The 72,089-nt window shown below is 36.2% G+C and overlaps 3 protein-coding genes and 1 long non-coding RNA gene across 4 annotated transcripts; 1 reads left to right on the forward strand and 3 right to left on the reverse strand.

Annotated features, from left to right (window-relative positions):
* Positions 1 to 16,002: 16,002 nt before the first annotated feature.
* Positions 16,003 to 17,378, reverse strand: LOC141696944 (uncharacterized). The gene is made up of 2 exons (XM_074501107.1): positions 17,363 to 17,378; positions 16,003 to 17,282 (listed from the first exon to the last, which is right to left on the reverse strand). The coding sequence occupies exons 1-2, from the start codon at positions 17,376 to 17,378 to the stop codon at positions 16,003 to 16,005; spliced, it is 1,296 nt and encodes a 431-aa protein (XP_074357208.1).
* A 2,360-nt stretch (positions 17,379 to 19,738) lies between these two features.
* On the reverse strand, positions 19,739 to 21,952 carry LOC141708115 (fructose-1,6-bisphosphatase, chloroplastic-like). The gene is made up of 4 exons (XM_074511600.1): positions 21,431 to 21,952; positions 20,773 to 20,997; positions 20,011 to 20,517; positions 19,739 to 19,922 (listed from the first exon to the last, which is right to left on the reverse strand). Exons 1-4 carry the CDS (start codon positions 21,863 to 21,865, stop codon positions 19,851 to 19,853), a joined length of 1,239 nt encoding a protein of 412 aa, XP_074367701.1. The 5' UTR covers positions 21,866 to 21,952; the 3' UTR covers positions 19,739 to 19,850.
* Positions 21,953 to 22,724: 772 nt separating this feature from the next.
* Positions 22,725 to 24,436, forward strand: LOC141696953 (uncharacterized). Its single transcript, XM_074501117.1, has 3 exons — positions 22,725 to 22,882; positions 22,982 to 23,305; positions 23,772 to 24,436. The coding sequence occupies exons 1-3, from the start codon at positions 22,816 to 22,818 to the stop codon at positions 24,434 to 24,436; spliced, it is 1,056 nt and encodes a 351-aa protein (XP_074357218.1). The 5' UTR covers positions 22,725 to 22,815.
* A 709-nt stretch (positions 24,437 to 25,145) lies between these two features.
* LOC141708117 (uncharacterized) lies at positions 25,146 to 26,460 on the reverse strand. The gene is made up of 3 exons (XR_012569364.1): positions 26,010 to 26,460; positions 25,602 to 25,714; positions 25,146 to 25,442 (listed from the first exon to the last, which is right to left on the reverse strand). It is a non-coding gene; the product is annotated as an uncharacterized LOC141708117 (long non-coding RNA).
* Positions 26,461 to 72,089: the final 45,629 nt, after the last annotated feature.

Below are 72,089 nucleotides of genomic sequence, written 5' to 3' on the forward strand. Positions count from 1 at the left end.
GATCGAAATTGAATCCTGACCGAAAGAAGAAAATCCTGATCGAAATAGAATCCTGACCGAAGGGAGGAAATCCTGGCCGAAATTCGACCAGGATTCCTGATCGAAAGCATCCTGCCCGAAACCCTGTCGACCAGGGCAATCTGAAGGTTAATTCGACCAGGATCCTGGTCGAATGGATTCCTGGTCGAAATTTTTATATATAAAAAAAAAAAATCTGAAAAATTACAGAAAAAATAAGGAAATTCCTTAAATAATTTCTGAAAAATGTTAATATTTTCAGAAATAAGGAATAAAATCCAGAAAATTAAAGGATAAATCCCAGAAATTAGGGAAAAAATCCAGAAAATAAGGAAATTCCTTAAATAATTTCTGAAAAATGTTAATATTTTCAGAAATAAGGAATAAATCCAGAAAATTAAAGGATAAATCCCAGAAATTAGGGAAAAAATCCAGAAAATAAGGAAATTCCTTAAATAATTTCTGAAAAATGTTAATATTTTCAGAAATAAGGAATAAATCCAGAAAATTAAAGGATAAATCCCAGAAATTTAGGGGAAAAAATCCAGAAATTAAGGATAAATCCCAGAAATTAAGGGAAAAATCCAGAAATTAAGGATAAATCCCAGAAATTAAGGGAAAAATCCAGAAATTTAGGGAAAAATCCAGAAATTAAGGATAAATCCCAGAATTAGGGAAAATCCCAGAAAATTAGGGAAAAATCCCAGAAAATTAGGGAAAATCCCAGAAAATTAGGAAAAAATTCCTGGAAATTAAGATAATTTCTAAACAAAAGGAAGATTCATTGTAAATGTGTAGGTCGCTCCACACTTTACGCAAAGACGAAACCCTGAAAGGGAACGAATAGATTTAACTTCTGCGAAACCTAATCAATGATTCCCAAAAGTTGGGGGGCAAATGATAGGGATAAATAAGTTCTGATTTTATAATTAATGGGCTGATAGGCCCAATAAGAAGATGTATGATATTCAGACCAGAAAGGTTAAGCCTGATGGACCAGATCAGGTCTGATGGAATAAAAGAGGCCCAAAAGTCCTGATTATTAATTAATTTCGTAATTAATTAATAAGGGAAAAATCAGCTATTGAGAAGAGTCCTGATAAGGATATAAATCCTTATAGATTATCCTCAAGGGGACCTAAAAGGATAAGGAATCAGTTTCCTACTATCTAGGACTCCAAAGTCCATTCTAATTATGAGACTTGCCCACCAAGTCTCCTATACCAAGTCCAATTCAAGGACCACCAACATCTATATAAGGGGCCTCACCCCACAAATCAGAACTACATTTTTTGGCTTGATTCTCTAATTCACAGAGATACGTAGGCATCTCGTAAAGGCAGATTGAGTCACGAAGCACGAGAGCAGCCATTAAAGGCCTTGAGCTCCCGAATCTTAGTAATAAATACAGCAAATAATAACCTTAGCTTTTTATCCATAACACTTTCATATCTTAAATAAATTATTTGTTGCATTCTCATCATTTTTTAGATATTTGAAAAAATGAGAAATGTGAAGAAAATAGGAGAAAAAAGCAAAAATGGAAGAAATATTATATCACCAATCAACTTGGAGAAAAAACCAAAAGAAAGAGTTGGTGGAAATCAAGGGTCAAGATCAACAAAACACACCTCTCACTTGGATGACCAATATTCACATAACCCTAAACCCTACTTTTTAGTTATAAATACCTTCCTTCCCCCTTATATTGAAAAGATAGTTTTATCTTAGTTTACCCAAAAATTTAGTAGTAGTCTCTTTTTTCGATTTCTAGATCTAGTTTTCATTTATTTTGTAGTAGCTCTCTTGTAAACACTCTCTTCAATTAATGTCATTCAAATCTTTTTATTACATCTTCTCCTCATCCTCCACTTTTATGCTTTTTTCATATTTGGGTTATGATATCTTTCTAAATTTCACAGGTCAATCTTGGGGAAGTGAAAGGAGCCCCTTTTTAATTTCTTGTTTTTATATTTTCTATCGTAGTAGTATAAATATTGGCTTGATCGGTTGTTGTTAGCTCTTCCGGTGAGATCTTGAACTCTATGACGAAATCTTGTTACTCTGACATTTAAGATTCATTTACTTATTTTCCACCGAAAGCTTACTGCGGCACAAAATTAATATTTGTGTTTGGGGTTAGTTATATTTCAGATCTTTGCAGTACTACTTTTATTTTACCCGGTAGCTTTGTTTTCTGTTAGTTTTATATTTATTTCTTTTTATTTTTATCAGTAATAGGTCTGTTGGTTTTTTAACAATTTGGTGGACTTCGTGTTCTTTATTTTGTTAATTTGGTATCCTCGTGTTAGTGTAACTACCCTGTCTTTAATTACTCAATCTTTTTATATGTCTTTTTATTTTATTTCTATTTTTTTCTTCATTTCTACTCCGGGCCTTAAACATGTTGGCCCAACTTTCTATTTAATTTAAATTGTTTTTTTATCTAGCCCAAGTAATTTTAGTTCATGTTTTATATTCTTGGCCCAAATGATTTTCCGGCCCAAGTTCTAGTTTCATCAAGTTTTAGTACAAACTAGTATTAGGGTCTGTAGCAATTCTCAAGTAGCTCAAGTCATTAATTAAAGCATTACAGTCTAGTCTAGTGTATTAAAGTATTAATTAATTATCTTAATTTAGTTAAAGCTACATGTCGTTTTGAGTCCATTAGGAATTTATTTAATTCGGGTTATGGCCCATATAGATTTCTAGCCCAAGTTAGCTTCACATTTAACTACGTTGTTTTGATGTTAGCTTGTAGTTTTTAACATCAATACATCAATCATTAAATAACATTGACCATCATAATTATGTTAGCTATTAACTATTAGTTATTTTAATTTAATTTTCACATTTCCATCTTCTGCCCTTTATTAAATGTTTAGTTTTCATTTCCCTTATAAAATATTGTAATCTTTAACTTTCTTTTCCCAAGTATTAAATGAATTTGCTAATTAGATAAACCAAAATTCCCCTTCAAATTAATTGTTCTAATTCGCCTAAATTAGAAATTAAGGAGTTAGCAAAAAATATTTAGTCTCTGCGAAATAAATTTAAAATATTAAAACGAAAATTGTGCGCTTGCAATTTAGAATGCTTATTTAAGGCACATCAGTTATAAATCTGGTACTTGGAATACATCCATCTCAATTTTGAAATACCCCAGAAATGGTACTTGGTATACATCCATCTCAATTTTGAAATACCCCAGAAATTCCACCTAGTCAGAATTCTCATGGAAATGCAAGTCATTGGTCATGTTCGTGTATCCAGCGGGTAACATCGCTTCTCTCACAACAGCGGAGAAATGAGACGGTGCTTGCGCAGTTGTCGTAACCCTTTCTCCTTCCAGGTGACTAAGCAACCTCTTTAAATCATCTACATTGAATATTCTCACTCCAGGTATAGTTTGTACATTAGGTTGTGAGGGTGGGTGCTGTTGTTGATGTCCTGCTTGATTACCCCTCGGGTGTATAGGCAGATCTTGTCGCCCCTCTCCATGAGGCTGCAACTATGGGATATCACCATCCTGATTCTGAGCTTCCCCTTGAAAGTGATGTCCTCCTTTGTTGCGTCCTCTGGCTTCTTTATTATTCTGTGGCCGCTCTTGAGTTTGAGCGACATCCTCACCAGGAGGATGCGTCCTAGATCCATTGCCAATAGCACTGTGAGAAGCAATAGGAACAACGATAGGGCCCCCTTCATCCTGTGAGGACGTGCCCCCTTGTCTTCCACTACGCCATAGATTGGATTCTGCAACCCCAATAAACCGTTACTAAAGGCCAAAAAAGCGTTGCTAAAGGCCAAAAAAAAGCTATTGCGACTCTTTTTCGGGATTGCAATTTAAGGTGTTGCAATAGAGTTTTTTGCAACCCCGGGGACACCCTATTGCAACCCTTGGTTATCCGTTACAGAAACATGCTATTGCAACACCAATGGGGTTGCAATAGGACTTCAAAAGTGTTACAACAGGTTTTGGGCTATTATTACAATATTTGTGGGCCCCACATGTGGGATATTGATGCAACCCTTTTGCAACGTTTTTAAATGTTTTTTGCAACGTTTTTAGTGTTTTTTGTAATATTTTACACTGATTATTAGCAACACTATAAAGACATATTGCAACTCTTTTACAAAAAAAATTCAAGGAACTGTTCATAAATTGGCATGCCCATAAATAAGACCATAATCTTAAAACCAACACAATCAACCAATCCACCAACCATAATATCAGTTATCACAAATAAACACAACTACCTTCACCATCACCATACTATCATCCCACATTACATGTTCATCTCATAAATTTAAAACAATATAATACAAACTGAATTTATAAAAATAAATAATCTTGAACTATCAATTCTAGTAGCAGGGTCATGCGCCACATTCAATAACTTCTTGTGGACAATAACATCTTTTGCTCTCTCAACATTCTCGTCTAGCGCATACCTGCAATCAAAATTAATTACATTCTACTCAATACTATTACAATATAAGCTAATTAAAGAAATGCTAAGTTTATAAAAGATTAAGAAAAAGGTTTTACATAAGGGGTCAGTGCTTTGCATAATCTTTCACTATGGAAGATCCACTTGCCAGATGAAAAGAATCAAACACATAAAAAAATATAACAGAGAAAACAAATTGCACAACTCAACTATGGAAGAAAAATGTCAGAACAAGAGCAGGTACACACAAGCACAGAAGGATGTACAAAATGGAACACATTTTGTATTCTTATATTGCCTTAACATAAACCTGCCCACGACAAGTAACCAAGCTGTGTGTTTTACCGTTAACCATAGGCCAGACTATGCATTTTACCAAGTATAACTGGTACATGTACATAACTGTGCATTTTACTTGGTACACTTTACCAAATAAAAAGTTAAAATAACATACAAGATATAAAACATAATAACAAACCTTGAAAATCCTCCAGAACCAGCACCAATATTGTGAGCTATAATTCTTGAATCAACCTGGACAACTTTCAGTTCATCTTTAGGTAAAGATATTACCCTTTCAAGAACCAGTCCTCCACCAACATCACCTTCTAATGAAAGAGAATCCACCTTTTAAGTTAATTTTATGTCCCTGACTAAACTTCAGTACTTAGAGGTCATGTGATGTGGAGAAGGCATAGAGAGTTAAAGTGGCAATAAGTAGATAAGATGCTTTTTGTAGATCATGACATAGAAACATCAGCCAAGATGTGTGTGCAAGTGTGTCTCACAATGTTATTAATTTGTGATTTATAATAGCTAGTTGTTCAGTAAAAAATGAAAATGTTATTAATTATGATTTCTCCACCTCCTTAGGCAAATATTGCAGATCAGGAATCTATTATATCCAAAATTATAATGTTACACCAATTATTAACCCCCGATGAGATATTTGATTGACCAAGATGATTCTACACACGTTTCCTGAAAGATCAAAACCGTAAAAACCTATCCCATAGATCAGCTAATAATTGCAAAACTTCATCTCAGCAAGAGATATAACAAAGGGAATGAGGGAATCAACCAGTCACAAAATAGATACTAGTACCAAGTGGAAGACAGAGGAAATATGTACTACTGAAATACCAGTGATAAATGAAGAAGGATACACCATTAGTATGTTACATATTCAAAAAAAGAATGCAATTAGTCAAGAATATTTTATCCCTTTTAGTTGTAACATGTCATTATCTAGGATTCAAAATAAATATTAAAAAAAATAAACTCTTTTCTTTTTGTACAGAACGGAAAAAGTGATATGTGTAATTTTTTATGTTGCAAAGTAACTATGACATTTCAATCTCATCTTGACATAAATATAATGCTAGTCTGTTTTTCTTGTTTATATATTCTTACAATGTCAGCTAAGGTTTACCAGATACTCAAAGAATTATAATTTGGTCCAACGATATAGCTTACTAGCATCACTCATCACTAAGAAAACCAACACCCTCAACTCAGTTATGACAACATTAACATTCACTCTAGGATTCAATGGATTTCACATCTAACAATATAATCAACAGACACAATATGACAGAAGATATTCCCAAAATTTAGTAGGGAAGATATATGTGCAGTTAAATACTCATAATTTGTAATAATTATAGAGAACATCAAACAAATTTCCTGACCTTTTCAAGCAAATTTGTCAGGTGTTGGATCTCATTCTTCTTCACTTCTGACAAAGAACGAGCTACATCTCCAACATTGGTCCTGACACAAAGTCATTATCTTCCTCTGTACCATATAGATGGCTGACAAACGTACATCTTTACGGAGCTTACTATACATTAATTTAACATGTATGCATTTTATCATTTTATAGCTATGATGTTCCTTGATATAAGTTCTCAGAAGCCATAACTTGTCCCTTAAGATGGCATTAGTAGTATGTTTGAGGAACAATTATTTACTCAATAATTTAATAAATTATAATTAATTGCATAAAAATTAAATATTTATAATAAAAATCAAATCTTTATGATAAAAATCAAGAAAAAAGGGGTCTTACATCAAGAAGCTTGAGCAATTCCTCAGTTGAAAAGGGGGGTTTAAGCAGCTTGTTCCCCACATCTTTAAGCTCCTCTTCTAGCTCTTCTTCAGATATGCAAGGGGGAGAGTAATAGTAGGTAAAGAGGCCATTTTATCAGCAAGACAAGACACCCAAGAAATCCTTGTCGGAATTAAGATTTAGAGATACGAGGTTAGAATAGAACAGGAAGAGAACTAATGTACCTCGAATTGAAGCCCCAAACATCCTACAAACTCAAGACAAAGATGAAATCCAAGAGTGAAAATAATAACAAACCATACCTCAAATTGAAGCCCCAATCGATCAAATAATCACAAATCTTGAAGAACCCTGTTTAATTCAAGCCCTAATCAAAAAAATTTAATTAGAGAAGTTGGAGAATCTTCAACTCCAATTAGAGAAGACCCAAATTGGAACACCCAATCGAAACCCCTAAATCTTGAAGTGTGAAATCAACAATTTGAAAACCCCAAATATTCAAATGGACAGTTTTAGTTTTGTGAGTTTGAAACGTGAGTGTAAGAATTTGAGTTTGAGATTTAGTTCTTTCCTTTTGTTAAAATCCTCAGCACATGCGGCAAAATTGCTGCTTCCCAATTTTCAAGCCTCAATCCCTAATTTTCAACCCATCCCAACTATATTTTGTTAGGCGGATCGACTATTTTTGCTAAAATTTAAATTATTAATTTTTTTAATAAATTTGATTTTTAACATTTAATTATGAAAAATAAATTAATTCATAAATTTGTTATACTACACTAGTGACTTATTAATTTTTAGAACTTTGAAATTTTAATTACACCACATATTCATTTTTTGCATATAATAATTTTTGTATTTGATATCTTTGGAATAAATATATTACTTTCGATTTTATAATAAAATTTTATTTACTTTCAAATTATCATTAAATTTATTATTTTATAAAAATATTATTATTAACTTTAAAATCATATTATTAACTTTGATAAATAAATAATATATATTTTAATTATTAATTCATTTCTATGTAAATAATTAGTTAGTTAAATTAAAAAGAAATAAAAATCCATCTTTATATTATGCTGTGGTAACATATTATAACTATACGGCAACATCAAAAAAGAAGGGTTGCGACAGTCATTGTTTTTAGGGCTACTATAACGTTTTTCTTTGTAACGCCAAGATAAAGGGTAGCAGTAGGCCATTAATGGCGTAGTGTTCCATGAGGGGTCGTTCTCCCCTGATGATATCCCAATCTTCCTCGACCATTCGTTTGATAACCTCATCCATAACCTCCAAATCGACCACGTGGAAGGGCACGCTCGTATTCACGGTGTCGAACCCTATCATCCCTTTGGGATGTAGGGGAAACATGCGTCGTATCACTAGGCCTCGCTTCTCCATCATTTCCTTCCTTTTTCCATTCCAACAGTAGCATCCTCAAGTCATCGTCCCCCAACTTTATGCCCAACCTTCTTTTCAAAGTTGAAAAATCTCTCTTTTCTTCATCCTGATTCTGAATATTTTCTGCACGATGACGCTCGTTCATCGTACGTCCATACCTATGAGGATGTGGGGTTACCTGATTATCGATACGGGGTCTTTTTATGTCATTAGTGTCTTCATCGAAAAGCTTAATAATAGGCTCGAGATCATCATAATACTCCAAGCGCCACGGAGTGATTCGAGGGTTACCTCCATTAGCTTAGCCACGAACACCATGGGTATTTCCTTCAACCATGGGGGTTTTCTCCACAACATGACCATGGCGGGGAAAACGACGACCTCTCATCTTCTTGCGACGCTTCACCGTGTTCAACCTTGAATTGAAGTTATTCAAGGTATCCCCCATGTGATACAAATGCTCCAAGATATCAGCATTGCTGATGAGTACCGGTGGTGTTCCTCCAATATTCGGAGCCTGTGGAGGATCTACCACATTTCTTGGCACATAAGGTTTATGCTGGGTGTAGCCTCCCTCAACATCTCCTTCGGATCTTCTATCACTTCCATCATAAGAACTTTCATCACGATCGTAAGACATCTTTTCCTCCTAAAATTATGATCTTGATTAGCAGCCCTCCTTCTAGCGCTAATTTGTTGACGGAGGAATCTGGTAACAACAAAGTTCTAGGTTTCTCGCCGGAATCAAGATCTGTGACGATGAATCTTCGTCGGAAAATCAAGCGGTGCGTGGTGTTTGTGTGTTACTTGGTGGGTGAGATTGATTAGGGTTAATGGTGACTCCTTATCAGCTCTTAACTTCTTACCCCTCTCAATGTGCCTACGTACCCTTTATATAGGGATCAAGCCTGACGTAATTCTTGGTGAACAAGAAATCTAATGGTGTTTGATTTCTTATTCCTACGCCCGATAGAAGTCCTTCCAGAATCCGTCTTCCGCTAGCTTTAGGAATGCCCAATTATGAGACCCAACCGTGAATGCTCAAGGCTCATTTGTAATCATAGGACTTCACGGATAATGCATCTCTCTGCGTAAGGACAACACTCCACTACATCTATCTCCCTTGAGTTACAAACGCAGGTATAGCCACGGTTCACCCTAAATACCGGACGCTTCCCTGTCCCCCAAATGAGGATAACCCACCAGATAGCAGGACAGGTGATCCCAAGCTCTTGGGTGCAAAGTGCCAGATGACTCCGAAGGTCTCCAACAAGGACACCAGTTGAATACAAGAACAAAGCTTCCAAAGCACACACCAATGTTAACCCTGCATCCTCGACAGGGAAACCCGTTGAATATAGGAGGAGGCCTTCAATCATCAGGAATACCCTTGAAAGCCTTCAAGTTTTTCACGAACATTCCCCTCATTGACTGACTCAGGGAGGAAATTCTTCAAAGAGAACCTAAAATAAATACATCAGTGAATACAATCCTCCATTATCCCTTCCATGCTTGCACTTGTCTTGAGTTTGTTATTGTTTGCCTTGTCCTAGATGAGAACAAACCCAAACTATTCAAGTAAATCCAAAACTGTGCATTCCATTCGGCTAGCACTACTAGAAAAAAGACCTTAGACATCGGTTGATGTCTTCGCGACTGATGTTAAATGTATTTTCTCATAGACATCGGTTAAAAACCGATGTCTATGTAATATTACACATCATTTCTGAAAAATTTCTGATGTCTAATTCACATTCTTGTTATATAATTATGTAATGTCAAGTTCAGAAATGTAATATTAGGATGATTAGGCCTATTTAAAACTATAACACACAAGCAATAATTTTAAATTAACATCGATTAAAAATAAAAAACCGATGTCTCTATCTTCTTAGACATCGGTCTTTGATAAAAAAAATGATATCTCTATCTTATTAGATATCGATTATTTTCTTAGTACCCGATGTCAATGTTGATAATAGACATCGGTTTTTTTCTAAAAAACGATGTTAATATGATAAATAGACATCGGGTGTTTATTTTTGAATCGATGTTATTACCCTATTTTCATGTGCTAATATTCCTTTATTAACATCGAATATTTTGTTTTTCTGATGTCTTTGTGATTTTAAGACATTGTTTTTATATGTGTAAACTGATGTATATTTATGGTTTTTAACAACGATTCTAATAACAATGTGATGTCTGTTTCTATTATAATTAAACTGAGCAACTTTGTTTTTGCATGAACCAGAATACTCCATATGGTAAAATCTAATCAACCAACAATTAACCAACAATTTTCTATCCAACCAACCAACAATTTTCACCCCATCAACCAACAATTAACCTAGATTCAACCAACAATAGTTTTTATCCAATCAACAACCTAAAACATCTAATAGAAAATTCAGAGCATCTACATCAACCAACCAACAACAAATATATAGCGAAAATAGTTCTAATACATTGTCAAACATGCATCTTACAAGTTCGATCATCAAGTACATAATGAAACCAGAATTTATAGTAGCGAGGCAAGGAAATTTACAATCTACATTTTATCTTGAATGAAATCGATAACATCACAGCGGACCTGGTCCAGCCCCTCTAGATGGTAAGACTTGCGAGTCTTGGTCACCCACCAAAAATTGAGTAAACCGAAAAGAGAAATCAGAAAAAAAATGCATCTAAATTACCACATTCAGTCATACAAAAATGAATGTACATACCTTAGAAGTAAAAGAAATTTTCTTGTCCTCAATAATTTCCTTCATGTACCTCATGACCACATAACCACATTCAACCCCACCAGGTTGTTTCGGGGATCCCTGTTAAGATAAAAATAAAAAAAAGCTGGCTTTACAACTGATCAGATCAGAATTACTGTCGTACTACAAAAATTATAATATAAATTACTTACTACGAGATTCTTGATTTTAGGAGCTTTGTTTCCCCTTCCTGTTTGAGAATTAACTTGTTTTATTGTCCTGCAAATTATAATGACACAGTGTCAAGAGTCATATTTCGAATACATGTCGCCATCCCATATTACGACCAGAATCCAGTGACAACTGTATTATTATAAATTTACACAAGTCAGATTTTTTTAAAAATAGCCTAAAAACCTAAAAGAAAATTAATTTAATAGATTACAATATGCATTTAAAAATACTTACTGATGATCATGTGGCAGGAAGAATATGTGATTTTGATTACCTTCTTTCAACCGACTAACAACATTTCGTTGAAATTCAGCATTCAAATTAAAGTTGGCGCCAAGATCAAAATATCCATACAGGACCACATCATCATTCTTGCGAACCCTCTTAATTATACTATGCAAGTGCCTATACATATGTGGGAGAAATTAAAATTATTAGCAGACCTGTTGTACGATAATTCAAACAGTACCTATAACCACGAAAATAAATTACTTACGCCATATACGCAGATATCGCAGCTTGTCCAATCATGTCAAACTTTAACAATGCTTTTAAATTCTCATGCAATATATATATTGTCTTCTCAACTCCAAACACATCAGAATCACATAGAATAGGGATCGATTCCCCGCCGGCTTTCATAAATGCTGTAGCATATTTGTACAATACCTTGTATTGGCGTGGCACTTTCTTGCTGACCTTGACGTGATTGAACTCTTGCTGAATTTTTTGCACCTCACCCTTGTTCTTTGACTGTGACACACCTCTTTTCTTTTTCTACAAAAAATGAAAATAATATAAGTAGACATTTATTCGCCTAATTAACCCCTATTTTTTAACTTTTATACAATTTTAGCAACCAACAAGCACATGTAAATACCACAACTGTCCGTAGGCTGATTAAATTTTGAGGCCATGCCAAGTGTGAACCAACGGCTTCACGAACTTGTTCTATTTCACCAGGTATAAGCACGGGAACTAAAGCGTCTGGTTGGATATGTCCATCAACCGACACACGAGCATGTCCAGGCTTCAAGGGCACTCCATGAACTGAAATATTCATTTCATCATCTTCGAAAACAGTACCAAAAGCAACCTTATTTTCGATGCTATCCACCGAAAGCTCACAAATTTGTGGACCCTATAATTGTAAGGAGTAAATTATATAATTAATCTACAATTTGAAGAACCGTATACTTACAATAATATTTGTGAAATATACCTTCTTTTCTGATGGAGGGGGTTGATCATAAGCAAGAAAATCATCATTCACCAATATTTCTTTTGCTTTTGGTGGTTTACAATTTGCTTCTCTTTCAACTGGTTGGCAACTTGCTATATCCGAAAAATTCAGAAAGTGCTGATTAGATCCAGTAAACAATGACTCGAACTCAGCCATTTCCCGCCTTGTTCTTTCCAACTCCTCTTGTAGCACTCTATCATGGGCCAACAACTCCGCCTTGGTAATTACAGGCTTTCTCTCTTTCGGCAGATTAAAGAACATTTTTGGGGTGATGAAACCTCCAACTCCTCGAACCCTGCCTGAATGCTCAGGAGTTCTGAGTGTCGTATTCAACACATCATCAGTTCCAGATGGTATGAATTCACCCTTCTCCTTCTTTTCGAGTAATTCATCCTATCAATAAATCAAAAATAAACATTAGAGCCAGATTAATGAACCATTTCTCTAACTAATGCATATATGAATAAACATCAAATCTTAGGGACATATTATGAATAATGAAGGAATAAACAGATTTCTCATTATAATATGTTTTTCTCGATTAAATGCAGGTTTTTTCATAATTATTACTTACAATTCTGGAAAATACTGCTTCTTTATCTTCATCAAGCTCCTCATCATCTAGCTTTGACTTTCGAGCCTTTTTCCAAAATATTGCCCGATCTGGTTTCTCCTCGGGCTTCAGTTTGCCTTTCTTTATCTGTTTAAGATAAGAAAAAATTAAAATGTGCTATTAAAAAGTGATATTTTGATTGACATTATAGCTAGGTTCTTACTTCATCCTCTTGTAAACCAATGTAACCCTTCCTTGACAAAAGATGATGATATTTTCGATTACGCACTCTTTCGCTCTGCAGGGTGCGTAGTTTCTGCATCATACAACGAATAATTATATCCAAGTAAATATACTAAATTCATACAAGGAAAGATGGCAAAGAAAATGCATCCATACCAGCCACTTATCACCTGTCCTCTGCGCGACAAATCTCGTCCAAGCTTCTTGACCCACAAATCGATAAATTTTTGGAGCCCTCTTCAGTATCTTCTTTTTTTCAGCATATGGCATCACGTGTTTAGTTGTTAAATCAGTTTTAAACCATCTCCGCTTATCTCCTGCAGACTTAAGCACCATAGCCTCACTTTCCGGAGCAACTTTAAATGTACCCTATGGACAATAAAATATACAAGTTTATAAGGCTTAGATAGTAGTACTAAAAACAAGTTGTGTGTGTCAACTATAATTTAATACCATAATATCAAGCCATAATTTATCTTTCAATTTCCAATCCATATATGGCCAGCTTTTAATGTCGATAGGAATCATAGTTCTTGCCAGGTGCCCAATGTAGGACTATAAGGTACACCTAGTATCTCCGACAGGAACTCCAAACTCATTTTATTTGATTTTAAATCTCTTGCCATGGCCTTCCTTACCAATACTTTTTTAAGAGAGGAAACACCTCGTGCAGCTCCCAACCTTCTTTTCTCAGAATTATAATTAGTTGTTGTTTCTTGTTCAGACTGTTGCTTTTCAGTTTGAGGTTCACTTGGTGCTTGTCCATCCTGATCACAGTGCTTTTCAACCTCCTGATCACAACGCTCTTCGACCTCCTGGCCACTTGGTGCTTGTTCGGACTCTCTGACCTCCGGAACCATCATTTTAACTTTTTTAGATTTGCTTTTGTTGGTTCTCTGTTTCTTTGCTATTTTGGTCCTTCACTCTGAATAATAAAACAAGAAATCATTAGTCACTGAATAAATGAAACTCTACATGAATTAAAATGCATTCAAAATTACTTATGCATAAATAAAAATGCATTCAAAATTACAACTGGAAAATTACAAAAAAAATACAAAAAAATTACAAGCAGCTAAAAAAATTATAACTAAAAATTACAAAAGAAAATTACAAAAGAAAAATTACAAAAGAAAAATGCATTAGTCACTATAATTCATTTACTCAAAAAAATTACAAAGGAAAATTAAATATGCTGATTAAATTACAACAAGCAAAAAGTACACAGAGCTAAATTAACAGGATCATTTTTTAACCCAAATTCCCTCAACATTAGGCCTAATACTATGCGCAACGTCTTCATTGGTCACATTAGAAGCAGGGATGTTAGAGCAGAAGGGAGGATATTCCATGACATCCATGATTGTGTCACCCAAATCATCGTCGTTATACAACTCTTGATAGTCTCGAGTTGTGGAAGTTAACACGATCGACCAAGTAGGATCAACCGGATCTTTAATGTAAAAAACCTGGTTGACTTGGTCAACAGAGACATATTTATCCTTCTTATGGCCTTGTCGATTAAAATCCACAAGTGTGAAGCCAAGATCGTCGATCTTTATGCCTTTATCATTCTCTACCCATTTACAAAAGAAGAGCGGGGCTTTGAACTCATGGTAATCCAACTCCCATACTTCCAAGATTATGCCATAAAAGGTCATATCACTCTCAGTGGGGTTTAAATCTTTCGCACTGGACACCTGGACTGCCTTAGTAACCACAGAAACTCCACTATTTTGAACAACCCGCACATCATCTCGGTCTTTCGTAAAGTATCGGACTCCATTGACTGAAAAACCTTGATAAGTTAAAATGGAAAATGATGGTTTTCCAGCGAGCCATCGTATCATCTCTGAAACAACATTGGGATTTCCCTTCATTTCACTACTTACCTATACATAATATTATATAATTAAAAAAGCCGTTAATTGCAAACTACCTAACAACTATTTAAGTAGACACTACACAAAACCTACTTTTTTTTCAAACCAATCGGCAAATAGCCGATTGTGCTCTCCCATGAGCCAATGAACACTTTTTTTCTTCCCTCGGTAAATTTCATCCAAATACTCCTTGTGCATTCTGAGAATATGCATAAATATTAGAAATAACCCACAAAAATTACATCTTCAAACAAATAGGACAAGTTAATAAAATAAACATACACGATATAGGGATGCACTTCATCATTGTTTTGAAGGACATGCAGATGAGCCTCATCTCGCTCTTTTTCTTCCATGACCTTTATTATCGCGGCAGATAATGGACCAGATTGCTTGCCTTGCTCACTGGAATGCCGGAAGTTGTACAAGTCTGGCTCATAAATTCTGTGTAGAATTCTACTGATTCTTCTTTAAGGTAGCTTTCTACCATACAACCTTCAGGATAATATCGGTTTCGTACATAGCTCTTTAGCACTTTATTGAATCGTTCGAAGGCATACATCCATCTATAAAATACTGGTCCACATAAACGCACTTCTAGGACCAAGTGGACAATAAGATGTAATATTATATCAAAAAATGATGAAGGGAATATTTTTTCTAGATCGCATAAGGTTATTATTACATCTGACTGCAATTTATTGAATTTCGAGACATCAACAACTTTGCTGCATAAAGCATTAAAAAAGAAGCACAATCGTATGATTGTGACCCTAATATTTTTCGGAAGAATGGATTGAATGGCAACAGGGAGGAGTTGTTGGAGAAGGATATGGCAGTCATGGGACTTAAGCCCGTATGTCTTCAAATCAGACATGGATACACAATTTTTTATGTTTGATCCATGTCCAGATGGAAGTTTCATAGACAAGAATGAGTTCAACACTTTCGTTTTTTCGGCCTTCGACAAAGTAAAAAGGGAAGAGAGCATATAGGTCTTCTTTTCTCCTACTTGAGGAGCTAAATCATGTCTAACACCCATATCAATCATATCACGACGTGCCGCCTCACTATCTTTTGACTTTCACATATTTTAATAACGTCCCAAGCAGATTATCACACACGTTTTCCTCGATGTGCATAACATCGAGACAGTGGCGAACATGATGATATTTCCAATATTCTAACTCAAAGAAAACAGATTTTTTTCTTCCATGGACATTCCACCTTCTTTGACTTCTTCACCTCTTTTCCAAAAAAAAAATCAATTTGTTCCTGACGCGCTAACACTTCTTCTCCGGAAAGGGGTTGACATGCGTTCCCCAGCTCTTGTTGTCCGTTAAAGGCCGCCTTCTGCCTCCTATAAGGGTGATGCCTAGGTAAATACCGGCGATGACCGTGGAAGCACATCTTCCTACTATGACTTAAATATTTAGCCACAGTATCGTCAACACAAATTGGACAACTCTTATAACCCTTATTCACGCAGCCTGACAAGTTTCCATATGCTGGAAAATCATTTATAGTCCACAACAAAATTGCTTTTAGAGTGAAATATGATTTACTATAGGCGTCATAAACGTTTGGTTCACCTTCTTCCCAAAGTTTTTTCAGATCATCAATCAACGGTTGTAAATAAACGTCGATGTTATTTCCCGGCTCATGTGGACCAGGAACTAAAACTGACAACATCATGAACTTCCTTTTCATGCATAACCACGGAGGAAGATTGTACGTTACCAATACTACTGGACAGCAAGTGTATCGATTGACTAACCCATTAGTATGTGGTTTTATACCATCCGCTGATAAAGCCAACCTAATATTCCTAGATTCACTACCAAAGGCAGGCCACCGATAATCGATATTCCTCCAAGAAGGAGAGTCGGCCGGATGTCGCATCTTGTCATCATTTATTCGCTGATTTGCATGCCAAGTCACGATTTCAGCAATAGAGGGAGATTTAAATAACTGTTTAAATCTTGGAATTATAGGAAAATACCACATGACCTTGGCTGGAACATTGACCCTAAGTTGGTCATTCTTCCATACTTTCCAACGTGACAGCTTGCAATGAGGACACTGAGAAGCATCAGAATGTATGCCCCTGTATAGTATACAATCATTGGGACATGAATGAATTTTTATATACTCTAGACCTAAATCTGATAAAGTTTTATTCGCTTCATATGCGTTAGGAGGCAACACATTATCTTTGGGAAGGATTGAGCCAACTGAAGAGAGCAGCTCAGTAAAGGCAGTGTCGCTAATACCAAACCTAGCTTTCCAGTTTTGCAATTTTAACATTGACTCTAACTTTGTGCACTCGCTGCCCTCAAACAACGGTTGTTCCGCATCAACAACAAACCTCTGAAAATCATATAAATCCTTATCGTAATTACCTGAATTAAAAGCCGCTTCACAAACTTCAACAGTTTCTGATGCAGCAAAGTGCTCTGTAGGTGGGTCTGAAGCAGGACATGTACTACCTATAGATGACCTAGTACTCCTAGTAGATTTATCTTCATGCCAAATTTAATCAACATACCCCAAACTAAAACCATGATCGTAGATATGTCCCCTTATGATTTTGGCTGAGAATTTTTTAAAATTAACAGATCGACCACATGGACAAGGAATTCTTTTAGGATCTTTACAATTTTTCTCAGCGAAAATCAAGAATTATTCGACGCCAATTTCAAATTCTAAAGAATCCCTATCTTTCGATATCCACGACTTATCCATAATTGAAAATATATGAACAACAACCTAACCACCTGATGGTCATTTCAACATCAAAATATTAGAGTAAGTTTATATATCATTTATATTCGTTATATACTCATAATTCTACTATACTATATTTCTTGGTTATTAGTTATAAATATTTATTAATTTTTAATAGATATACTATATTTTATGTTTTATCCTCATTATGCTAACTAAAATACATACTTCATACTAAGAATTAGCGGTATATATTTATCACAAGTTATGCATTGCTTAATTAATTCATACTAAACAAAACTAAGAAAGTCAACATTGTTAACTAGCATAATCAAGACATGTGCACATATTCACGCGCGAATTAATAACAAACATGCCCTTAAAAAATTGAAAGATTTTACACAAATGACAACTAGTACATTCATGGTATCTCATCTATTAAAAAAGAACGATACACTAAATCTGATACATAAATGACAATCCAAAGCAAATAATGTATACATAAATAACAACAGATCGGTTACTGGTGAATCCCTTCCTAAATAATATATACATAAAAAAGGGAAAAAGCAAACGAATCAGAATTTCTAACCTCCTTCTTGAAGTAAAATGTGCACACACTGTTAAATTCCAAGACTTGATGAGATAATCTGCAAATGGACAAAATCGAATGTAAGAACATATTATTACTTAAAACTTTAAACGGACAAAAATCAGAAGATACCAACCAGAAAAAAAACATGCAAATATCAAACCTAATTGATATATTTAGGCAAACCTAAATATATATACACAATAACACAATCCTAATTTATATTCAAAAAAATGCAGATTTATGTAAATATATATACATGCATATTTAAAACAACTCAAGAAAAAATAGAAAATTAGAGTACAAACCTTATGAAGCTCAATGAATCTCAAAACCTGTTCAAAAAAGGAAAAAACCCATTAAAATTTATGAACAAACCTAATTGAATAAATTTAACCTAATCGAACATACAAACCTAAATAAACAAACATACCTGTTCAGAAATTAGGATTTCTCGTGGATGGAGTTTGATTAATTGATGGTGTTCTTCAATTTGGGGTTTAATTAAAACCCTATGTACTTACTATAAACTGATATGGTGTGTGTGTGTGAGAGAGAGATGGAAGAGTGTGTGAGAGAGAAAGATGAAAGAGAGAGAGAGGGAGAGAAGCAGAGAGAGGGAGAGAAGCAGAGAGATGGAAGAGAGAGTGAAAGAGAACCAGAGAGAGCAGAGTAAGCTCAGAGAGAGAGAGAGAGCAGAGAGGGTGAGAGTGAGAGTGAGAGAGAAAGAGCAGAGTGAGTGAGAGTGAGAGAGAGACAGGAAAAAGAATTAGGGGGGAAACGGGTTTTTTTTTGGTTAAGAGGGAATATTTGGGGAATAAAGGGGGGAAGTTTCCGCGTTTTTTTTTAATTTTTTTAACTTAACCATCGACAACGGTTGTAAAATATAACCGATGTCTATAAAACAAAGACATCGGTTACATTAAAAACCAATGTCTAACTAACGTTTTTCATTTTTGAAAAATAACTATAGACAACGGTTATTTTCTGGACCGATGTCTAAAATAAGCAGTAACATCGGTTTTAAAATAACCGATGTCTAAATATAACTTTAACATCAGTCGTCTGAGCAACCGATGTCTAAGGACCGATGTATATTGACAGAATTCTAGTAGTATAGGACGCATCCTCATCTTGTGGAATGCACACATTTTCCATGTACTGTACTGTGACTCCAACATGTAGACAATCCATCTTCAGTATTTCATTCTATAAAGGCGCGTCTTATTCCTTGGGCGCGTCCTCACTCCAACATAGGACACGTCCATCTTTCATTCTTTACGGCCTAAAATATAATCCTTCATTCGTTTGCCCTAATTTGATTCCAATTAACCTATTTTTGACCCGAAATGATATGATATGAAATTTTGGTTATAACAATTTTTAATAAAAATTTTGTATACTTGTTCGTATGGTCTTTAATCGCACTCAGTAGTTTCTGTAAATCATTTTTAATAAACTTTTTATATATAAAATATTTTGTACATGCTCTTTTTCCACTTCGATAGAACTAATAATCTTATATTTAGCTCAGAGATTTCAAAATATAGTTGAGATGTGTGTGCTCGGTGGAGCAACAGATGTATAACAATTTCTCGTGACAGATGCATAATAATTTCTGGTAGCTGTATATATATTTATTTAAAATGGAATATCTTGAAAATTGCTAGAGATTTACTCTTGAAACAAGAGTACATTCACAATATCCTATAACTGATTAAGCAAGATACTTCTCTAATTTATCAACTTCATCCGGGCTGCCAATGTAAAGCGGAACTCGCTGATGAATCTGCAACAACAGAGAAGACATTTCATAATACTTGATCTAAACAGAAAAGTTAGATTTATAGTTTGTCAAAAGATACTTAAAAACTCACCTCAGTTGGCATAATATCTAGTACCCTTGAATGACCATCCGATCCTTTCCCTCCAGCTTGTTCCACCAAATAGCTCATTGGTGCACACTCATATAAAAGCCTCAACTTCCCGTTCTTGCTCTTGGAGTCTCTCGGATACCCGTAGATGCCACCATAGAGCAGAGTTCTATGGAAATCACCAACAAGACTGCCAATGTATCTTGCAGAATAAGGCTTGCCACTTGGACCAGGGTCCTTAAGATCATCCATATACTTTTTCAACTTATCATCCCACATCTGGTAATTTCCTTCATTAAATGAATAAATCTTTCCGGATTTTGGAATTTGGATCTTTTCTTGAGTTAGTACGAATTCACCATACATGGGATCCAAGGTGAAAGAATAGACACCAGTACCTACTGAGAGAACAAATATTACAGAGCTCGAGTACATGCAGTATCCAGCAGCTAAAAGGTTCGTCCCTGGCTGGCATACGCTCACAATGCACTTTTGTGTTTCGAAGTCAAGCTGCAATGTGCAATAAACTATGTGATATCCGTAATTGGTAAGAAACAGTAAATATATGGCTGCAATCTGCATTATACCACTAAATAGTTCCCAGTCATTGCAACAATGGACTGTTTTTTGTGTACAATATCCAACTGAAGGCCCTAAGGATTATGCATGTTCATTTAAGCTCATTCATTCGAATGTTCATTCCAGGTTAATAGTAATACTTCAATTTTTTGTTGAAAGGAGCTGTAACAGTACTATATTGCTTACCGTGGAATCTTCATCGATATTTACAAGGCACTCATCATTAGGGTGGTAAATCCCGAAAATGGATCCAGTGGAAACAGCAGCATCAATATTGGATGATCCGTCAAGAGGATCAAACACCACAATGTAGTTGCCTGAGTAACTTTCTTCTACCGCAACAGGCACATCCTCTTCCTCTGATGCAATTATTCCTGTCCTTCCACTCGATCTTAAACAATTTGAAAACACCTGTTCAAGTTTCAACACATCATCATTACTGTTGCTAACAACTCAGTACATAGACTTCTTAAGCTACATTGCGACGTCATACCTTCACTAGTACACTGATACATATTGCTTACCTAAGAAATAAGAACTCCCTTAACACTATAATATAACAACATCTTTTTGTTTCACTGATATTTTCTATGCAAAAATAAATAAATATTGTACTTTATGGGGGAACTGGACTTAAAAGTCAGGGGATACAATTATGAATACGAACTTGAGAAACAGACGAGAAAATGTAGCAAAGCAATGAGAATTCTCCCATCTCAATTCTCAGGAGCTACTTAAAAACATGTTTGATTGACAATATTTAGTACTACATAAAACTGCAGGATGCAAAAGAGCTAGTCACACTAAATCGATATACAGTACTTGAATTTAAAAATTTACAAACCTCATTGGAGACAACGTCGAGCTTCTTCTGGTCTTCACCTTGAATATTAACGGCCCCTTGAACACCGGTAAGATTAGAAATACTAGCCCTCTGAACCAGGGAAGCAATTTGCTTACAAGCCATAGAAATACTAGAGAGTACTATAGTAAGCTCTGCATCGATTTCACCAGCTATCTCTTGCTTCAGTAACCATCCCGTTAACGTCTCAATCTGGTAAGAGCTTTTTTTCTTTGTTGGCGCGGTGTTAGTCACTGTAGTCTCCACTGCCATGCACCTTACTCCACTGGTGGTGGATGGCTTTCTCTTCATGGCCGTGGAGCCCGATAGCAGGGACTTGGCTTGTGAATTGCATTGTTGGAAAGGAGTTAAAGAAGATAGGGAATGAGAGCTGGATATGCACCGGAGTTTCAGCGGTGATGATGTCCCTGTAATCATAGTCGCTGCTCTGTTTTGTTGCTTCTTAATGAAATAATTTTTTTCTTTTGGTATGTTGTTGAAATTTGATCTTGTTATAGATCGAGTGTGGTGAATGCAGTGTGGGGATTGTAAGGCTAGTAACCATTTCACTTACGTGGGTCCTGCTTATCTTTCTTGCATGTACTGCAGTGGACTTGCCATTTTGCATATTGCAAATTGCAGTTTTTGGTTTTGGATTTCAGTGACTGCTAAAAACTTTGGTTTAATATGTTCCTTTGTTGGGCTTTTTGTAATATAATACTTTTTGAACTTTGAATTGGTTGGGTTCTTGCATGGGCCATTTCTAATTTGCAATGTCCATTTAGTATTACAAAAGGCAAGTCTTGAAACTTCCAAATAGTAAGAAGCTTCAATAATTTAGGGAGCATTTGTTCATGAGATTCGACTTTGGTTAACAGGAATTGGAACCCTTTTACGTAAATGAATGAATGATTTAGAAGAATATATTAAAAAGGACTGAAATTGGAATGATCAGTTTTTGCCACATCAAGCAGGAGTTCGTTTACTAAACACTATATTGAGTGAAAGACAACGCAATGTTACATGTTGAAACTTCAGCATCAGCAGCCTATCGTTAACCACCCCAACAAAACGTGACCTGGATTCTATACATAGCATTCACACATCAGGAATTAAAATTTAGCAAATCCCTAAATCTAGTCACTCAAATCTAACAACTATCTAAGAATAAACACACAAACACCACCCATACGTGTGTACCTATATATATATATCCACAATCATCTCCATTTTTCTCCCTGGAGATGCATCTTTCATCATCTCATTTTTCTCCCCAGGGCATCTCCAAGCTAGCTTCTTCCTTACGTCGCTAGCTAGCTAGCTTCGGCCCTCCATTCCATCTCCCAAATCATTAGCAAAAACCTAGATATATAAAAAAAAAAAACAACATGTCTTCCTCAAACAAATTGCCGTTGATTCTTTTCTTTGCTTCTCTCCTCTTTCAAACAACTCTAGGTAATCATCGTTGGTCATAACATATATAAATATTGGTTCACATATCTATTTATCATTTGCATTCTTATTATGATAATACATTGCATCATGATTTTGTAGGGGAAATAATATGCGAGGAGTTATCAAAAGAGGTATGTGCATTTTCCATATCATCATCTGGCAAAAGATGTTTGTTGGAGAACGTGGAGACGGAGAAAGGAGTGGAATATCAATGCACAACATCGGATGTGATTGTGGCAAGAATGGCAGAGCATATAGAGACGGATGTGTGTGTTAATGCATGTGGCGTTGATAGAACCACTGTGGGGATATCATCAGATCCGTTGCTAGAAGCACAATTTACCTCCAAGCTTTGCTCTGACTATTGTTACCACAATTGTCCTAATATTATCGATCTTTATTTCAATTTGGCTGCCGGAGAAGGTACAATGATATCTACATCTCATTCCTGCATATCTACACCCTGTATACACAGTTAAGCATGCATGTTACCATTAAAATACTTGGCCAAAAAACAGGAAAAGAACGAATTACATGATTTTGCACCAGAATGTCAAAAAAAAAAACAATTACCTACAAGGCTAATTTGTATCAATTTAACAATTTCATCACAAAATTACTTGATATATAGTGGCAACTCAATTTCAATATGTTTGCACACGATTACCATACTCATGATCGGACATATATGAGATGAGAGCTTCTATATATGTATCGATATGCGGCGTTAGTCCCATTGCTTCTAACATTTTAAAAAAGTTGTGCAAAATTTATAAAAAACAATATTGATATCGTAGTTAAATTCTCAATTGCTCTCTGTCCTTGAAAAGAGAAGTTCACGATATCTTGTCTCCCATGAAGTATTAAAATTCTTACTCTTTCAATACAGGGGTATTTTTACCTGATCTGTGTGAGAAACAAAAAATTAACCCTCATCGCGCCATGCAAGTCCTAATGAACTATGTTCGTGTTAGAGCCGTGGGTTCATATTATGAAGCTGAAGATGATGCCCCATCTCCTTCAAGTGAAACTGATGGAACTGAAGCATATGCTCCTACTCCATCATATACAAGTGATGAAACAGAGGAAGATGCTCCAGCCCCATCAAGTGAAACCCCTGAAAATGTAGAAGATGCTCCAGCTCCTACAAGTGAAAGTGCTGAAACTGAAGAAGATAATCCAGCTCCATCAAGTGAAAGTACTAAAAATGAAGATGATGCTCCAGCTCCAGCTCCATCTAGGGAAAGTGCCGAAGATGAAGAAGATGCTCCAGCCCCTTCAAATGAAATTGCTGAAGATGAAGCTATACCATCTCTATTAAGTGGAAGTGCCGAAGATGAAGAAGATGCTCCAGCTCCTTCAAGTGAAAGTGCTGAAGACGAAGAAGATGCTCCAGCTCCAACAAGTGAAAGTGATGAAGGTGAAGAAGGAGCTCCATCTCCAACTCCAGTAAGTATAAATGATGAAGCTGAAGGAAATGCTCCGGCTCCAGGAACTGCAATAGTAAGTACTGATGAAGTTGAAGAAGATGAAGATGCCCCCAGCTACACATAAATTAATTTGAGAAACACAATATATAACATTGGTTTATTATATGAGAGGGAATTTGTCTAAGGAAGTTTGGGAGATGTATGACAGACTTATAGCTATGCTTCCTGTCTATATACAATAGAGGGAGACTTGTATAAAAGAAACTTGAAAGTTATATGAGGGGAACATAGCTGTTCTTCTGTCATATCAGAAAGGGAGACTTGTACGAGACATTTTGGATTTTAATCATAATATGGATTGTCTATTTCATTGATTAAGTCGGTGTTCAGAAACACATGCTAATATATTTTTCCTGCAGAATATAGAACTCCTTTGGTATGAATGATTCCCATGTTTTGTTTAGCTCTGAAATCAGTTAAACTGACCATTATCCTAGCCTCACAATCATAACATAGGTATGCATCATATACACAATACAAGCGTCCATTTATAAGAGTGCGCAAGTCCAATACGAAAATGGTTGTAACTAATTCGTAAGTCTAATTATGTTGGGGTGTTTGTCCAAGAGAAAGTTAAGGACTTCACTTGTTAACCACTTACCAAAAGTATTCATCTTTAGGGACCTTTATAGCAGAGTACCTTTGGCATTCCCCAGCAACCCTTCATTCTCAATTGTGCATGTTCCTATCAGAAATATCCCTCTCTAGTATTACAAGTTAAAGCAGGTTGAAACAAGTGTATGATTATCGATTGGGGGAAAATGAAACACAACTTCCGGAAAAAGGATTAAAGCATTTAAAACAAAGTCATTCCATGTTACATGTAAATGAACATTAGTGATGAGCTAAGAATAACAAAAACCTCTTATCCTAGAAGCAAATCTATACTGCATTGTCTAAAACTACAAATCAGGTAATCAGTCTTCACACTCCTTAGGAATCAAAGTACAAAAAATGGATTTACTTCATCTAACTGCAACTTCTGCCATTTATACACTATTCAGCACTGTTTCCGCAAGAAGTGTTTTACTGTCTTCGACAACCTTGCCATTAACTTGGGATCTCAATCTCTGTACGAAGCAGAAATTTGTTTAAAACACGAGGAAGAGGAAAAACCTCTAGAATCATAACGATGCACATCACACATAATAAGAATATCTGGATCTAAAAAGATCTATATACACAAAATAAGAAGATAATCATTAAAGATGGCTTTGATCAATAAATACCCTATATGTAGCGTCTCCAGCATTGCCGTTCAAAAGTTTGAAATTCTCTTCTTTTGTTCGGCTATCCTTGCTCACTAGAAGGAGCAGTGCAGCTGCACCACGATCAGGCATTTCTGTACAGATATTAAATTGATTTTATAATTGAACTTAAACAGCCAACGATTAAAACAATTGAAAAGACGTAGCACATATGTTGTTAACTATATATAGAGAAAAAGCCCAACAAATTAAGCACAAATACATCAGCGGTCCAAAATAACACTTCAAGAAATATTGGCCCTCCACTGGCACATTAATAACATTGAATGTAAATGCGTTAGGTGTGCATACCGGGAGAAGCTTTACACAAACCTGGTGGTCACTTATACACACACATGTGCAGATACATACATACACAACGTAACTTACCTATTGAATCGATTGTCGGAGACGGTGACACCAGAGCGGCAACAAAAAATCAAATCAGAGGCAACAAGAAATCAAATCGGAGTTCAGTTCGTGGTGTGATTCATATCAAATCTGAATAAAACGCTAGTAAAGATTACGTTTCTACAACTAACGCAACCGTTGTATACGTTTTGACTATTAGTGAACGAAGCCCCTCATTGCGATTTCCTGGGAACGCATTTGAAGAGTATGTCGTGAATGATTTCAACGTAAGTTCTTATTGCGTTTTCAAAGAAACGCATTCAGAGGCTGCATTTATCCCTTAACGCAAGTGATTATCACGTCTTCTGTGTGCTAGTGCCCAGCCAAGTTTTACATCACTGCTATTTTGGACCTCCTTTGTTAAATTTGTACTATTTTGGACCAAAACCCACTATATATATGCCTACACGTTAATTTAGAATCGATGAAGTACACTACTAGGTTGACTGTGTACCTGCAGCAATTGCCAAGAAGAGAAGTCCAAGTTAATGCTTGTACGCGCCTACCGAAAATATACACAAGTAGCACATATATAAAATTATGTACCATGCCACAACAACATCAACCGTGTAATGCTTACGAGACGCAATTATCAACAGGCTCTGAACTACAGCAGTTAACCAAGCACACTGCTTTACAAACCTACAATAGAATATTTTGAAAAAAATGTAAAGCTCAATAGTTAAAATTACACCACTCACGGATTCCTCAGATCTCAAAAGCGCAAATCTGCGATTCCAGCATGTCAAGAATGCAGGTCTGACAACAATATCAATTTATATCAATTGTATACAAAAGGACCATGTGAACTATATCTCCACATGCCTTTTGAAATATACCATCTCGTGCCGTACTGTTTAGGGCTGAGCATTCGGTAATTCGGGAACCGAACCGAAATATAATTCGGTTACCGAATACCGAATAAGAGAGAAAATTATAACCGATTAGTGAACCGAAATAATTTCGGTTATTTACCGAACCGAATTAAATATTTCGGTTAAAACCGAAAACCGAATTTAAATACCGAATTACAAAAAAAAACTGAATTTTACATACACAGTTGATCCAAAATTTGAACTACAGGAATGTTTGCAAAATTTATGCATGTATCATCTGATAGGTGAACAAACTATCCTCCAAAATCCAAATTTGCAGAATAATTAGCAATATAGATTAAACAAATGAAAGGGGGAGCATTAAGAACTAACAAGTCTTAATTGAATATCTTAATTAAACAAGACAACAAGTCTCAGTTTCAGGCTTTCAGCACATGCAAGTTTGCATATTTGAATTAATTGAATCTTGCAAAACTGCAAGTCTGCAACTAGCTAGCAATAAGTCTATAGAATTAACAAAATAAAGTCATGGATCCAGGCTTTCCAATTTCCGCAGGCTCCACCGCTCCAGGCTTTCACAAATTCACAAAATAGAGTCAGCCTCACCAACACATTGCGGTAGCATGTCTGATCAGTGATCACAGATCAATCAGCAAAATAAAAGACCTAAGATAGCAAAACCAGAAATTAGTGTTAGTAATGGCAAAATGCACAAACAGCTGAAATGCTGAAATTTGAAAACAGAAAATATCTGCAGTTTAAGTACAGAAAATTACTGAAAATTGAAAACAGACAAATAAAGCCGAATTAATTAAATCTGCAGACTGTTACACTTGCATTAATCTGCATACTGCAGTTCAAAACCACACAGCAGTACATGTTGAAATTTCTTCTAATCAGTTTCAAATCAGTACAACTCTAATAATAAACTGTAAAAAATAGCAGTGGACTGCAGATGGTTTCACACTGCTCAAAAAACCAACTGCAGGCAGTAGTAGTAGGTCAGAAACACAAAAAAATAGAGCAAAAACAGGGGAACATGACATACTGAATTGGCAGTTGTTGGAGAAGTTTGTCCGGCTCGAATATCCAACTTGCTTATATCTAAAAAATATTTTTTTAAAAACAAATCAGTATCAAAATTAATACCAACATAAATTATTATAATTGCTCTTAATGATTATATACCTTTTTCAAGTTCTCTCATATCATCGGGCGACTCCTCAACGTTGATAGCTTTAGCCGTTGCACGCATCCAATCTTGAGCACATACAAGACTTTGAACCATTCTAGGAGTTAAAGAACTCCTAAAATCATTAATAATTCTCCCACCCATGCTAAAAGCCGATTCAGAAGCCACCGTTGATATAGGCATGGCCAAAACATCCCGAGCCATTTGAGACAAAACGGGAAATCTCAATGAGTTTACCTTCCACCAACCTAATATGTCAAAATCATCGGTAAAGGTTTTCGGTTTTTCACTCAAATATTCTTCTAAATCCGAACAACCAACACCATGAGAGACCATTCCACTATCCCTTTCAAATTGGAGCCTCAACCTTAAAGAAGGATGCACCGGACCATCATTTGCTTGATGCACATTCTCGTTACCGCCACTAACATTGTTCAATCCCATCTTAGACTTGTATTCATCAAACATTTTGGATAATGTTTCATCCAAATCATTTCCCATTTCCCCCCTACTACACTTCCATACATGTCCTTGAGCATATAAATCAAAAATTGTAACTTATGTCTTGGATCAAGTACTACGGAAATGAATAAAAATTTGTTCATTTTTTTCGGATCTCCCCAATACTTTTCAAATTTTTCAAGCATTTTTTGTCCCATTTCATACATGTCACTATCAATGTCAAATACCCAATTTTGTAAGATAGAATGAACCGCATATATCTCATGGAAAAAAAGATTAGAAGTAACATAAGATGTGCCCGATACTTTCAAAGTTAGATCATAAAAAATTTTCAAGCAAGCTACAAATTTTCTAATAACAATCCAATCGTTGGTAGTAGGCCTACCATCAAATTCACCTTCATCGTTGGTAGTAGGCCTACCATTTCCTGTATTCCCGCAATAATCTTTGCCACAATACTTACACCTTGCTCTTTGTTGACCTTCTTCATTCTTAAATTTGTCAAAATGCTTCCACACATCACTTCTTGGTATCATTTGTTTACGTTTTCTACGACTTGTAGCCGCATCCTCTGTCGGAGGTTCAGTACTTGCACCAGTTCCAAGTGGGTCACTACTTCCTCCTTCCATTTTCCTGCATAAATCATAAATTGAATTAAGAAACAAAACTTGATTACTTGAATCGTTACTTGAAACTTGGATCAGTTAATTAAAATGAAATTATACCTTTTGTTAGAGAAGAAGTGATGAACACTGAACAGTGAACAAAACAGAAGTACAGAACGAGAAGAAGACCGAAGAAGAAAGTAAGAATTTGGATACAGAAAATAGATACGGCGGATTGTAACTCACAAGTCATAAAGTCATAATTGAACTGAAAAAAGACCTAGGTTAGCAAAATAGGAAAAATAATAAAATATTATATATATATATATATATTAAATATATTTCGGTAATTTCGGTAATTCGGTTATTTCGGTAAAAAAACCGAAAAACCCGAAATACCGAATAACACAAAATATCATAACCGAATTAAAAACCGAATTATTTCGGTTCGGTAACCGAACCGAATTATTTCGGTAATTTCGGTTCGGTATTCGGTTAACCGAACCGAATACTCAGCCCTAGTACTGTTAAATCAACCGCATCAATAAATCGTAATCAAATATTTATAATCACTCAAATATCAATCATTCTTGATAAACAACTTATTCCCTTTTTTTAATCCAAAAATTTGAACCAAAACAACGTGATAAATCAAATAAAATTAACATGCAACCACTTAACATTAACATGCATACTTTTAGATAAAAACCAAACCCATTTTGACTTAATACCCATTAACAAAATCATACCAATCGTATAAATAACATAATTCGAACCAATTCCTTAGACCTAGAGTTCCATTCGGTTTTTCAAACCAAAATCAACATGTAATTAGAATTTCTTCTGATCAATTGCTCAATCTTAAGCCAAATACCAATTTGAATTACTTTTAGTAAATTACACACTAGAATTCTAGAAAAATCCATGAACAAGCATATGCATGCAATCACTAATATATAATCATCCAAACGAATCATCAACTAACACTTAATCGAACTTAAATACACCAAATAATCAAAATCGTGAATCATATCAAATCAACCAAATAATTTGAACCATTTTCTTTTTAAAACTAAGCACCATTCAGCTTTTTCAACCAAAACAACATGCAACTAACCAAATCAACATGCAAGGTCAAATATCAAGAGTTAAACTCGATCTAAACCAAACTCTAAGGATCAATAACCATTTAAACCATTTCCTTTAAAAACCGAAGCTAAACACGAGTTTTTCGAACCAAAAATCAACATGCATGCAAGGATACAAGTTTAAAATGAACAGTTTGTAGAATTCTCAGACTCATGTACATCATTTTCCCCGTCGGCTCAACAGAGGTTCACCGCCGACGGCGGCAAAGCACGGTGGTTCCCGTTTCAGGGTTTCCAACCAAACTCCACCCATAACTTGATTTTGGATTATCATTTGCTCATATAATCATAATAACATCACAAGAAATCAAATCCCAATTAACTATAATCAAAACTGAACAAAACCCGAATGAGGGATTGCATAGAGAGAGACCCTCATGTACCAATGAGAGCTGCAACTGGAAATGAGCCATCAGTTCCCAAGCCAAGGAATGAATGGTCAGATCCTGATATTGAACAAGTCAGGAAAGACAAGAAGGTCATGAATATTCTGTTCAATGGAGTTGATGGTGACATGTTTGACAACATCATCAACTGCAAAACTGCCAAGGAAGTTTGGGATACTATTCAAATTATTTGTGATGACACTGAACAAGTTAGAGAAAATAAGATGCAGTTACTAATTCAGCAATATGAGCATTTCCACTTTGAAGAAGGTGAAACTCTCACTGATATCTTTAGTAGATTTCAAAAGCTACTAAATGCTCTAAAGCTGCATGGAAGAGTCTACCAAACCAAAAATTCTAACCTTAAGTTTCTGAGATCCTTACCAAAAGAATGGAAACCAATGACAGTCTCCTTGAGAAATTCACAAGAATACAAGGAATTTACACTAGAGAGACTGTATGGCATTCTAAAGACTTATGAGCTTGAAATAGAGCAAGATGAAAGAATGGAGAAAGGGAGGAAGAAAGGAGGGTTCATTGCATTGGTTGCTGAGTTAGAGAAAGAGAAGGAGATGAAGATAGAAGCTGTTGAGTCTACTTCAAAGGTCTGTGAAAACAAGGGCAAGGGGCTGGTAGCAGAAAATGAAGATTCTTTGAGCCAAGATGACATGGAGGATATTGATGAACATTTAGCATTTCTTTCCAGAAGATTTTCCAAGCTCAAGTTCAAGAAGAACTTTGGAGCAGCTAAGCCAAATAGAAACATGGTGGATAAATCAAAATTCAAATGTTTAAAATGTGGCTGGGCAGGGCACTTTGCCAGTGAGTGTAGAAAGTCAGATTCTGGCAAGAAGAAGTTTGAGCCTGTGGATTATAAATAGAAATATTTTGAGTTACTCAAACAAAAGGAAAGGGCTTTCACTACACAAGAAAATGACTGGGCAGCAGATGGTCTGGATGAGGATGAGAATGTCAGTTATGTCAATCTAGCCATAATGGCCAAGTCTGATAAAACAGAGACAAGTTCTTCAAGTAATCAGGTAATCACCACTAACCTTGCACATTTATCTAAAGCTGAGTGTAATGATGCAATAAATGACATGTCTACAGAATTATATTATTTACATGTTACACTTAAGCCTCTCACTAAGGAAAATGCTAAAATTAAAGAAAATAACTTGTTTTTATGTGAGAGAAATAATGTGTTAGAGTCTCAGTTCATTGAATTTGAAAAACTGAGAATTGAGTGTAAGATTGCTAAGGATGAATTAACTGAGTCCTTGAAGAAAGAAGAGATTTTGAAGAAGCAGCTTGAACGAGAGCAGGAGGTGATTAAAGCATGGAAAACATCTAGAGATGTTCATGCTCAAATCACCAAAGTTCAAGATATTGAGTCCTTTTGTGATGCAGCATGGTAAAAGGATAAGGAGAAGCTGGAATCCAATTTGGTTGAAGGATTGCTAACAGATGTGGACTCGACGGATGATAAGAGTCATCCATCGGATAATCAAAAGGATTATCCATCGAGTGACATAAATCCTCATATGTCGGCTGTGAGCAAACCTGTGAGTAAAGCCAAACTTGCCAAGTTAAATGAAAAATATGGATCAATTTCCAAAAACTTCATTTTAGGAGAATCTAGTCAAGTGAAGAAGGAAAAGAAAGTGAATGTTGGTCATCTGTCTATCAAGCAATTGAATGACAGACTAGAAAAGATTGAGGGTAAAACAGAGGCTAAAAAGAAAAATAATAGAAATGGTAAAGTAGGGATTAACAAGCATAATAACTACACACCTGATAAGTATGATCCAAGAAAAATATGTGTTAAGTGTGGTAGTATAAATCATCTGTCTGTTAATTGCAAAACTGTCATGCCTACTTTCATATATGTGCCACCTCCTTTTCCCAACATGAATGTCATGCATTCTATGCCTATGAATGTTATGTCTACACAGAATATGAGTGCACAATTTTCTAATATGCCATTTGCACCTAATCCTTATTATGCTGCATTTAGTATGCCTCAAATGCCATTTAGCATGCCCTACTGGAATAACATGTTTACTAATAGCATGCCATTTCCTGTTAATCAAAATGTGCATGATAATTCTGTTGTAATGAATGGTTTCAAAGTGGTTCTCACTGGAGTGAGAAAAGGAAATGTGTACCTAGCTGACTTCAACTCATCAAATGTAGAATCTGTTGCTTGTCTTCTCAGTAAAGCAAGTCAAGATGAAAGTTGGCTATGACACAAGAAGCTATCCCATCTAAACTTCAAGACTATGAATGAACTTGTAAAGAAATAAGTGGTTAGAGGCATTCCTCAAGTGGAGTTTTCTAAGGATGGACTGTGTGATGCTTGCCAAAAGGGAAAGCAGATTAAAGCATCATTCAGAAAGAAGCTTGATTTAACAATTGAAGAACCTTTGCAACTGCTACACAAGGATTTCTTTGGACCAGTCAATGTGTTCTCCATCTCAAGGAAAAGATTTTGCCTAGTAATTGTAGATGATTTCTCAAATTTCTCTTGGACATATTTCCTTAAGTCCAAAGATGAGGCTAGTGAAATCATCATCAATCACGTAAGGCAAGTATAACGACTTCTGTATTTTTATTTTATTTCTAATATTTGGAAGTCTAATAAAGGTTTAAGTAAATAAATAAAATGTGTGTATTGGTTTTAGCAGCAGTTATGGATTTTTATTTAATTATTTATAATTTGTTGATATGTGGGATTGGAATTGTGTGATTTATTGGTGAGTTATATGATTTCATTTCGCTTGTAAAAGTGATTTTATTGTAGTTTTAATTCCATAAATATTTGAATTGTCTTTAAAATTGTTTTCTAATTTTATAATTTCAATAATTATTTTTAGGACTTAATAAAATTGAGAAGTCAATATTTCGTTAATTATTCATTTTTAAATGATTTTTCTGAGTGTGTTTAATGGTAAAATCCATATTTAATTATTGAAATCTTCAAAAATTATGAAACTTATATTTTATTAAGTTCGTATTATTCTGAGAATTTTAAAATTATTTTGGAAATTTTCGGAAATCGTTTTACCCGCGCGTTATTTCGTTATTCGTTAAAAAACGGGTATAAAGCGTACCTTAAAAATTGTTTAAAAATTACGAAATTTACGTTTTAATTAACTTCGGGATATGTATAATATTTTAAGACTATTTCGGTGATTTTCTGAATTTGTTTTAAACGCGACTTGATTCGTTTAATTTCAAGTTTCGGGGCAAAACAGACTATCAAACCTTCATATTTATCCCAAACTCTACGTGTCAGCATTTCAGTAAATTAGTACTACGTGTTGCAACTGTAGTAAAGGAGGAAAAAAAAACAAAAACACCCACCCCTACCCCCTGTTTCTCCCCGGCTTCACTCCACCATATCTCAATTGTCCCTCTCTCTATCTCTCATCTTCGTCTCTCTTCCTCTCTTCTCCACTCACAGTCTCTCTTCTCTCCTCCCTCCTGTTCTTTCGCCGCCCCTGTTATTCCATTTTCCACCGCTTTCTGGTGAGCTTTCAGCCGGTTATTCCGGCGAGTTTTCTAGTTTCATCTCTGTGGATGCTTATATATATACAGGCAAAGTTGTATGTGTATGTTTGAGTTGTGTGTAGTGGTTACTTTGTTTCCTGTTGTGTTGCTCTGTTCTGTTCTGGTGGTTCTGGTGGCGCGTGGTTTACACGCGCGGTTGGGTGTGTTTGTGCGCAGTCTGTGTGAAATTCTGTTATTATTTTACTAATTAATTTTAATCCCTTTTTATGCAGGAATTGTTTGATTAATATCCTTGATATTATTAATAATTTGTGCAGGAAATATTTTCGAATAATCGGTAGAATTTATTTGGATACCCGAATATTTTTGGGCACCAATAAATTTTGCCGCCGTACCGCGATGACTCGTTACGAGCGGACGGTGGACAGTGATGACGATGTTCTGAGTCCTAAATTTTATAACTAAATAAAATGATTACGTAAAATATTTTCGGACTTAAATAATTAATTGTGATTGGTGTTGGGATGTAAGTTGTATAAAATGATGAAGTAATATTGTGAATTGTGTGATTGAGGACGTCGATTGTAATCGACGAGTAGTCTTATAAATAAATAAGATGCTGCCAAATTTCCTAAAAATATATTCGAAAATGTACGTATTTATATTATACGCATTACCCTAACAATATTCCGACTACGTGACTATGTGATTACGAGTTTATGTGTATAATAATAATACGAGTCGGGTTATCGGATTGAGTTGTTAGGATTTGAGGATACCAAGCATGTCGGTGAAACTAATTAGGATACTCTGTATTTGTAGATACCAGTCGAGTTTTCCCAGGATCGAAGTCAGTGTGAAAGCTACTTAGGATTTTGTAAAGCGTTGCAAGGCAAGTACCCCTGACCATTCTTTTATGGTTCAGTGCATATGAATAGCTAAATGTTTTATTCTCTTAATGGAACAGAAATGTTTTAAGTTATGTATCCCCTGTAGCTATAATTCACTGCTTTCAAATTGTTTTGGGGAAAATTAACTTCGAAAGGTACCTATCTCGAATTAAATGATTTGCGAAATGGATTTTATATGTGTGCTGGTTAAATAAATGATTTTGAAAATGAGATAAGTATAAATGTGTTGAAAACTGGATATAACGGTCAGATATGGGATACATTGGGGCCAGAGTAGGCCTATTGAGGTGGCGTAAGAGGCTAATTCGGTTGCGCATACTATAAAACCGATTAGTCCATCAGGTCAGAGACCTAGCTAGTCTCTGAGTTCCGGAACAGGTAAATGGGATGGCAGTTAGAGCTGTCTGATGTTGATAGCCTGATCAGCTATCTTCACATATCCGCTATGTATCTGATTGGGGATTTGTGAATTACATAAGAGCATAAATAGTTGATACAGCGGTTTTATAAAATGATTAGCATGCTAAAATTTGACTCTGGTATTACACAGCACACTACTATGTTGTTTTAACAAAGCATGTTAATTAGTGATATCCAGTTACCTTTGATTTTCATTATGAAATGTTAAAATCATGGTTACAGTTCTGTTCCTTTTATTGTTACATTCCAGTTTTATTCTGTTATTCATATCTTGGTACTGCTGAGCGATTATGCTCACCCTTGCAAACTATTATGTATATTTCACAGATGCCTAGAAGATCAGTCAGACCGACCCATGTTCCCGGCCGTACTCGACCCGGCTCCTCTGAGGTAGTTTGTATCAGGCCATGAAGTCTGAAGAGTTGCTGAATAAAGTTAGTGTGTCTTAGATGTTGAATAAAGAATTTGTAATAGTGAGAACCTGAATTATACTTGAACATGGATCGGATCTTGGTTTGGGGTCAAGTTAGTATATTTAATAAATAATTCTCTTGTTTATATTTTTGGTAATTGTGTTTAGTGACGTCAACTCCTGACCCCGGGGTTGAGGCCGTCACAGTTGGTATCAGAGCTACAGGTTCAAGTCCCTGATTCAGGTTAGGGATTGTGTTGAGTAGGTGATAACGTGAGTCTTTAAGTGTGAGTCAGCAACTCTTATAGAGGAGCAAACCTTTAGAGTCAGTCGAGGGTTCCGACGGCGTTACCCTGGCATCTATTAAATGTTTTGATAGAATTGCCTTGACCTAGTTGTGTCTTGTCTGTATATTTAATTATGTTGGCAGTGGCCTATTGCGATTTCGAGTTCTCCATCTCGGGAGAATCCTTCTGATTCGGATAGCTCAGATTCTGAGAGACCCCTTGATGCTGTTACTGAGGAGACCCCTATGCCTCCTCCCCCGGTACCTTCTTTTGTGCCTCGAGCCATCCCTGGATCTGGTCCTCGTTCCTGTTGGGTACGTAGGTCTGTGTCTGCTGTCAGGGATTTCCCTCCCGGCTGCGGTCCCAGTTCTTCCAAGATGAGACCTCCGGTACCTCTTGTGGCCCCTAGTGGTACTTCTTCACCGATCCCTTACCATGTCCATAGGGCGGTGAATACTTCCTTTATCAGAGATCAGAGTCCAGAGTTTGCTGCCCAGTTGGACCAGGTACCTATTGCACCATTTCAGGGTATTTCTGCCCCTTCCCCTGAGGTGCGAGCCCGTGTGCGAGCATTGACCCAGATGGATGTAAAGAGGGCTAGATCTGTTGACCGTTTCATTAGTTCAAAATTCAGAGCTGTGCAGTATCAGGACCTAGTGAACTGGCTAGTGTTTGAGCTAGGTTCCATTGGTGGCAGTGGTAGTGGCTAGGCAGAGTTGCAGCAGGGAGATGCAGAGCTCGGAGTGACTTCTATGAGTTCTGTAGTTATTTATCTTGTATATGTACATTATGTTGTGATAGTTGTAGTAGGCGAGGCTGTTATGATAGCCAATTTTGGCTTGTATTCAGATGGTTCTTTTCAGTTGGATTTTCAGTTGTACTAGTTGGATTCTGTTGATTACTGTATTTCAGCTGCTTTATTTTATTGTTCAGTTTTTAGATATTGTGCATTGCTATTATTGTTGTTATTATTATTGTTGTTTCTGTTGCTGGCATTTTTAGACCGTAATCCTTCACTCAGGACATATCCAATTATAATGGGGATGAGAATATTGTCTTAGTGGAAACGCTCTCCTGATGCATAAATATAAATTGCTGGAGCAATCCATTTTCTTATATATGACTATTATGTTTCAGGAGATGCCACCAAAGAAAAATTCTCAGCCCAATAACGGATCTGCTGGGGATCCTTCCATGAGTGACTTGATGAACTTATTGCGTCAGCAGACTATACGGCTGGCCCAACAGCAATAACAATTCCAGCAGCAGCAACAACAATTGCAACAGCAACAACAACAGCAACAGCAGCTCATACAGCAACAACAACAGCAAATCCAACAACAGCAACTACAAATCCAACAACAGCATGAGATGAGAGGGGCAAATCAAGGTGTTAGTTTTAAGTCTTTTCAAGCAGTCAAGCCCCCAGAGTTTAAAGGAGAAGTAGATCCTGTTGCTACCAGGATATGGTTAAAAGAAATGGAAAAGGCGTTTGCGCTCACCAAGGTGAGTGAGGATTTAAAAACTGATTATGCTAGTTATTTTCTGAGGAATGATTCAAATTATTTGTGGGAATCTACGCGAGCCCTAGAAGGAGAAGGTCCAGTTCCCTAGGCCAGATTTATAAAATTGTTTTTGGAAAAATACTATCCAGAATGTCTCCAAAGTCAAATGGAGATGGAATTTTTGGAACTGAAACAAGGAGATAGGAGTGTCACGGAATATGAAGCGAAGTTTACGGAGTTGGCCCGTATAGCACCGGAATATGTGAGTTCAGAAGCTCAACAAGCGAAGCAGTTTCAACAAGGGTTGAAGCCAGAAATAAGGAGTGGAGTTGTAGCCTTACAACTCAAGACATATACTTCGATAGTTCAGGCTGCCCTAGTGATAGAAAGTGATCAGAAATTAGCTGCAAAGGAGCAGGGTGAGAAGAAAAGGAAATCTGAAAGTGGACCCGCTAGATCAGAATCAGGAATAGCGAACGGAAGTTTCAGCGTTGGTTTGGAAGGAATAAGAATAAGAGGTTCAAGAGGAAGGATGTTACCCAGGCTAAACCCGGTACTACTTCAGTTAACTCTGCCCCGACGAGGATGAGTAAGCCAGTGGCTGATTGTAAGACGTGTGGGAAAAAGCACAGTGGACAGTGCCGAGAGAATGTTAATTATTTCAAGTGTGGACAGAAAGGTCACTATTCCACAGAATGTAAGTCTGAGATACAAGGAGTATCTGGATAAGTTTGTTATTGTATTTATTGATGACATTCTTATATATTCGAAGAACCCAGAAGATCACGCGGTGCATCTACAGATTTCCCTATAGAAGTTAAGAGAAAAATAATTGTATGCGAAGTTTTCTAAATGTGAGTTTTGGCTGACGGAAGTACAGTTTCTTGGTCACGTAATAAGTAAGGAAGGTATCAAAGTAGACCCGGTAAAGATCGAAGCCGTATCAAAGTGGGAGCAACCGAAGACACCAACGGAAATAAGAAGTTTTCTTGGATTAGCAGGATATTATCGAAGATTTGTGAAAGATTTCTCGAAGATTGCGTCCCCGTTAACCAAGTTGACCAGAAAGAATGAGAAATTCGTTTGGACGGAAAAGTGTGAAAAAAGTTTCCAGGAATTAAAACAAAGATTAGTGACAGCTCCAGTATTAGCATTACGAGATGAGACGGGAAACTTTGCAATCTACAATGATGCTTCTTTGAAAGGATTGGGTTGTGTGTTAATGCAACATGACAAAGTGATTGCTTATGCCTCCAGACAGCTAAAGCCTCACGAGCAAAAATATCCAGTTCATGACCTTGAATTGGTGGCTATAGTATTTGCTTTAAAGTTATGGCGTCACTACTTGTATGGAGAGAAATGCGATATTTACACAGATCATAAGAGCCTGAAGTACATATTTATGCAGAAAGATTTGAACATGAGACAGAGAAGGTGGTTGGAGTTGATTAAGGATTATGATTGTTCGATAAATTATCACCCAGGTAAAGCCAATGTAGTGGCTGATGCCTTGAGTAGGAAGGAAAGGCTGAATATGGTTAAGTTTGCGGAGGAATTGGCATGAGACTTGGAAAGAATGGAAATTGAAGTTCGAGTACTTAATGAAATTCAGGAGCAACTATATGAAGTTACTTTCCAACCAGCATTGATGGAAAAGATCAAAAGGTGTCAAGAAGGAATTATGGAACAAGAGTTGGATACTTTGACAAGAGAGGAATTATGCACTCAAAAAGATAGTCAAGGTTTATATAGATTTTCGTCCAGAGTTTGGATTCCTAATGTAACGGAATTGAAGAACGAAGTATTGTAGGAAGCTCATAACTCTAGGTTTTCTATCCACCCTGGTAGTACCAAGATGTACCAGGATTTGAAGAGAAATTTTTGGTGGCCAGGAATGAAGAAGGATATTGCCAATTGGGTAAGCAAGTGTCACGTGTGTCAAACGGTGAAAGCAGAGCATCAACGACCCAGTGGATTGTTACAACCTTTGGAAATTCCCCAATGGAAATGGGAAGACATTGCTATGGATTTTGTAGTGGGATTGCCAAAAACGAGAGTGAATCATGATGCTATTTGGGTAATCATTGATAGGTTGACTAAGTCGGTGCATTTCCTTCCGATTAATGAAAGGTATTCGTTGGAAAGGCTAGTTAAGTTATACTTGGATGAGATAGTTACCAAACATGGAGTGCCTGTTTCTATAGTGTCGGATCGAGACCCGAGATTTAATTCCAGTTTCTGGACTAAATTCCAAGAGTGCCTAGGAACGAAATTAAATATGAGCACCGCTTATCATCCTCAGACGGATGGCCAAAGTGAGAGAACGATTCAGATCATAGAGGATATGTTGAGAGTCTGTGTTCTAGATTTTAAAGGTAATTGGGATGAGCACCTACCTTTGATTGAGTTCTCGTATAATAACAGCTACCATGCCAGTATTGGGATGCCACCTTACAAAGCTTTGTATGGACGAAAGTGTAGGTCCCCGTTGTATTGGGATGAGGTAGGAGAAAAGAAAGTGTTAGGTCCTGAGTTGGTTCAGCAAACCAAGGATGCCATAGTGTTGATTCGGAAAAGGTTGGAAGCAGCTCAAGATAGACAAAGGAAGTATGCAGATTTATATAGGAAAGATATGGACTTCGAGATAGGAGCTCTAGTGTTATTAAAGGTGTCACCCTAGAAAGGGTTAGTGCGATTTGGTCAGAAGGGTAAGCTTAGCCCTAGATTTGTAGGACCCTTTGAGGTTTTGAAGAGAGTGGGAAAGGTCGCTTATGAGATAGTGTTACCACCGCAGTGGCAGCACATTCATAATGTGTTCCACGTGTCTATGTTAAAGCCCTATGTTCCTAATTCGAATCAAGTCATAGAATACGAACCGATTGAGCTTCAACCAGATTTGTCATATATGGAACAACCAGTTCAAATCCTAGACCGTAAGGAACGAGTCCTTAGGAATAAGTCAATTCCTATAGTAAAAGTTTTATGGAGAAATCCTCGAGTAGAAGAGTCTACGTGGGAATTAGGGTCAGACATGTTTGATAAATATCCTCATATGTTTAGTTGAGTCAGATTCTGGGGACAGAATCTTTTTTAAGGGGGAAAGGATATAACGACTTGTGTATTTTTATTTAATTTCTAATATTTGGAAGTTTAATAAAGGTTTAAGTAAATAAATAAAATGTGTGTATTGGTTTTGGTAGCAGTTATGGATTTTTATTTAATTATTTATAATTTGTTGATATGTGGGATTGGAATTGTGTGATTTATTGGTGAGTTATATGATTTTATTTCGCTTGTAAAAGTGATTTTATTGTAGTTTTAATTCCATAAATATTTGAATTGTCTTTAAAATTGATTTCTTATTTTATAATTTCAATAATTATTTTTAGGACTTTATAAAATTGAGAAGTCAATATTTCGTTAATTATTCATTTTTAAATGATTTTTCTGAGTGTGTTTAATGGTAAAATCCATATTTAATTATTGAAATCTTCAAAAATTATGAAACTTATATTTTATTAAGTTCGTATTATTCTGAGAATTTTAGAATTATTTTGGAAATTTTCGGAAATCGTTTTACCCGCGCGTTGTTTCGTAATTCGTTAAAAAACGGGTATAAAGCGTACCTTAAAAATTATTTAAAAATTACGAAATTTACGTTTTAATTAACTTCGGGATATTTATAACAATTTAAGACTTTTTCGGTGATTTTCTGAATTTGTTTTAAATGTAACTTAATTCGTTTAATTTCGAGTTTCGGGGCAAAACAAACTATCAAACCTTCATATTTATCCCAAACTCTACGTGTCAGCATTTCAGTAAATTAGTACTACGTGTTGCAATTATAGTAAAGGAGGAAAAAAAAACAAAGACACCCACCCCCACCCCCCTGTTTCTCCCCGGCTTCACTCCACCATATCTCAATTGTCACTCTCTCTATCTCTCATCTTCATCTCTCTTCCTCTCTTCTCCACTCACAGTCTCTCTTCTCTCCTCCCTCATGTTCTTTCGCCGCCCCTGTTATTCCATTTTCCACCGCTTTCCGGTGAGCTTTCAGCCGGTTCTTCCGGCGAGTTTTCTAGTTTCATCTCTGTGGATGCTTATATATATACATGCAAAGTTGTATGTGTATGTTTGAGTTGTGTGTAGTGGTTACTTTGTTTCCTGTTGTGTTGCTCTGTTCCGTTCTGGTGGTTCTGGTGGCGCGTGGTTTACACGCGCGGTTGGGTGTGTTTGTGTGCAGTCTGTGTGAAATTCTGTTATTATTTTACTAATTAATTTTTATCCCTTTTTATGCAGGAATTGTTTGATTAATATCCGTGATATTATTAATAATTTGTGCAGGAAATATTTTTGAATAATCGGTAGAATTTATTTGGATATCCGAATATTTTTGGGCACCAATAAATTTTGACGCCGTACCGCGATGACTCGTTACGAGCGGACGGTGGACGGTGATGACGATGTTCTGAGTCCTAAATTTTATAAATAAATAAAATGATTACGTAAAATATTTTCGGACTTAAATAATTAATTGTGATTGGTGTTGGGATGTAAGTTGTATAAAATGATGAAGTAATATTGTGAATTGTGTGATTGAGGACGTCGATTGTAATCGACGGGTAGTCTTATAAATAAATAAGATGCTGCCAAATTTCCTAAAAATATATTCGAAAATGTACATATTTATATTATACGTATTACCCTAACAATATTCTGACTACGTGACTATGTGATTACGAGTTTATGTGTATAATAATAATACGAGTCGGGTTATCGGATTGAGTTGTTAGGATTTGAGGATATCAAGCATGTCGGTGAAACTAATTAGGATACTCTGTATTTGTAGATACCAGTCGAGTTTTCCCAAGATCGAAGTCAGAGTGAAAACTACTTAGGATTTTGTAAAGCGTTGCAAGGCAAGTACCCCTGACCATTCTTTTATGGTTCAGTGCATATGAATAGCTAAATGTTTTATTCTCGTAATGGAACAAGAATGTTTTAAGTTATGCATCCCCTGTAGCTATAATTCACTGCTTTCAAATTGTTTTGGGGAAAAGTAACTTTGAAAGGTACCTATCTCGAATTAAATGATTTGCGAAACAGATTTTATATGTGTGCTGGTTAAATAAATGATTTTGAAAATGAGATAGGTACAAATGTGTTGAAAACTGGATATAACGGTCAGATATGGGATACATTGGGGCCAGAGTAGGCCTATTGAGGTGGCGTAAGAGGCTAATTCGGTTGCGCGCACTATAAAACCAATTAGTCCAGCAGGTCAGAGACCTAGCTAGTCTCTGAGTTCCAGAACAGGTAAATGGGATGGCAGTTAGAGCCGTCTGGTGTTGATAGCCTGATCAGCTGTCTTCACATATCCGCTATGTATCTGATTGGGGATTTGTGAATTACATAAGAGCATAAATAGTTGATACAGCGGTTTTATAAAATGATTAGCATGCTAAAATTTGACTCTGGTATTACACAGTACACTACTATGTTGTTTTAACAAAGCATGTTAATTAGTGATATCCAGTTACCTTTGATTTTCATTATGAAATGTTGAAATCATGGTTACAGTTCTGTTCCTTTTATTGTTACATTCCAGTTTTATTCTGTTATTCATATCTTGGTACTGCTGAGCGATTATGCTCACCCTTGCAAACTGTTATGTATATTTCGCAGATGTCTAGAAGATCAGTCAGACCGACCCATGTTCCCGACCTTACTGGACCCGGCTCCTCTGAGGTAGTTTGTATCAGGCCATGAGGTCTGAAGAGTTGCTGAATAAAGTTAGTGTGTCTTAGATGTTGAATAAAGAATTTGTAATAGTGAGAACCTGAATTATACTTGAACCTGGATCGGATCTTGGTTTGGGGTCAAGTTAGTATATTTAATAAATAATTCTGTTGTTTATATTTTTGGTAATTGTGTTTAGTGACGTCAAATCCTGACCCCAGGGTTGAGGCCGTCACAGTAAGTCAACAATCATCCTGATTTCAAAGTTAGAAGAATCAGAAGTGACAATGGAACTGAGTTCAAGAATTCTATCATGAGAGTATTTTGTGAAGAAAATGGGATTTTGCATGAGATTTCAGCAGCAAGAACTCCACAACAAAATGGAGTAGTAGAAAAAAAGAACAGATCACTTATTGAAGCTGAAAGGACAATGCTTGAAGAGTCTAAGTTACCAACATATTTCTGGGCTGAAGCTATAAATACTGCATGCTACACTCAGAATATTTCTCTGGTTAATCAAGCAAAATGTATGACTCCCTATCAATTGTTCAAGAACAAGAAGCCAACTCTAAATTTTTTTCATGTCTTTGGCTACAAATGTTATATCTTGAGAAATCAAACTGATCAGAATGGGAAGTTTGATGCTAAAGCAGATGAAGGAAATTTTGTTGGATATGCTGTTGGTAAAGCATATAGAGTCTACAATCTGAGAACCAACATTGTTGTGTAATCAATGCATGTTGTGTTTGATGATAAAAAGATTGAAGGACTGCAAGATGGAGATTACCATGAGAGCATCAAATTTGACAATGTGGAGATGGTTAGTGATGACAGTGATGATGAAAGTGATCAAGAAACAATATCAAAGGATTATGTAGAGAAATCCACTACCAATGAAGCACAAAATTCAACATCTGTCGAGTTACAAAATGCTTCATCCGTCGGGAGACAATCTGCTTTATCCGTCGGGAGACAACTAGCTTCATACGTTGATACTCAAAATTCACCATCCATCGGGTCATCAAAAATAGTTGAAAGTCAAAATAGATCACTTACAAAAAGTTCCCATTTCTCTAATCAAAGATCCATAAACTCAGGGGGAGTTTCTAATAATCAAAACTCAATCACACATCACACATCAAGACAACAATGAGGCCTCTTCATCTAGAGCTAATCTACCTCAACAAAGGAAATGGACAAAGGATCACCCCTTTGAGCTCATCATTGGTGATGTATCTTCTAGAGTTTAAACAAGGAGAGCAACTCAGGAAGAATGTCTATATAGCAGTTTCCTATCTAAGGAAGAACCAAAGAAGGTAGAAGAAACTTTGTTGGATGATTGGATTTTAGCTATGCAGGAGGAGCTAAACCAATTTGAAAGGAATAAGGTTTGGAAACTGGTACCCAAGCCTAAAGGAAAGAATCCAATAGATACCAAATGGGTATTCAAAAACAAGATGGGTGAAAGTGGCATAGTAGTCAGGAATAAAGCTAGATTGGTTGCTAAGGGCTATTGTCAACAAATGGATGTCAAAAGTGCCTTTCTGAATGGAGATTTGGAGGAGGAAGTCTATGTCAGTCAGCCTCCTAGTTTTGAAGACCCAAATTTTCCAGAATATATCTACTATCTTTTGAAAGCACTTTATTGACTAAAGCAAGCACCTAGAGCCTGGTATGACATTTTGTCAAAGTTCCTTTTAGAGAATCATTTCACAAGAGTACTGTTGACAAAACCTTATTTTTTAGGAATGTTAATGGCTCTAGTATACTTGTTCAAAATTATGTAAATGACATTATTTTTGGCTCTACAGATGAAAAAGTTTGCAAAAAGTTTGCCAAATTGATGCAAAGTAAGTATGAAATGAGCATGATGGGAGAACTAACCTACTTTCTTGGTTTGCAAGTTAAGCAAGTTAGTGATGGAATATTCATTAGTCAAACTAAATACATTTATGATCTTTTAAAGAAGTTTGATCTAATGGATTGCACATCTACAAAAACTCCCATGGCCACTGCAACTAAGCTTGAATTAAACACTACTGAAAAGTCTGTGGGTATTTCAAGTTATAGGGGCATGGTTGGCTCACTACTGTACTTAACAGCTAGTAGGCCAGATATAATGTTTGCTACATGTCTTTGTGCTAGATTTCAGGCTGATCCTAGAGAATCTCACTTAGTAGCTATTAAGAGAATTTTCAGATATCTCAAGGGAACACCAAAACTTGGCATTTGGTACCCTAGAGATTCTGGTTTTGATCTAACTGGTTATTCAGATGCAGATTATGCAGGTTGTAGAATTGATAGAAAAAGTACAACAGGAACCTGTCAATTTCTAGGAAACAAGCTTGTATCCTGGTTCAGTAAAAAGAAAAATTCAGTTTCTACTTCTACAGCTGAAGCTGAATATATTGCTGCTGGTAGTTGTTGTGCACAGATTATGGGGATGAAAAACCAATTTCTAGACTATGGTCTGGAAGTGGAAAGGATTCCTATATTCTGTGATAACAGAAGTGCAATTGCCATCACTGAAAATCCAGTACAGCATTCAAGAACAAAGCACATAGACATCAAGTACCACTTCATAAGGGAACATGTAATGAATGGTACTGTGGAACTACATTTTGTTCCAAGTGAAAAACAGCTTGCAGATATATTTACCAAGCCACTGGATGAATCCACCTTTTTAAGGTTGGTAAGTGAGTTAGGTATGCTTAATTACTCTTGAATCTTTAACAGATAGTTTGCAAGTTGTAATGCAGCCAGAGATCTAATTGATTTTTTAGTCTTGGATGAAATTTTGGCTAAGTCAAAATTTACATCTCGACGGATGATCATTATCCATCGAGTTTGATCATCCGTCGGTATATAATCTGTTAATAAAATCAATTATTTTTCTAGAATATTTTATGTCTCGACGGATAACTGATTCATCCTCATCCGTCAAAATGTCTTATTTTTAGCCGTTGATTCTCTGAACATTATCCATCGAGTATACTTACAGTTTGTAAGCATAAAACGACGGATAATTGATGAAATTTTTACAGTTTATTTTTAAAACGGCTATTTTGGGCAATTTTTATTGGTCACTTTATTTTACATTATTATTTTTGACAGTTATTTTTGAGATAGTATAAAACCATAATTCATTTTCATTGCTTTTCTTTTATCATTCTCAAATCATCTGCTCTAACTTCTCTCTTTCTCAAAAGCACTTACTCTCTCTCTGCAAGTTTTTACTTTGTAACAATGGCACCAGTCGTCAAGATCATGTCTCAAACTGGATTTATCTATGAGAAGAACAACTTCACTGCTCTCGTTAACAAGGGGATTCAACAGTCTGGTGACTACCACAAAATGATGGATTTTGTGAAGAACTGCAAACTCAATTATGCCATGCTGGAATCACCAACCATCTTCTGTGAAGTTGTTGAAGAGATGTGGACGACTGCAACATACAACTCAACTGATAAGACTATCACTTTCACTATTAAAGGTAAGGAATTCTGTGTTAATAGTGATATTGTTAAAGCATGTTTCAAAATTCCTGATAATACTGTAACTTCACCACACACAGACACTGACATTGTTATTATGCTTAACTCCATGGGCTATGCACTCTCTACTTCTAAATTAAGTGAAATTAGGAGGTTGGGTCTTAGGAAGGAATGGAGTTATATATGTGATGTAGTTACTAAGGTATTCTCTGGTAAAATCAGTAATTTTGATTCAGTCAATATCTCTATGCTTAACATGCTTTACATGCTAGTTACTGATAAATTTTTCAACATTAGTGATCATGTCATATTTGAGTTGGGGTTTAAGTTAGGGGAGCTAAATAAGAGGGGTAAAAATGTTTACTATGCTAGATTTTTAATGATGCTTGCTAACCACCTCTATGAGGATATTGTGCTTGAGAACCCAACCAACAAATTATGTTGTTGGGTTCAAGAGAGGAGAATCATTGCAGATTTAAACAGGGCAAACCATCACAAAGAGTTTCCACTCTTCTACTTTTCAGTTATCGAGGCACCTCAGGTAAGTGAGGTAAGTTCAACTGTCTCTACTCTTCCAGCCTCACAAACTTCTTTGCATTCTAGTGTAGCTATGACAACTGTGTCATTGACCCAACAGTTGCCTACCCAAGCTGCCAAATCTAAAATTTCAAAAACAAAGTCAAAGAAAGCCCCCTCTGTGTCTCTCAAAAGATGCCAGTTATAAAATCCACCAAACCTAAAGAGGGGAGTGTGAAGGTGGGTAAGAAAAGTGAGGGACAGGGTGAACATCAAAGAAACCCTCAGCTAAGATCACAGGCCAAAAGGGTAAGGGACACAAGCTCACCCCAAACTTACACTAGAAAGAAGAAATCAAAAGCCCTTGGGGATGCATAGGGTTCATACACTGTGCAAACTGGTGCTAAAGACACAGTCACTGCACCTTCTCAAAGTCAAGTTGATGTGACTCCAATAAATGTGGAGTCACATCCAAAATCACTAACAATTAAATTCTCCCACACACGTTTTGGATGTTGACATGATAAACACATTACTTCCAAATTCTCCATCTTTAACTCTCTTGGAGAAGCCAAAAATCCAAGCAAGTGAGCATCATCTTCTAGATGATTTGTTGGCTCACTTGTCATTTCTTTCTGAAACTGTTGAGACATCTATGCCAAAATTCTCATCAATCTGCACAGAGTCCACAATAGTTTCCACTCCAAACTCATTCATCTCTACTCACTCGATGGATATTGTTCATCCGTCGAGTAGTGATTGTATCCCGACGGATAAGCTTAACAGCAGTTATCCGTCGGATAGTCAAACTGCTAACCCGACGGATATCCCTTATATGTCGAGTGTCTCTGCACAACTTCAAATTTCATCAACCATTACAAGTGCAAAAGACTTAGTGGCAGTGCAATCACTCTTAGGATTGAGAGAAGGGAGTGAAATGAGTGAGAGTCTGGGTTGCTCCCAGGAAAAAAGAGAGGAAAAGAGTGAACAAATGCAATCCATTTCTTCAGGATTGGCAAAAGTGAGTGTGAGGAGTCCCACCTTAGATGGTGAAGGTGAGGGTGTGAGGGTGGGGAGCCAATGTGAGACCTTGATGCAACAAAAGAGAGATCAAGAGAGAAATGCAGGTACAGGAGTGATAAGGGTGGAAACCATTGCAAGTGAGTCAATGAATGTCAATGATGCTAAAAGGGAAAGGCTATTTTAGCAAGAATATCAAGCTGTTATAGATTTCATTTCCCTGGATGCTGAGACATTTACTCACCGTGTGACAACTTACCAAACTCTAGCTGTACAGGGAAATAAGGAGGCTGAAAGATTGCTGAACTTGGTGCACACTACACAATCTTTACAAAGAGCAAAGGTTGCAATAACTGCTATGCCTTCCAACATTGGCAGTGATATTGAACTGGATGAAGCTTCTTTTGGGTATGCTGATGGGGATGATGAGGAAGACAACATGGATATAGGGGGATATGCATCTGTTCCTTCCTGGATGCTTACAAAAGAATGTTCTTACTCACATCTCCAATCAACTCTGTTCAAGCTAATTCATGACACCCAAGCAGCCATTCAGGCATCTTCCAATGCTAGCACGAAGAAGCTACTCACAACACATCTTGAAGCACTCCAGCTGCATAAAATTCAAGCCCTCCAACACAATCAAAGTGTGGATGCAATCAAACAGGAGATTTCTGAAGTCAAGCAAGGTGTTATCGAGAGGATGGATGCTAGACTCCCTACAACCACCATGACTGAGATTGCTCAAAAGCTAAGGAAGGAGGCTGATCTCAATAGGAAAGTTGAGGCCATGGACTCAAGACTGTCTGTTGTAGAGAAGTCAATGGACAAGATACTCACCAATCAAGAAGCTCAGACTACACTTCTTCAACAGTTGGTGGCTGCTCAACTGCCTCCCACACAACTTGATGATAACAAAAAGGGGGAGAAAGGCTCAAGTGAGGGGGAAACAACTCAATATTCAAGTTAGCAAAGTAATTATGCCTACAATTGCTTTCACCAAGCCACCAACTATAGACATCATTGATCTAATTACTGAAGCAGCAGCCACATTGAGAGCAGCTGAAAAGAAGCAGTTGAGTCCAATCAACTCGGAGAAAATTGATGAGGATATACAAAAGAAGTTTGGGCTAGCAAAGAAGCCAGAAAAATCAGCCATTTATCACTCTCAAGTCAGGAAAATCTCTGTGAATGAAATGAGCATGAATAATCTGGAAAGAGGACAACCATCCTGCATCAAATTTCCAAAGGCTAAGTTAATTTTGAAGTCAAGGGTGAACAATCTAAAATCTTCACTAAAGAGCCCCTTGGACACAGTGTATGAGACATCAAAGCCTGATGAAAAGAAGCTGTTGGCCAGGTCTATAGCATTCTACAAGGATCCAGCTGATTCAGTATTGAAAAGAAGAATTGCTAAAGTTTTCAGGAATGGTAAGGAAATTTGTGTGGTGGCTGGACACCCTCAATTTGCTGAAGCAAAGAGAGAAGAAAAGGCAAGATTGAAGTCAGAAAAGAAGCAAGCTGCTCTAGATGCTAAAAAGGTCAAACAAAAGAATGAGCAAACTGCTATCTTGGCTAAGTTGCAAGCTGTGAAACCCACACAATAAATTTCTGAACAACAATCTGAAATTATTGAATCTCAAGATCAAGTAGTGCAAAATGAACCTCCACAGACAAAGAAGCCAAGGTACAAGAAAAGAATCAAGAGAAAATTGGATTTCAGTGATGAGGAGATGGAAGGGTACTTTCCCAAGGAGTCTACATCTGCAACATCTCAAACATCCATGCCCTCTGTGGCACATGGAGAATTCAAGATAGATCCATCCAAGAACTTTCATGGTGAACATATCATTCCAAAGGATGAGCCAATAGACTAGGATAGTCTACCAATACCTGAACTCAATCTACCTCAATTCATGAAGCCAAAGAAGAAAAAGACCAGAGCAGTCAAGAAAGTGAAGCCCTCAACTCTCAGATCCAAGTCCCTAACCAAAGCTCAAACCAAAGTCAATAAGGGAGACATCACGTACATCTGTGACATCAAGGAATTCTCAGATTTAAACCTCTATCTAGATGAACTGGAAGAAGTTAGAGGGATTGATGCTTACAGGAATCTACCTGAAAGGTTAGTATTCAAGTACAAGAGACGAAAAGAGATACAGTGGCCACTTCACAGGATTCTTCAAGAAAGCCAATCTGTGCTGATAAAGGTTTATTCATTCTTCAAGAAGAACTTTGGATTCAATGTGACAGCTAGAAGACTTGTTCTAAAGAAGATTGAAGAACTGAGGAGTATTAGAGCCAAAGATGCACTCCCAAAGACTCTAACTATTCCTTACGCAAGGAGTAGAGTGCATCTAAGGCCTTACTGGCTAATGGAATTCATGGATGATAAAGGAGTTAGAAGATTCTTCAGATTAGAAGACTAATTGAGCATCTTTAGCAATGAGACTCTTTTGGAAATTCAAGAAATATTAAATCTCTCAGAATCTGATGAACTAGAATTCCACAGACAGCTCCAAAATCAGATAGAAGAAAACAGCAGAAAGCTTGGAAAGAGATCCAGATCTTCAAGGAAATAGATTAATCTGATCAGGCTAGAGGAGCACCTTGAAAATAACTGTGAGCAAATCTTTGTAGATTTTGTTAATTGAAGCACTTTACAGTTTTATCTACTTCCATTTAAATTTGTATTTTTAGGGTGTTTTGTTATCATCAAGTGTCTCTTAATTTATGGCTACAATTCTAGTAGACATAAATTGGGGGAGATTGTTGCGAATATGTTGTGAACTTGATGATTTCATTAACAAAACACCTTAGTAGATTTAACTTAGTGAAAAATGTAGCACTCGACAGATAAGGAATATAGTCCCGAAGGATGACTCAATATAGTCCCGACGGATGATGGTTTGTTATCCATCGAGTGAGAAGATTGTGTAATAATGAGTCATGAAGCACATTTATGCAAACACCTTTGTTTAGATTCTACAGTAGCATATAAGTCATGTTGACTTTAATTAGATATGCAGAATAGGTTGATTAATTGTACATAGATGATGTCTTGTAATTCTGCATAAATGAAATAAAGTCAAGTGCCAAATAGCTACCCGACGGATGATCAACAAAGCTACCCGATGGATGATCAACAAAGCTACCTGATGGATGATCAACAAGGCAACCCGGCGGATGATCATGTACCTAACGGATAATCAATTCAAACATCAGTTGACAGTGACAAAACAGTCACATGCGTCGAGTGTATGCAAAAGGAATGTGGAAGCCTATTCAACTGGGTTTTTGAGAACAAAGAAGCATTGCCATTTCCATGCTAATATGAAGATATTCAAAGATGCTGGAATAGAGTAATGAAGCAGCATAGTATTAGACTTGATAGGTTTTGTTTAATTATCTTGTCTTATTACTGTGTAATCTTGGTGATATATAAACCAAGAGTAGCAAATAGAACAACAACAAGACTAAGCAAATATTTTCTCAGAGAAACATTTGTAAGTTGTATCTTTAGCATTTCTCTGTAAGTTTAGTTGTTCTAATTTGTAAGCAGCTGTGAGCTATTTAAGCTGCGTAGAGTTCTCTTAATATATATATATATATATATATATATATATCTGGTGGATACATTCAAATCCACCAGAAAGTTTTAAAGACTTGTGTTTTTATTACTTTGTGTTTTGATTTAACTAACTCTTATTCCGCACTTTGTAAATCAAACACCTATATATATTCTTAAGATAGAACATTTTGTAATTCAGAAAAAGTTTCAACAATTCCATCCAACCCCCCTTCTGTAATTCTTGTTGCATTGTTAGGGACTAACACCTTGTAAGCAATTCTTTCCAATGAATATCCCAGAAAAAATGCTTTAAAAACCTTTGAGTCAAATTTTCCCACATATTCAGAGTTGTCTTTTAAAATATAACACTTGCTTCCAAACACATGAAGATGCTTTACAGTAGGATTTCTCTTAGACATGATTGATTAAGGTGATTTTCCATGAATCTTGTTAATGATATATCTATTTTGAGTGTAGCATGCAGTATTACAGCTTCTTCCCAAAAAACTAGTTGGCAGATTGGCATCTTGCAGCATTGTCCTTGTAGCTTCTACTAATGTTCAGTTCTTTCTCTCAACTACCCTATTTGTTGAGGTGTTCTAGCAGCAGAGAACTCTTGAACAATGCCTTTGTTTTTGCAGAATTCACTCAATGTTGCAATTCTGAATTCTATTACATTATCATTTCTCAATCTCTGCACATAGTTTTGATCTTCAGCCTGTTTCTCTATTTTCTTTATATGCTCAATTATGATGTATGGAGTCTCTTCTTTAGAATGCATAAATTCTATCCATGTGTATCTTGAGTAGTCATCCACCATCACAAGTGCATATTTGTTTCTTGAAATTGATAAGACATTTACTGGCCCAAACAAGTCCATGTTAATAAGTTGCAATGGTGTTGTTAGTCCCCAACAATGTAACAAGAATTACAGAAGAGGGGTTGAATGGAATCCTTGAAACTTTTTCACAAAGATATAAAATGTTCTATCTTAATAATATATAACTGTGTGAATTGATTTGCAAACTGCGGAATAATAACCTGGAATGAATCAATACACAAGTAATTAAAAACATAAGTCTTTAAAAACTTTCTGGTGGATTTAAATGTATCCACCAGAGACATATATTTTATCAAGAGAACTCTGTGTAGCAATTAGCTCACAGCTGCTTACAAATTTTAACAACTAAGAATGCAGAGAAATGTTAAGAATACAGTTTACAAATGTTTATCTCTTGGTTGCTTAGTTAGTTGTTCTATTTGCTACTTCTTGGTTTATATAACACCAAGATTACAAAGTAATAAGACAGGATAATAAAACAAAAACTATCAAGTCTAATACTATGCTACTTCATTACTCTTTTACAGCATCTTTGAATATCTTCATAATAGCATGGAAATGGCAATGCTTCTTTATTCTCTAAAACCCAGTTGAATAGGCTTTCACATTCCATTTGCATACACTCGACGCATGTGACTGTGTTGTCACTGTCAACAGATGTTTGAATTCTTTATCCGTCGATTTCATGATCATCCGTCGATTTCATGATCATCCGTCGAGTTCATGATCATCCGTCGGGTTGTCTTGTTGATCATCCGTCGAATGGCATTGTTGTTTATCCGTCGGGTAGCAATCTGGCACTTGACTTAATTTCATTTATGCAGAATTACAAGACATCATTTATGTACAATTAATCAACCTATTCTGCATATCTAGTTAAAATCAACATGATGTAATAACCCCAATTTTGGAGAAATTTTGAAACCCTTATGAATAGTGTTTTTGCTGAACGAGAAAACTTTTCATGCCACGCTATGTAGGGGTTCTGTTATTGATCTTATGGGATATTATTAGTACTCTATGTGGTATATAAGTGTATGTAAAGATCGTCAGAATCCAATTCCGAACACTTTGATTTTTCCCGGAAATCCACAAGATACGGAGAGAATTGAGTATAAGGTAACAGGATAAAAAGGATTTAAATTAAAGGATTATAAGAGAGGATCATAGAAGGAATACAATATATTGAGAAAGGTTAAGGGAACCTAAGTAATAAGATCCCGGGTATGATCCCTCAAACGATAAACGAGAACGAAAGATAAGCGAACCGTAAAATAAATAAGTGACCAAGAGACAAGCTTGTACAAGAAGCCAGGGATTGTGACATCATCAAACCACAAGGTGTGGACAAGTGGGAGCATTATGACATGTGCAAGGTGACACAAGCATGACATGGGAAGAAAGGAGGTGTGGTGGCTTTTTAACCACACAAATTCAAGGGCAACAAGGTAATTAACTAAATCAAACACAAAAACAAGCCAACCAAGCCAAGCAAAATCATTTTCATCAAAATCAAAAAGAAACCAAGGCATGGTTCATCATGCTCTCGGCTTTTTACTATTGCAAATGGGCAAGAATTCAAAAACTCAAGATCCAAGCTTCCTAAATTGGTGAGTTAATTCCCTAATCATCTTCATGCTTAGTTAGGGCTATATCATGAGTTTAAGCCATCAATTCCTTCTCCATCTTCTCCATTTAATCAAAGAAGAAGACTATGAATAGTGTTTTCAAGTTTTTAACTTGAAGTTTTTCTTGTTTTTCTTGAAGATCCAAGCATTCTTAAGACTTCTCAAAGCTTCTTAAGGCTTCCTAGCTCCTCCCACCACTCAAAGGAAGGTATACCATCTCCAAACCCTAGATTCCTATATATTATAAGATGATTTTGATTAGTAGGATGATATTGTAGCTTGTTGTTGTGATTAGAGTTTGGGATTTGAAATGGTAGTGAAATGGAATGGTAAATGTTGAGGTTTTGATGAAAAGAACTTAAGTATGATTAAAGTTAAGCTTAGGCATAAGTATGAATGATTAAATTGAATTGGTTGGGGTTGTTATGATGTGATAAGGATGGATGTTGGTTGTATGTTGGATTTGAGGTTGAATCGGGTTGTGATTGTGGGTTGATTGTGAGATGATTTGGAGTTGTTTAAAATTGGGTAATTGCGTGAACATAGCCGTCGTAACGTCCGATTTTCTTTGGACTGTTTTTGTGCATAGCATTAGGACCCGAGAACCCCCTGCTAGATTATGATCACTGCCATGTTTAGATAGATCATGTTACGAGCTTCGTTTTGATATGTAGTTCGTTCGATTCCGATGCACGGTTTAGGAGAAACGACCGTTTCAAGTAACGGCGTTTCGCGAACGAAACTTTTCCCCTCGCCTTACTTTGAAACATAGGTTAAAGACCAAAAAGGGTTAATTAATGTATGAAACATTTATGGTAAGTGTGTTAGGCAGTTGGTAAGACACTCGCGAAGGAATCGCCTTAAAACTCGTAAAGGTTAAATTATTAAAAATGGTGGAGCCGAGGGTACCCGAGTGACTTAAGCGAATCAGTGAGCGCAAAACAAGCGTTAGAGTCTAAGTTAGTTAAAGTATAGATTTACAAGTGATTTTGGTTTAATTCCAACTTACTTGTTGTTTATAGGTTACCAGACTCGTCCCGAGCCTTTTATCACCCCAAGTCGCTCAGGCAAGTTTTCTACCCGTTATACTGTTGTTGTGATGAATATGTGTATATGCATGATCTTGCGATAAATGCATATTGGTTATTAGCAAATTCTTGCGTTATATTGTAGCATGTGATATGGTATATATGCATGCCTGTTTCATATTCTTGATTTATATATCTGTTGGTTCAAATGCTTATAGTTGCATAATACCTATGCTAGAGGATAGCGGTAACTTGCATATACCCTTAGTATAGGGACCCAAAGGTGAAAATATTTTCTAAAACCGGGAGTCGAGGATCCCGAGTAGATTTTGTATATTTGGATATGGATATATATATATATATATATATATTTATATTTATATATATATATATATGGTTATAGTTTTCCAAGCTATTAATCGAATAAGGGTTATTCGATAACTTTATATTAATTATTGAATATTATTTCGAATATTATTCGAGGGCTTATGACTCCTTTATATTATTATTGAATATTACTTGGATATTCAATCGAGGATGTATGACTCCTTTATTTTATGAATATTATTTATAATATTCATTCGAGGTATTATGACTCCGCTTATTACTGAAATATATTCTTTATTTTATTAAAGAATAAGGTGTTAATAATCAAACTTATTTTCGATTATTCAAATAAAGATAATACTTTCATATAAGTGTATCTTTGGTTATTTAATACCCGTTTCAAGTATAAGTTTTAAAACTTCTACTTCAATTATTTTTATAAAGATTATTCTTTATGGGAATATTATTTAAATAATAATATTCAGATATTTTCTAATATATCGGGACTGATTTATTTCATTAAATCAGCTTTACTCCAAACATTCTTAAAAATGTTTTCGAGTCTTCAAAATGATTTTAAAAAGTTAGAGCGGATCCCAAAACTCGTTTTCCGATTTAAGATCTTCCTTTCGAAGGAGACTTGAATATTCGCTCAAAATCTTGGGGATCCGGCTCTGTGGTGTATTTTATATTCGCAACAAGGTTGCTGTTTTGATAAATGAATTGATTACTTGCCCAATGTTCGGGAAGTAAGCCCATCTAATTGAGTCGGCATAAGCGACAGGCCGGGGTACGGTCTATCAAAGTGTAAGTGGCTGGGTGGCAGTCCATCAACGCGTAAGAGGCCGGGTGGCGGTCCAACACAAGGTCCTTATGTGGCCAGGGTGATGACCGGTGGGGGATTCATCCATCTACTAGTAGAAAAGGTTACTTATTGGTATCTTTGCCTGATCAGCAAGATATCTGGTTTATGCCAAAATTCTTTTCCTTTCCAAAATTCATTGGATGTTTCAGACTCTGTTCATACTTTACATAACAGAGGTTCCAGGAAATGTTTAAGAGATATATATATGTGGATATATATATATCGGGACTAAATAAAGTATCTCGTAACTTTATTTCATTCAATAATATTTCAAAGATTGAATCTATTCAAATCTTGTCTTGTAGTCTCATCTATGTGATGAACTTTTGAAACTGATTATAACTTGAACGGTGGTAGTTCAAGTAGTATTGGGAAAGATATAAGTATATTGGGGTATTTGGTAACCTCATCTTTTAAACTTATATCTAATTAATAATTGTCTTATGAATGACAAAGATTTTCAGAAAAACGTTGAGACAAGGTTAGATATATGAGATCACCTTGCAACGATATTTTTTATACAGTTATACACTGGGACTTTGTGTATATTATGCATGGAAGAGGACTTCCAATATTTTGAAAAGTATATATGTATATATACTGAATATTTTGCAACTTCATCGCATTAAGATATCAAACTTGGTTCATTTCTTTTGACCAAGACTTTCATGAGTATTATGAGTAGGCTCTTATACTATTAATCATTATACATATTATTTTGGTGGGCTTGCTGCTCACCCTTGCTTTCTTCTTTCATCACACAACAACAGATAGAAAAGATGAACAGAACCAAGCTCCCGATTCGCAAGCGATTAGGAGACGTTCCGCAGTTTTCTAGAAGCACTGATGCCGCCGTAGCTGAGGTAGGAACTACCAATAGGCTAGGCTTTCAACTTTTGATGGACCAGATTTATTTATATTTATGAATTGTAATAATGGCAAAGAAATGTAAATTTATTCAGAAAACCTTTTAAGGTGTATTGGCAGATAATTGTGGAATAAAATGACTTGTGGTTATTTTTGGATGTTCATCTCTAAGACTATAACGTGTGGTGTGTGTATTTATTGTGGGGTCACAGTACAGAGTAGTTGAGTAATTATTAAGATTGGGTGTTATTAAGGGAAATGGAACTCGTGACGACCCGGATCCCCGACCCCGGATTTGGGGGTGTTACAAAAATGTATCAGAGCTAAGCGTTATAAACCTCAGAGATGATGTGACGTTAAGATAATAAGTTCACTAAGATAATAAGAACTCTTGCCAAGTTCATAGTCGGGCTACCTAACGTAGTACTGACAGTTAAAACCCTTATGGGAACCCTTATAAATATCGTAATAGGAGCGTAGTTCGTTATCGTATATGGTAGCGGGACTCCGAACCCTGAGGTTGAGGAGCAACAGCGCGATGATGTTTTATTACTAATTGGAGATCGGATTGTGGATCCGATAGAGTGTCCTAATGCAGGACTGGATGATGTTGATATTGAGGATGTAGCGGTTGAGGATGTTATCCTAGAAGGGATAGTTGTTGAGGAGGATCCCATGGAGGATCCTGACAGGATTGGATAAAGGACCACTGATGAATTGATGACCATGGTTTGGTCGACTACCAGAGGTAGGATTGGCCGGTCACTACCGGAGGTTCGTTCAAGTTGTAAAGATAGTAGCCCCTTTAACGCGACTTACTCGTAAGACTGAGAAGTTCGAATGGACAGAGAAATGCGAGAACAACTTTTAAGAACCGAAGCAAAGGTTGGTGACGTTCCCTATGCTGGCATTGCCGGATGGAAAAGGAGATTTTATGAAGTGTAGTGACGCTTCGCACAAGGGCTTAGGGTGCGTGCTTATGCAGCACGGTAAGGTAATCGTGTACATGTCAAGACAATTAAGGTAATATGAAATTCGATATCCCCGCTCATGAGCTTAGGCTCGTGGCAATAGTTTTACCCTAAGGATTGGAGGCACTACTTGTATGGAGAGAAGTGCGAGAATTACCTAAGCCATAAGTGCTCTAGTACATTTTCACGTAGAAAGAGCTCAATATATGCCAGAGGAGGCAGTTAGAGCTAATCAAGAATAATGATTGGGAGATTCTTTATCATTCGGGGAAAGCCAATATGGTGGCTGATGCCCTTAGTAAAAAGGAGAGACTCAAGATGATAATGTCTTTTGGAGAGTTTATAAGAGATTTTGAGAAAATGGAAATAGAAGTGAAGGTAACCGGAGCCGGTACCGAAAAGCTGTTTGAGATTGCAATACAGCCCGAATTATTGGAAAAGATCATATTGTGCCAGAAAAAAGTTATGAATGAAGGCAGGGAGCCAACAATTAGATAAAAGATTAATATCGAGAAAGATGATAAGGGAATAATGAGGTATTCCTATAGAATTTGGGTTCCGAAAGTTCAAGAGCGTAAGGATGAGAACTTAGATGAGAGCCATAGTTTGAGGAATAAGATTTAGAGTAAACCCTGAACGTGATAGTCAGGGAGGTCGCCATCAAGATAGAAGGAACCCATGACATAATGGAGTGGAAAATAAGGATTTTAAATTAAAAGATGACCCCAATTATGGGGAGTAGGATGAAACATTTCATACTAAGGAAACAGAAAGTCGAGTAAGGAAAGAAGACCCGAGACGGTACTCCTATACGGCAATTCATGGACCTGTCTAAAAGAGAACTTAGACTATTATCCCCAACCACCACCCTGAGGAGACAGTGCGGTGAGAAATTCTTTCAGGACCTTTAAGTCGCTAAGCTCTCAGAGTTCCATGGAACAAGCTGACCCAGCCGAGGCAAGAGCCTGGCTAAAGGATATATAGGAATTATTTGAGATTCTAAATGATTGACGAATCACAAAAGACTGTTTTTGTCACTTACCCTCCTAAGAGAGAGACCACCCGCTGGTGAAAGACCAAGAAAGGCACGGAGCCAGAGGTTATAATAAACTGGTTAAAGTTCAGCCAATTGTTTTCGGGAAAGTAATTCCCAAGGTTATGGAATAGTGTAAAAGCTTTAGAGCCAGAACAAAGGCAGACGAGTATGATGAATTATGAATCTAAGTTGTAAAAGTTATCAAGATTCGTTTTGAAGACACGAATCCAGAATGACGGGATGTTTGAAATCAATGCTTATGTTGTGTTGGTTCATGAAATAACGATAAGAGAAAGGAATATAAAGGCAAGAGAGTTTGAGGAATGATAAGGGAGTTGGGTATGAGGAAACCCTAAAGACTCGTAGAAATAGAAATAGAAGAGTATGTAATCGTCAGGATGAGGGTGATTCACCATGAGTTAAAATTGATGGTTGAAGGCATAAGAGTTATGTATATTTTATCCCCTTTAAGTTGGGAGGATTCGAGGAAACCTTGAGGTAATTCGAAGGATAAATAATGAGACGCGGATAGACTGAGGAGACAAGAAAGTAAGAAATTAAGAAAATTGGATGAAGGAAGTGACCTTCAAGAATGGGAAGTGTAAGACCGGTGGCTTGATACCCAGGAAGGGAGACGCCAGGTATGAAAGATATCCCAACATTGAGGTGACTGTTGAGATAAACAACAAAAGTAAATAAGGAATTATTAAGAAGAAGTTCACGTTGAACACGACCAATATCTTCCAGAACATCCTTGTTATCGTTACCAAATTAGGCAAGACAAGCGGATAACCGTTGTTATCTTTTGGAGGCCATATGGATTGACCTCAATTTGAATAAGGATGCTATTATGAAGTTAGGTATAGACTATCGAGGTGGGAATGATGAATATGATAATCTATCAAGGAAATATGACTTGATTTATTCGTGGAAGGATGCAGGTACCTTTTAAAGGTGGAATTAAGGATAGAACATTGGTAACTTAAAATGAATCCTAGGGGACTGCATAAAGGTTGGCATGTCACCCTTAATAGGGACAGTATGAGTTTTGACAGTATGATTGGGAAAGGGTTAAGGTAACAACAACCTTTAAGAATCAGTGGAGAAATTTTGCAGAAGTATATAGACAATGGTTCTACTATTAGTAAATGGTATTGTGATATGCCCTGTATCTAGGGAATACAGGAGGAACGATTGAAGGATAACCTTAGAGGTTTTATAAGGAAAAAGGTAATATTCAAAATTCTCAAGAATAGAAATGTGGATAAAGGAAATATGACGTAATTATAATGATGCCAAGTGGGGCACGTGTTAAACCACGAGAAAGTATGGATCGAACCAGTAATGGTCAAAATTGTTCAGGGAAATTAGGACTTAAGATAAAAAAAATGTTCTAAGTATGATTGAGAGTCAGTCTTGACAGTGATTAGCCTCTAAAGACTGAGGCAATAACTTATGGAAAAATGGTGATATTTTTTTTCCCATCTGATTTTAAGGAAAACATCTTCACTCAAGCAGTGATCGGAAATAAGGTAGAAAATTTATTTGGAGGTGGTTAAAATGACATTGACTGTAAGGAAATTTTACTATCAGGAAAGGCCAAAAAGGTGGCCGACACTTTAAAGGTAAGAGGATAATTATAGGCGCGTGTGCCAAAATAATACAGTGATGATGGTTAATGTGAAGGTTGAATTATGGTTTGGAAGATTGACATTCCTTCTGATGACTGTGCAATATCCAACCGTAATAGTAGTTGGTAAAAGTTTAATTCGTGTAATCGCCATGAACGGGCTATCTATCTTAGGAGGTCCTATCTTGGGATAAGCCAGGACCATGTTTCCAAAAGGACTAGACGAACCTTTGAGTTAAGTCTTCTATTTAAGGCATATGATTAAAAATGGTATTAACCTGCTATCGTTGCTTTGATTGAAACTCTTCTGCAATTTTATCTGCTTCATGTCATGAAAGTACGTCAGAGTTTGGAGTGTTCTTCATGATTTGTGATTGGTGGTTATGTTAACTCCTTAGGAGAATTTGATACGACATGTATAGACTCCGTATGGTTAGATATTAAGATTTTATGGAAAAGTGAATGACGACAGTAGGTCAGTGGTGGACCATAGTAAGGCAGCAATGATTCTGCGAGTAGTGAGCTGATTACAACCGTGAGAGTTGTATTGGAATGGATGTTGAGAGTAAGTACCACTAATTGGGTTGTGGTGGTGTATAAGTTATCATTGATAGACTAATTAAGTCGATTATCTACCTATGATATATTTATTCCTTCTTATCGATAAAGAGTAGTATTACCCATACGAAGAAGGTTGCGGTATAGAAATGGATTCTAGTAACGATGAGGTCTAGAATGAGATCCCAGATTCGATTTTCGATATCGAGGGAGTTTCAAAGGTGATTGTGTATAAGCTCGAGGAAGAGCATGGGTCCATAGAATGATGGACGGAATGGCAAAAATATTTAGGCATGTGAAATGCGATGCTATAATACTTGATGTTGATATAAATACATATATGTTTTGTTCTCCTATGACAAACCTCTATAGTTCAGAGGTAGGTTCCAAGCCAGATATTTGGTGGCAGTATATTTTTTTCATATATATACAATTCTCTTCAATTTGTTCTTTTCTCTTCTTTTCATTTTATGTAAGCCGAGAAGAACAACCCTTCCAGAAAGGGGAGGTATTGCCGAATGACTATCTATCTGTGTGATAGAAGCCTAGTAGGATACCAACTATTGTTTAATTGCTTGTCAAGTACTAAAGGCTGGCCACCTTCTGTACTAACTATGCGATATAACAAGTGTTCATGATCATAGTGATCTCTCAACAAATTCCTTTACTTCTATTTGATTGATCAAATTTTGGAAAATAGAAACAACTGAAAAAGGAGTAATAAAGTGGTGGTAGTATGCGGAATGGGAACACATTCGTGATACTAAGGTTGACGTGGTTATTAAAAGGTTATAGAACGCTAACGAGCAAAAGTATAACCAGTATAATATTAGGAACGGAAGGTAGTAGCGATTACGAACTGGAAAAGAATGGGTATTGAGAAGCAGAAGCTCTAATGCTAAAAGCAATAATGAGAGTCTGTGCAATAGACTTGAAAGAATTTGGAATGATCACTTAATTCGGATTGAGTTATCTTACGACAATAGATCATATGTCATTATCGAGATGTCGCCTTATGAGATCCTTGAGGGAAGACAATGTCGATCTCCCTTATGTTAGGATGAAGTTGTAGAGCGCAAGATGCTCGGACCCGCAGTAGTCCAAAGGACCAAGGATATGATAGATCTAATCAGAGGACGGCTGGTAGTAGCCCAAGATGGACATGATAAGTATGTTGATTTGACACGAAAGGATAAAGAGTATGAAATAGGGGACCTAGTAATGATATAGGTATCCCTTGGAAAGGATTGATGAGGTTCGGAAAGAAAGGAAAGCTAAGTCTACAATTTGTTGGACCCTTGGATATATTAAGACGTTTGGGAAGTTAGCATATGAGCTAGCCCTAACCCCGAACATGTAGCAGGTCGTAACGTGTTTCACGTATCAATGTTAAGGAAGTGTAATTCAGATGCCAGATAAATAGAGGCATATGAGCGCATAGATATGCAACCCGACGTAACCTATATGGAGCAACCAGGAAGGGTTATAGAGTGAAAAGGAACAAGTGCTTAGGAGAAGGATTATCAAACTAGGCAGAGTTTGGTGGTAGAACCACAATGTGGGAAAATTGACTCGAGAGTTAGAAAGTGTAATGCTAAGCAAGTATCCCCATTTGTTTTCTATCTGATTCCGGGACGGAATCCTTTTAAGGAGGGGAGACTGTAATAACCCCAATTTTGGAGAAATTTTGAAACCCTTATGAATAGTGTTTTTGCTGAACGAGAAAACTTTTCATGCCACGCTATGTAGGGGTTCTGTTATTGATCTTATGGGATATTATTAGTACTCTATGTGGTATATAAGTGTATGTAAAGATCGTCAGAATCCAATTCCGAACACTTTGATTTTTCCCGGAAATCCACAAGATACGGAGAGAATTGAGTATAAGGTAACAGGATAAAAAGGATTTAAATTAAAGGATTATAAGAGAGGATCATAGAAGGAATACAATATATTGAGAAAGGTTAAGGGAACCTAAGTAATAAGATCCCGGGTATGATCCCTCAAACGATAAACGAGAACGAAAGATAAGCGAACCGTAAAACAAATAAGTGACCAAGAGACAAGCTTGTACAAGAAGCCAGGGATTGTGACATCATCAAACCACAAGGTGTGGACAAGTGGGAGCATTATGACATGTGCAAGGTGACACAAGCATGACATGGGAAGGAAGGAGGTGTGGTGGCTTTTTAACCACACAAATTCAAGAGCAACAAGGTAATTAACTAAATCAAACACAAAAACAAGCCAACCAAGCCAAGCAAAATCATTTTCATCAAAATCAAAAAGAAACCAAGGCATGGTTCATCATGCTCTCGGCTTTTTACTATTTCAAATGGGCAAGAATTCAAAAACTCAAGATCCAAGCTTCCTAAATTGGTGAGTTAATTCCCTAATCATCTTCATGCTTAGTTAGGGCTATATCATGAGTTTAAGCCATCAATTCCTTCTCCATCTTCTCCATTTAATCAAAGAAGAAGACTATGAATAGTGTTTTCAAGTTTTTAACTTGAAGTTTTTCTTGTTTTTCTTGAAGATCCAAGCATTCTTAAGACTTCTCAAAGCTTCTTAAGGCTTCCTAGCTCCTCCCACCACTCAAAGGAAGGTATACCATCTCCAAACCCTAGATTCCTATATATTATAAGATGATTTTGATTAGTAGGATGATATTGTAGCTTGTTGTTGTGATTAGAGTTTGGGATTTGAAATGGTAGTGAAATGGAATGGTAAATGTTGAGGTTTTGATGAAAAGAACTTAAGTATGATTAAAGTTAAGCTTAGGCATAAGTATGAATGATTAAATTAAATTGGTTGGGGTTGTTATGATGTGATAAGGATGGATGTTGGTTGTATGTTGGATTTGAGGTTGAATCGGGTTGTGATTGTGGGTTGATTGTGAGATGATTTGGAGTTGTTTAAAATTGGGTAATCGCGTAAACATAGCCGTCGTAACGTCCGATTTTCTTTGGACTGTTTTTGTGCATAGCATTAGGACCCGAGAACCCCCTACTAGATTATGATCACTGCCATGTTTAGATAGCTCATGTTACGAGCTTCGTTTTGATATGTAGTTCGTTCGATTCCGATGCACGGTTTAGGAGAAACGACCGTTTTAAGTAACGGCGTTTCGCGAACGAAACTTTTCCCCTCGCCTTACTTTGAAACATAGGTTAAAGACCAAAAAGGGTTAATTAATGTATGAAACATTTATGGTAAGTGTGTTGGGCAGTTGGTAAGACACTCGCGAAGGAATCGCCTTAAAACTCGTAAAGGTTAAATTATTAAAAATGGTGGAGCCGAGGGTACCCAAGTGACTTAAGCGAATCAGTGAGCGCAAAACAAGCGTTAGAGTCTAAGTTAGTTAAAGTATAGATTTACAAGTGATTTTGGTTTAATTCCAACTTACTTGTTGTTTATAGGTTACCAGACTCGTCCCGAGCCTTTTATCACCCCAAGTCGCTCAGGCAAGTTTTCTACCCGTTATACTGTTGTTGTGATGAATATGTGTATATGCATGATCTTGCGATAAATGCATATTGGTTATTAGCAAATTCTTGCGTTATATTGTAGCATGTGATATGGTATATATGCATGCCTGTTTCATATTCTTGATTTATATATTTGTTGGTTCAAATGCTTATAGTTGCATAATACCTATGCTAGAGGATAGCGGTAACTTGCATATACCCTTAGTATAGGGACCCAAAGGTGAAAATATTTTCTAAAACCGGGAGTCGAGGATCCCGAGTAGATTTTGTATATTTGGATATGGATATATATATATATATATATATATATGGTTATAGTTTTCCAAGCTATTAATCGAATAAGGGTTATTCGATAACTTTATATTAATTATTGAATATTATTTCGAATATTATTCGAGGGCTTACGACTCCTTTATATTATTATTGAATATTACTTGGATATTCAATCGAGGATGTATGACTCCTTTATTTTATGAATATTATTTATAATATTCATTCGAGGTATTATGACTCCGCTTATTACTGAAATATATTCTTTATTTTATTAAAGAATAAGGTGTTAATAATCAAACTTATTTTCGATTATTCAAATAAAGATAATACTTTCATATAAGTGTATCTTTGGTTATTTAATACCCGTTTCAAGTATAAGTTTTAAAACTTCTACTTCAATTATTTTTATAAAGATTATTTTTTATGGGAATATTATTTAAATAATAATATTCAGATATTTTCTAATATATCGAGACTGATTTATTTCATTAAATCAGCTTTACTCCAAACATTCTTAAAAATGTTTTCGAGTCTTCAAAATGATTTTAAAAAGTTAGAGCGGATCCCAAAACTCGTTTTCCGATTTAAGATCTTCCTTTCGAAGGAGACTTGAATATTCGCTCAAAATCTTGGGGATCCGGCTCTGTGATGTATTTTATATTCGCAACAAGGTTGCTGTTTTGATAAATGAATTGATTACTTGCCCAATGTTCGGGAAGTAAGCCCATCTAATTGAGTCGGCATAAGCGACAGGCCGGGGTACGGTCTATCAAAGTGTAAGTGGCTGGGTGGCAGTCCATCAACGCGTAAGAGGCCGGGTGGCGGTCCAGCACAAGGTCCTTATGTGGCCAGGGTGATGACCGGTGGGGGATTCATCCATCTACTAGTAGAAAAGGTTACTTATTGGTATCTTTGCCTGATCAGCAAGATATCTGGTTTATGCCAAAATTCTTTTCCTTTCCAAAATTCATTGGATGTTTCAGACTCTGTTCATACTTTACATAACAGAGGTTCCAGGAAATGTTTAAGAGATATATATATGTGGATATATATATATCGGGACTAAATAAAGTATCTCGTAACTTTATTTCATTCAATAATATTTCAAAGATTGAATCTATTCAAATCTTGTCTTGTAGTCTCATCTATGTGATGAACTTTTGAAACTGATTATAACTTGAACGGTGGTAGTTCAAGTAGTATTGGGAAAGATATAAGTATATTGGGGTATTTGGTAACCTCATCTTTTAAACTTATATCTAATTAATAATTGTCTTATGAATGACAAAGATTTTCAGAAAAACGTTGAGACAAGGTTAGATATATGAGATCACCTTGCAACGATATTTTTTATACAGTTATACACTGGGACTTTGTGTATATTATGCATGGAAGAGGACTTCCAATATTTTGAAAAGTATATATGTATATATACTGAATATTTTGCGACTTCATCGCATTAAGATATCAAACTTGGTTCATTTCTTTTGACCAAGACTTTCATGAGTATTATGAGTAGGCTCATATACTATTAATCATTATACATATTATTTTGGTGGGCTTGCTGCTCACCCTTGCTTTCTTCTTTCATCACACAACAACAGATAGAAAAGATGAACAGAACCAAGCTCCTGATTCGCAAGCGATTAGGAGACGTTCCGCAGTTTTCTAGAAGCACTGATGCCGCCGTAGCTGAGGTAGGAACTACCAATAGGCTAGGCTTTCAACTTTTGATGGACCAGATTTATTCATATTTATGAATTGTAATAATGGCAAAGAAATGTAAATTTATTCAGAAAACCTTTTAAGGTGTATTGGCAGATAATTGTTGAATAAAATGACTTGTGGTTATTTTTGGATGTTTATCTCTGAGACTATAACGTGTGGTGTGTGTGTTTATTGTGGGGTCACAGTACAGAGTAATTGAGTAATTATTAAGATTGGGTGTTATTAAGGGAAATGGAACTCGTGACGACCCGGATCCCCGACCCCGGATCTGGGGGTGTTACACATGACTTGAGTACTACTTACAGAATCTAAACAATGTGTATGCAAAAATGTGCTACAGACTTATTATTACATAAGCTACTCACTCGATGGATAATAAATCATCATCCGTCGGGACTATATTGAGTCATCCGTCGGGACTATAATCCTTATCCGTCGAGTGCTACATTTTTCACTAAGTAAAATCTACTAAGGTGTTTTGTTAATGAAATCATCAAGTTCACAACATATTCACAACAGGTGCACTTATAGTATTCACAGTTTTTAACTTGTGACTTGATCTTTTCATTTTTCCTTTCGGACAGGCTTCAGAGACTTCAATTTGAGCAAACTCTAATTTTGGCATGTCTCTCACTATCTCTTTCTTGACTAGAGTTTTGATTGCCTTGTAGTTTAGATGTGAGAGTTTATTATGCCATAACCTACTTTGCTCTATGGATGCCTTGGTGTAGAAGCAACAAATTTCATCCTCATTTGTTGAGTCCATGTCTGTAACAAACAAGCTTCCTTTCCTTGCTCCTTTCAGATCACCTTCATTGGTTTTCTTGCTGATGAAAATACATTCTTCTTTGTCAAATAGAACTGTAAAACCTTTGTCTGCAAACTGGCTGACACTGAGAAGATTTACTTCAAGACCAGCTACCAATGCTACATCATCAATGACAATATTTCCAGAAATAATCTTGCCATATCCCATTGTGAATACTCTGTTGTTGTCTCCAAAGGTCACCAAAGGGACAGCCTTCTCCTCAAATTGTTATAGCAGGGCCTTATCACCTGTCATATTCCTGGAGCATCCACTGTCTATGATCCATATGACTTCCTTTATTTTGCCCTGCACACAATGAGTTTAAGTGTATTTAGCAACCCAACCAGTGTTGGGTACTTTCTTCTTGTTAACTGATTTAGCAGAAGTAGATTAGAAGTCCCGGAAAGAATAGCATTCATAGATGTTTGTGCATTTTCCCTTGCAGCTGTAGATCCAATACTGACTTCTTTGAGATCTACTCTTAGCTTTTGGCAATGTTTCATTACTTTTAAGTTATCGGGAATGTAGTCAAACTTATCATAAAATGAATAGGGATCATTTGCCTTGGCTTCATTATACTTGTAGGCTCCTTCAACTGGCTTGCTAACCACCTTTTTACAAAGGTAAGTTAGGTGATTCAAAGAGCCAAACTTTTCACATTTCTTCCTTGGAGCATCCGCAACATAAGCAAAATTGTTGCTTTTATTTATTCCAAACTTCCCATCTCTATTCTTCTTCTTCTTTCTTGCATCTTCAGTTTTCATTTCCTTGACAGGTTCCTTGGAATCTTGGTTGACCATGGGCTTCTTTTCAGCTTTGGAAGTTGGAGTTATTTCTGTATTCTTCTTCCCAATGTCTTCATCAACAATTTCTTGCTTTATGACCAACTCTTCCTTACTGAAATCTACTTCACATGCTTTGAACATAGGTGAACCAACCTTTTTCAGCATAGCTCGAACGTCTTCATTTTCATTTGCTTTCCCCTTTTCACCTACAGCTTTCTTCTTGTTATTCAATGCATCATAATCAAGACCAATAGAAATATTTGCACGTGGCTTGTTCTTCTCATGGTATTGTCCAACCAACTCAGATGCATTCCTGAAAAATTTCAACTTGACTTCATTATTTTCTAGTTTCTCCCTTAACACAGCTTCAATCTCATTTGCACACTTGAGCTTGTTCTTCAGATATGCATTTTCTTATTTCTCAGCTTCAAGCTCTACCAGCAACAACTCAGTTTCTTGTTTCTCATTTTCAAGTTTCTCATTTATCTTTGTCAGTCTGCTAACCTCTTCATTAGCAACAACCATACTTGTATAAATGTGAAACATTTATGTGCTCATCTTTTCAACAGTTTCCTTATATTGACTCACATTTAAATCAATGGTGGTAAGAGTTGGTCCCTGTGTTTTTTATGAAAATGACTCTCTTTGCTCCAAGGCCATAAATGCATAATTTCCAACTTCCTCATCTTCATCATTTTCAGAATCATCCCAACTCTTTCCCTCTGCAATATAGGCTTTGCTTTGATATTTCTTCAGAAGAGCTTCATACTTTGCTTCCAGTTCAAGATAAGCTTTGTCTTTATTTGCTTTCTTAGGTTTCCTGTATTCTGTAGAAAAATGGCCTAGCTCATCACATTTATAGCATCTTATCTTTGATCCGTCAACAGATCCAATTTTGTAGCCATTTTTGCTATCAGGTGTGTACTTCCCTTTTCCTTTCCAGCTGCTGTCTTTGTTGAAAGATTGTCCTTTTCCCTTGAAGAATCTTGGCTTCTTTACTCTAATGCTAGAGAACTTTCTTGACATATAGGCCATTGACTGATCTAGCTCATCAAGTTCATCCAGGGTGTAGAACTCATCTTCTTCTAATTCCAGTATGACTTGTTCCTGTGAATCATTGTTTCTTTGCTCACTAGTTGAGACACTTGGAGTCTAGAATTTTGGCTCATCATTAGAGATCTGGCTTTCATTAACAATAAGAGCACTTGAACCATCTACAACATGCCCTTGACCAGCTCTTAATGATTTCCTTTGAATCATTTCCAATTCATATGTTTTTAAAATTCCATATAGAACTTCCAAAGTCAATTTGCTCAAGTCTCTCCCTTCTCTGATTGCTAAGATTTTCTGTTCCAAATGGTTAGGGAGTGTGAGCAAAAACTTCAGGTTCACCTCTTCAGCTTTATAATATTTATCATGCAACTGCAAGTCATTAATCAAATTGTTAAACATTTCAAACACATCAGTAATGTTTTCCTTTTCTTAGCCATGAAACCCTCATACTGTGAAATCAGTATCCTTCTTTGATATGACCTAACTTCCTCTGTTCCTTCACAAAATATCTCTATATTCTTCCAGATCTGCTTAACAGTGTCATAGTTGACAAAGTTATTGTACATTACATTGTCAAGTGACTCTATCAAGTTCAGCTGCAAGCCACTATCTAGGGAGACTTTTTCTTTCTCAGATCAGTGTACTCTAAAGGATCTTTAGGAGCATAATGAGCTGGAATGACCATGTCTCCATCTGTAGATTCCTCAGCTCTTACCATAGGAGTGAAAGACCCTTTTTTGAGAATCTGAATATATAATGGATTGGCCATTCTGATAAACATCAACATTTTCTTCTTCCATAGAGTGTAGTTAGTATTATCAAAAGTAGGGATTTTGATGCTACTGATTTTCTTTGTATTCATTCTTTCAAAATCTTGAATTTGTTTACTTTCAGATTTTGCTCTGATACCACTTGTTAAGTAATGAATAACACACAGGGGGTGAATGTGTTTTAGTGTTTTTCTGCTTTTTTTGAAGTGTTTATGGTGATGAACAAAGTAAATTAAACCTTGTAGTGAAATGTGCTAGTACTGAATTTAAACAGATAGTGAACACAATTCTTTCAAAATTCACTTAATTTTATATTAAAATTAAGAATGTCCTGCTACAAAATTGCTAGGCTCTTTATTGATAAAGAGCTTAGCTTCTTCCTTTGAGATAATATAAAATTTCTGATCTAAAATTGTTACACCTAAAACAAAGTATCCGGTGTTTACTTTATAGAACAGTAAAAACTGATTTTTACATAACATGCATTAGCATTTACTAAACCCTACTTTTGGATAACCAAATCTTTCTATTTCTGGCTTAATGTATCTTTGCTAATCTTGCATGCCTGTGACTTTAATTTTCTAGTTAATCTTGGCCTTTGATCTTATGCTCTTCAAGCTGCTTTTGTAGACTTGTCAATCCAACTGATTGGATTGTTTGTTGATTGATAATCTTGGATATTTAACTGGTCTGCACTTTGTACTTTGAGTTTTACCTTGATATCTCCAGTTTGGTATATATAGAACTTGACATCTCGATAAATATTTTGACTTATCGAGATCTCTTATCACTCTATAGTTGTTTTGACTTATCGAAGTCTCTGAGTTCTCTATAAGAGAATTTGGCTTGTCGAGATCTCTTATCTTCATGTCTTCACTTTGGCTTATCGATATCTCTGAGTTCTCTAGTGACAGATTGGCTTATTGATATCTCAGAGATCTCTAGTGATATTTTGACTTGTCGATAACTCAGAGTTCTCTAGTGAAAAATGACTTGTCGATATCTCCATTCTTTATGTCTTCAATTTTACTTGTCGATATCTATGAGTTCTCTAGTAGCTTCTCTTGACTTCTCGATAAGTCATTCTGGAGTTCTCGAATGACTTCTCTATAACACAAAATCTGTGACTTGTAGACTTCTTGACTTAGAATGTTTTTACAAAACAGATTTATTCAACTCCAAGCTTCTTCATACTTTCTCTGAGGCATGATCTTCATGATTTTCTTCCAGAGCTTATTCTTAGGCTTGAGACTGTTTACAGCAAAATACTCCAGTCTAGTCTATTTACATTTTTACAGACTTAAGTATTACAATACACAATGCAAACATAGATTACCATACAACTTACTTAGGATTGTCAATTTGACTTAGTCTTGTTATAGTACA

The sequence above is a fragment of the Apium graveolens genome, chromosome 2 (assembly GCF_009905375.1).
Source record: "Apium graveolens cultivar Ventura chromosome 2, ASM990537v1, whole genome shotgun sequence".
Taxonomy (NCBI): Eukaryota; Viridiplantae; Streptophyta; class Magnoliopsida; order Apiales; family Apiaceae; genus Apium; species Apium graveolens.

Excerpts from the sequence above, each read along its gene's own strand:
- LOC141708115 (XM_074511600.1), bottom strand. The coding sequence starts at position 21,865 with ATGATTACAGGGACATCATCACCGCTGAAACTCCGGTGCATATCCAGC. Across the intron at positions 20,998-21,430 it reads TCGACGTTGTCTCCAATGAG|GTGTTTTCAAATTGTTTAAG; the intron begins GTTTGTAAATTT and ends AAACTTGAACAG. Across the intron at positions 19,923-20,010 it reads TAGATATTATGCCAACTGAG|ATTCATCAGCGAGTTCCGCT; the intron begins GTGAGTTTTTAA and ends CTGTTGTTGCAG.
- LOC141696953 (XM_074501117.1), top strand. The coding sequence starts at position 22,816 with ATGTCTTCCTCAAACAAATTGCCGTTGATTCTTTTCTTTGCTTCTCTC. Across the intron at positions 22,883-22,981 it reads CCTCTTTCAAACAACTCTAG|GGGAAATAATATGCGAGGAG; the intron begins GTAATCATCGTT and ends ATGATTTTGTAG. Across the intron at positions 23,306-23,771 it reads CAATTTGGCTGCCGGAGAAG|GGGTATTTTTACCTGATCTG; the intron begins GTACAATGATAT and ends CTTTCAATACAG.